We start from the raw sequence: 72,089 nt of genomic DNA on the forward strand, positions 1-72,089 counted from the left end.
ATAACAGCTAGTAAATGTAAAGAATAACAGCTAGTAAATGTAAAGAATAACAGCTAGTAAATGTAAAGAATAACAGCTAGTAAATGTACAAAGTTACAGCTAGAAAACCAAATGAAATACATTTTTCTCAGACTCAAAATATCAAGTTGGCCATTGGCTGATGTAGTTAATCACACATAAAATAATAACTTCCAAATCCTTGTGACAACAGAATATGTTAATTCAATCAGATGAAAAGGTATTTCAGTCCATTCAGATGAAAAGGTATTTCAGTCCATTCAGATTTTAACTTCAATACGATATTTCATATGTTAACTTTTTAAACAAACTAGGAATTAACCTTATACAATCTATACATGGCTACAAATGAAAGTGGGTGGAATAAACTTCCAAATACCCTAATGAAAAAAAAAACATAATACCCTTACCTTACTAAGGCAATCCATCCACTCACAAAGAGATACTGGTATTAAAATGTCAGCTATTGAAATAAATTAGCTACTGTACAGTCTATATGTATACTATAAATGTATGTACCAGTATATAATAGAAATGGAGAATTGAACTTTCAAAGATCCAAATAACCATAATGAGGCCATCCATCCATTCATATAATCACTTCAAAGAGACATACTAACATTAGCTATACGAGAAAAGAAGCTATGAAATTCTGTGCAGAATTTCATTTAAAATCAATAATTGAAAATTAAAATGTGGAAGATTCTGAAGGGTGGATTCAATTAGAATTCATAACAATGGTTGAGGTTTACAATCATATCTGTATATGAAAATCTACAATATGTTTCCATCAAAACGATACGTTTCACAAAGTTTGTTAAAGTGCCCTAACATCAAAGCGATCAATAGTTCCTTATTGTTGCAAAAAACAAGAAAAGAGGTCATAAGTTTCGAACTGATAATCTAGATTCACGTATAGACCTAGTTGTTCTTGTAAGGTGCCTTCACATCATAGCGATCACCATTTGCATATGGTTGATAATAAGAATAGCGGTAATAAATTGCGACTCTCACGCAAGCGAGAACTTATGGCTACTTTCATTACTGGCAACCATACACAACTGGTAATCACTATGGTGCGAGGGCCTTCAATTGTCATCATAACCTTGTCAGCCAGTGCTTTTTTGAAAATATTAATCTCATTTCACACGAAAGCTTGTGTCCTACTTTATCATTAGGATTAAAGAACACCAAGCTGTGTATTATGATTTTGCCAGTGCTGTGATGAAAATTCACTTCAGGCCACTGGAAACTGGAAACAAGACCAAAACATATCCTATGGCTGTTGATTTTCAAGGCCAAGATAATGATTATCCCCATGTGTACAGGTATCGTAACTTGTATTCCTTATTGTTTAAAGATACAGTCAAAAATTTGAGGCATAAATGCTATATCACTTAGCTAAAACCTTCCAGTTTCTGAGACTAAAGTATGATTGGTCAAACGGATGGTGAACCTGTCCCTTTCATTCCTAAACAGATGTCGCCGAGAGATAACGTCAAAAAATAGAATTTTATATCATATGTAAAAAAGAAAAGGTAAATGATATTAAAATTCACTGTCATTCAGAGAAGTTAAAAACTTGTCTACTCTTATCTAACATTAGCTATTCTAAACCTGATAAGAATAATACCCTTACAAAATAGAAATTATCCATATAAAATACAAGACAAAAGTGCACTTTTTCGCGATAAATCATCATTGTATTTTATTTGTGTGCGTTAATGGTGGTACGATATATAATTGGTAAATGGATACCTCAAGATGTGACGGTCTACATGTCACGATGCGCGTATTGTATTGCATGGTCTGTATCAATACTTGACGATACCAGACAACAAATATGTATACAGCCTATCAATATGTCATTCAAATGTATGAAATGTATTGATAAACATAGCAACAGTAAACTAATAGTAATATTATTCCATTATCTGTAAATATACATGACATGACATTACAGTGGTGGTTGTTGAGTTGACTGTATTTACCGGTCATGTCAGATACAGTTAAAGAAATGTTTGATCAAGGCAATAAAAAATCCATACCAGCAAGACAATTCTATCAATCAAAAATCTTGTCCAAAGTATGGCAAAATCAAGAATAAAAACAGTGCATTAGTTTACTGGTAATGCTTCAGAAACTGCCTATAGCCAAACTAGGATTATAGGTATTCTGGCTTCGTAGCCACAAATATGTTAATATACAGCAGTAAAAATTCATTTAAAGTTTGATAATTCATGACCTATATTTTGTTGATAAACCATATATTGTGGTACATATCTGATCGTGACATGGTTGGCAATACCCACATCACATTTATTAAATCTTTTTTTTTAATCAAATCTGTCAGTTTTGACCTGGATTTTACCAATGCATCACCTTTTTTTTTAATTCATTTCCTTATAACTGTTTTTTCCAAATCTGATTTTCTTGTGTACATCTTTCAGTTTTATCTCTGCTTTCAGACTATTATAATTTTATGAATATTTCAAAATAAACCATGTAAATAAGAAAACATTCAGCTTCAACTCTATCAGGAAGTCACAAAATTTATAACAGATAACAAGGCTGCTTCCAGGTGATAACCACCATGGCCATAAAGCATTTCTCATGCTCAGCTTAGGTTTTACTCAAATTCATAATGCCCCCATCTTCAAGAAAGGGTAAAATAAATCCAGAAACATTGTGCAGTAATTTATAGTTTGATATATAATTTTCTTTGACACAATCAGTTTGGCACCTGTAATAGCTGATTCAAATTTATATGAAAAGTATGAAAAGAGGTTTGTGGCCCCGGAGCCTGTATACAAATCCAAGTTTGGATATAAGCTTTTTGAGAAGTATTACTGGAACTAGTTAATAACTAGCTGTACCTTGGTCATACATTTTATAACTGACAGCCCTGACTGTCATGGCATGTACACCTTGATTTAATGTGGCACAGGCTAGTCTAATGTGGTTGTCTCAAGAAAAAACTCTGAGAAACAGCATGATTTAAGTTCAGTTATAATATTTCTAATGTGTTTGTTATGTTAACAGTTCTAATGGTTATTAAACACAAGTTGTATACATGTAATATATATGTAGGGCAAGTAGACACGATAAAGGAGTGAGCTATTTATATAAATTTGAAGTAGACTGTGTACTCAAATTCATTCGGTCTCTGGTACATGAGTGAAGTAAGGCAAGGTACCAGTACTGTTTTTTTTTTTTAAAGACTAGAAGGGATAGGCTGTCATCAGATTAACTTAGGGCAGGGCCTGAGGTCTTAGTGCGGTTTTGTAAATTGTAAGTAAACCCTTTGGCTTAAGATAATAAAGAAAGTAAGACATAGGTTATTGATGAAAAATTATATCAGACTGACTTACCACAGAAGCAGGGCCAGGGGACAGAACTGTATCTTCATTTTCAGCTGCAATATCGACATCAGTTTCTAATACATCATCTGGTATCTCAGTTACATCTGCAGTTGTACTGGTGGTAGTATCCATCTCAACGTCAATGTCATCCATTTTAGAAAGAATATTTGGTGTATTTTAGGGCCTATTCCTAATGGCCTATCAACTTATAAATCGAATGTCGGCTGTTTTTCTTGACACAGAAAATCGGAGATGAGTGAGGTGTCACATACGAATTCATAAAGTCATATCAGGTCAACGTACTAGTGGCTTACTAACAAAATAACTGAACGAATGAATGAAATGAACGATGAAAAAGACACAAAATTAGCCTACTTCAAGCTGTCCCACGTACACTATCTACGTCAACAACTCTATGGCAATCAAATCCATGCCTAACCCAAGTTTTGGACCAGCTTTTTCACTCCATTATATAAGAATCAATTATAGTAAACATCTTTTTAATAACTAACTTATATCAGTAAATTACAGCACCAAAATACCTCCATTGACCTACGATGTACCATCTTTGGTTTTCAACACAGAAGAGTCGAGAACGACCTTGACATATTAACCTCTATACTTATTATTCAGAACATTCAAAACTTTCGTAAATTGGTCTTTCTAAAATTATCTCGAATACAATTGTCTAATATTATAAATTTGGGAACAATCTATTTTTAGATATCTTTTAGTTATACTGAAAATGCGATATTACAGAAATGCCTTAATTGATCTGTAGGAGTCAATTGTGCAATTGTGAGAAACATTTAGCAGTAGGCCCTTGGGTATGTAAGACTACAGGCCATGTCTATACTAAAAGGCCAACGGAAATATCTGTGTTTAATGTCTTATATGTATAACAAAGGGTGATTTAAATTTGGATGAAAGAAGTGGCTTACTCTTGTTTGTTGTGATATTTAGTAAAAATAATATATATATTGGCCTAACATCATTGTGTGAAGGTTTGAAGGCCTATGAGTTTCCAAATCCTAACTTATGTACTCCATTACATAACTTCATCCTATATACTAATACTAGCTTACATCATCATTTATTAACCTTATCATTGATCATCATGATCATGTATTATCCTTATAATTTATCATTGATCATCATGATCATGTATTATCCTTATAATTTATCATTGATCATCATTATCATGTATTATCCTTATAATTTATCATTGATCATCATGATCATGTATTATCCTTATAATTTATCATTGATCATCATGATCATGTATTATCCTTATAATTTATCATTGATCATCATGATCATGTATTATCCTTATAATTTATCATTGATTATCATTATCATGTATTATCCTTATAATTTATCATTGATCATCATTATCATGTATTATCCTTATCATTTTTGAATTATCATCATTATCATGTATATCAATTATCATCATTATCATGTATATCAATTATCATCATTATCATGTATATCAATTATCATCATTATCATGTATATCAATTATCATCATTATCATGTATATCAATTATCATCATTATCATTTATTATCCTCATCATTTTTATCAATTATCATCATTTTCATGTATTATAATTATCATTTCTTATATTTATCATTAATCATCATATATCATTCATATTATATATCATTACCATAAAGATCAATAGGTCTATCATCAATTTATCATTCTTCTTCATTTATCATCATCATAGTCTTCATCATCATTTCCCATTTATCATTAGTTTATCATATTCATCAACATCATTCACAATTTATCACACCATTTATCTTTAGTTTATCATTCTTCACCATACATCATCATTTAGCATTCATCTACAATTATCATTTTTATTATCATCATCTTGCATAATCATCACACATCATTGGATGTATTATCAGTTTATTATTTTTATCATTATCATTTAGCCTATTTTTATAATAAAAAGTCTACAACTGTAATTGTAATGAATATAAAAGTATGGTATAAAATCAAAATAACTCTATGTTTTTATTCCATTAGTATTGAAATCTTAGAATTGGAATCAAACAAGATAGCTGGGGAAACACAAAAAAAATATAAAAGAAAATATGAGAGAAAAATAGATTAATTATACCCCACAGCATATAGACAATTTAATATGATGAAACCTTAGAAAAACACTTTGAAATCATACAAGTTTCAATCTTCAAGCGAAACGAAATGGATAGAAGTATTGTTTCATAAACAAAAAATATCACCATACATGAAGTATACATGGCACTATAGATTCTGATGTAATTTAATGAGACATTTCAGTGAAATGTGGGTAAAAAATAACAGAAAAAACAAATCACAAAGATTTATTTGAATCAAAGGGTACAGACATTTACCTGAAACAACTTGTCAATGAAAGTAATTCATCAACAATATATTCCTCAAGTCAAGAAAATCGATCAAATTAATTTTTATTTTACCTTATTTAGATTAATCTAATTCACAAAAAATGTCTAATGTCTACCAATAGTTCTACAAGTGGCTTTATTCATTATTCCAGTCGACCCAGCTGTAAATGCGTAAGCAGAGCCTGGGAAAGATCAATGCCAAGAGGTTTGGCCAAGAACCAGCTGGTAGAAAGGATCCTTAACTGTAAACCTAAGTTGTTATCCTTGTAAAATATAGAATCATCTCCCTGGCAGTATTGGATCTCTAATGTGCTACTGTTAATGAATGAATCAAAAAAATCTGTGGTATCCATTTTCATCTTCACAATGTCAACGTATTACAACACTTATACCTTGACTGCAATAGTCACCTTGCAGCAATTTGATTGGATTGTACGTTAGTGAATACAGCCAATCAGTTTCCTCTACCGAAAGTGTGTAAACCTAAGCCGTAATGTTTACAGCTTTTCTATCAAGGGCTCTGAATGGCTGTATTTTAATCCAATCAAATTACTGCATTCCATGATAGAAAAAAGATGTACATTTGTATATATTTATAGAGAATTTACATTTCATACTTAATAAATCGACTGTCAGTCTTCGTTTATTTCAGTATTACATAATTAAAAAATGCATTTCCTTAATACTTAATTTATAATTGTCAACAGCCATCCTTTTACCCTAGATTCACTTCAAGATCCAAATTTTTTAACTTATTAGACAAAAATATTATTTTGATTTTGATGTCCTCTTTTAAGTCGTGTTTTAAGCTTTAAATATTTTTTTAAATTGTTTTTTTAGGCTCTAAGATGGCTTTAAATATTTTTTTAAATTGTTTTTTTAGGCTCTAAGATGGCTTTAAATATTTTTTTAAATTGTTTTTTTAGGCTCTAAGATGGCTTTAAATATTTTTTTAATTGTTTTTTAGGCTTTAAGATGGCTTTTACAAATTTTTTTTATTGTTTTTAAGGCTTTAGATTTTTTAAAATTGTTTTTAAGCCTTTAAGATGGCTATAAATATTTTTTCAATTGTTATTTAGGCTTTAAGATGGCTTTAAATATTTTGTTTAAAAATAGTTTTTTTCGGCATGGAAAACTTTGCCTAAATTCTAATAGTTGCATTTAATACTCCCTTGGTCTTAAAAAGCCAAAATACTTCTACCAAAAGAAGTGAATTGTTCGTTCAGTCGACAAACCTACTATTTTGATAGTCTGCAAGGCCTCTCTGGTACACCCTATGTTGTTGAATGTTGCCCCCAAGGAGTACTATAGTACCTTAGGGTAGGAAAAATGATTATTGATAATAAGATCTAAATCCTATTCAAACATTGAATCAATGAAAATAAAACATTTTATTATTATTTTCATTTCCTGATTCTACTTTCTCTTCTTGTCAACGCTTCATAATTCTCCTTCGATTTTTAGAAAAAACAATTGATTATTACAAAATCAGATAAATAACCAAGCTTATTATTATTATTTATAATGTTTCCATGGAGTTCTGATTTATTTATACTATATTAAGAATTAGAGGTAAACTAGGCTACTGTCATTATCTATAAAAACAAATAGTTTATTGGAGTCAAGATTTTAAAGGTATACAGTTTTAAATTTTTATAATGATTTACAGTAGCTTATAGAATTTTCGAATGCATGTAGCATGAATTCTATAACGCCCTTATGGCCAAACGGTTGGTGAGTTCTGTTAAGAATTAAAAGACAGAAATTGAAAGATATATCTCTTTAAGACCTTGTACTATTACAAGCTATCATATTATGTTGAATGGAACTGACAGACAGACAGCCTTGATAATGTAAAACTATGTATGTGGGCAAAAGACTCTATTGTATGGTTCTCACTTTAATGGAGACATGATTACCAGTCTGTGACTTCCTGCTAGCTAGATATATATATATATATTCACATGTTTACCCTTCTTCTGATGAAGACACGTGTAAATTGTACACGTTTTGTACTTTATTAAAGAAGTGTGTTATACCATAATATATTCCCTTGTGTTTTTTGTTATATGATTTCCATCTGATGACAACACGTGTAAATCGTGTTGAAATGTTTTGTACTTTGTAATTAAAGAAGTGTGTTATACCATAATATATTCCCTTGTGCTTTTTTATTATGTGATTTCCATCTGATGACAACACGTGTAAATCGTGTTGAAATGTTTTGTACTTTGTAATTAAAGAAGTGTGTTATACTGTAATATATTTTCTATGTTCTGTTATATGAAGAAAGGCAATTGAAATGGAATGGGGAATTTCGTCTTCAGAATAAGAGCAGCTGAGGCTGTCCATTGGGTTGTTCACATTACATCTTTAGAATTGGAATAGTTCTCTACCTTCTAATCTTCGTTTCTTGGTCAAAACAAATGGATTGGAATAAAAGGGGAATTTCACACAGGAAGCAGCATTTGGCCTTGAAAATGAGAGCGGCAATAGCTAAGACTGTCCATTGGACATAGCACTCAGAATAAGCCCTTTTTACAAAAAATTTCAGGGGTAAAGTTCTCTGAAGTTTGGAACTTTCACATTTTTCAGAAAAAATAATCATTTTCAAAATTTATCAAATTCAAGTATAAGAATATTATGGGTTTATCAAAAAATATTATTAAAACTAAGGGATGTGATCACTTTAATTATAATTTTAACTTCCTTTTTGTTATTTATCATTGATCGTTAACCTTTTAATAAATGTAATAAGTTTTAATATTTTGATCAATTTAATTAGGAACCACAACATGTGGTTGATGTGGTACACATTTTGACTTCTCGTGACAAAGATGAATCCATTTTGGTTTGACAAAGATCAGTTTTTCATTCTCTGATAACGCCTAAATAATGAAAAAAATAAAGAATTATGAATTCATGTCTTAAAGGCATTCTCCCTCTTATAAAACATATAAACTTCTAATTTTCTCTCATAACCCCTAAATAACGAAAAATAAAAAAATTCATGAATTAAGAATTTGTACTTTAAAGGTATTCTCCCTCATAGATGAATCATAATATTTAATTTTTGAAACAATTAATTACATTACATTAATTACATATGAAACAATGTAAGTCCACTGATGACAAAAACCCCCAAAAACTGCCCCTTTAAAATTAGAGAAGACAACACTCACATCATCAAAGTTGTCGTCCCATTTAGAATTTGTTAATATATAAGTAACATGTTCATTCATATACTCAGAGAGCTCCCTGAAACAGAAAAAAAATTTGATTTCTTGAAAAACATTTTACTCTTGTATGATCCTATTTTAATCTGGCTTTTTTGCTTGACAAAACAGAATAGGCCTTAAGACTGGCAGCTATGTGATGGAACCACAGGCGTTCAATCGCAAGCCATAGGAATGCAGACCATAGAAGTTTGTGATATTATCAAGTTATAATTTCCTGATTGTAGATATAGAGTAGGAGATGCTGATTCTCCTGATGAAAGTTCTGAAGAAGAAGAGGAGAGAAAAACACTGCCTCTTCATGGGACTGATAAGCAGACATGTATCTAACAAACTAACCTACTTTAGCATCTTTGCACTGATAAAATTTTAAATCCCACGATTCAACCCAATTTCTACTCACCCGTTATAAGCTGTAATATATCTGGTCATCAGACGACGTTCTGTCTCACTGAAATCACCATACAGAAAAAATACTTTATCCGTGAAAAAATCTGGTAACTCTGGCAACCCTGAATCAGAACTATCATATTCTGTATCATTGGTTTTCATTGGCTCTTCTGTTTTAATGGTTTTTGTAACAGGCTGTTTGATTGGTGAATCTTCATCAGTAGAACCACCATATTCATCATCTTCTTGTTTCACTGCTGCAGTTTTCTTCTCCCCTTCTACTTTCGCTTTGTTTTGTTCAATTTTTGCTCTGGCTCTGCAAATTAATTGTTTTGCAATCAAAATTAAGATATAATATTATGTTTCTACATTTGTATTTGTATCCTTAAATCTTATATAATTGTAACTGAGTATGTAGGAATTCTTCAGAATGACAAGGACACTGGTTTATTTTTTCTAATATATCTAGGATATCCTAGAATCAATGTTAGAAGATAAGAACCTAGAACATCCTAGAATCAATGTGAGAAGATAAGAACCTAGGATATCCTAGAATCAATGTTAGAAGATAAGAACCTAGAACATCCTAGAATCAATGTTAGAAGATAAGAACCTAGGATATCCTAGAATCAATGTTAGAAGATAAGAACCTAGGACATCCTAGAATCAATGTTAGAAGATAAGAACCTAGGACATCCTAGAATCGATGTTAGAAGATAAGAACCTAGGACATCCTAGAATCAATGTTAGAAGATAAGAACCTAGGATATCCTAGAATCAGTGTTAGAAGATAAGAACCTAGGAAAATTTAAAAGTTACCTTTCTATTTCATCGTCTGTATCATCGTTAGAATCTGTATCACCTCCATATTTACCTACAATTAATATACAATTACATTTTAAACTACAATTTATTAAGCCACGTTTTAGGAAAAATTTACCAGGTTTTGGCACAGGAAATTTTGCAACTACGTGAAGGGAGGGTGGGGACCAAGCTGCAGGACAAAGTTGTGGGAATGTCTCTATTCATGTACACCATTTGAGTTGTCAGTCAGGAGTCTATGAATCATGCAATCCCACTAAACTAAGCGTTTTATGATCTGGCGATTACAAAGGCCCTAAATATCATTAGCGCCATTTGCATTAGGGACATAATAAAGGGTTAAGCATTTCTATAATAACAGGAACTACAGATATCTGACTGAAAATTGGAATGATGCCTAATACAGATAACAAATTAAGGAAGCATTTACTTCAACTTTAATTGAGTTTTACAATAGTGGATTCAGGTGTTTCGAAAAGAGTAAACATTGCCTTTCATAGGAGAAAATTTGTCATATATCCTATATGTGGAAGATATGTAAATTCACATCTAAAAAAATATTATACATAGCTTACTTTCATATTGAGCTTTAGACAGGGTCTTTTTACCTGAATCTGATGATGATATCAAAATAAAAACTACTAATTAACTAAATAAGATTTTAAGCAACTAGCTTTATCAATCTTGAATAGTTTAAGAAAGCTGTCTACTATTTTTGGCTGTTTTATGTACTTATGTTCATCATAATTTTTTCTAAAATGTTTTAATTTTCAAAATTCTTTCAAAACAACATTCATTTGCAACTCAACGTTTCGACTCTAGATTTAATTTTATAAATAAATAAATTTTGTTGGATAGTTAGTCTTATCGTACACCTCTAAGTTTTCCATAATAAGGTCAAAGAAAATCAAGAAAAGTGATGTACCTGAAGAGGCAGTGTTTTTTTTGACTAGTGTTTTTCTCTCCTCTTCTTCTTCTTCAGAACTTTCATCAGGTGAATCAGCATTTCCTACTCTATATCTATAATCAGGAAATTATAACTTGATAATATCACAAACTTCATTTTGGGGAAGGGTTGTAGCTCAGTTGGTTTGAGCAGTGGAATCTTTACATGATGTCATTTGCATGATTATATTAAACAAATAGTTGTGAAATCTAAACCTGGTCAGTGTGTGAAAGTCATTCAGATTTCGAGTTGTATATCAATATCAATAATTAAATGAAACGGCAAAGTAAATACATTTCCTGATGTTTAAATAGAATCGCAAAAACCTCCTTAAATATTTAAATATTATCAACTAAGCTAATGGTCTAAAAATATTTAAATGAAAGCAAAGCAAATGGCTCTCACAATCCTTACATGAAGTAAGCAAAGGCTTCATTAATAATAGTTTATATACACCTACTTTCTCCAATTAAGTAATTTTTTCTGTTTATAACAATCTGTTATCCAGTTTTTATCCACAATTTTACCTTTTCCTTTAACTTGATTGTATTTAGGTGTATTGGTGAACGCACATCTGTAATATAAATATTCAAATTTTACTTAATACTTCTAGTGCACCAAATTTCATGGATTTTTTTCACCATAGGGCATATTTTATATATTAAATTTGTGGATTCCTTATTTTTTTAAAGTTCATAATAAATCAAATTTGTATTAAAATTTTGATTATTTTTCCCAATTTTGATACATTTATAAGAAAAATATAATACACAACTCTCTTATTGTTTGGAAATGGATTTCATAGTTTCAATTCTTATTCTCATTCTAGTAATATTGGCCAAAGATCTTTGCGAACCTACGTTGTTATCCTTAAGAAATCATGGTCAAGAAGTTTGGCCAAGAATCAGCTGGTAGAAAGGAGCGTTTGTGAACCCAAATTGTTATCCTTGTATAGTTGTTGTCTTTTTTTCTTTCTACTTACATCAAATGAGTACATTTTCTACCCCAATCAGGTTTATATGTGGCTCCCATTTCTAACGCCTTGTCTCTGATTTCTCCCCGGTAGGGATTCTGATAGCCACTCATAACAAATACCACCTTCTCCATCAGTCGACTAAATTCTTTACTCAGCGAGGCTTTAGCTGGTTCAGCTATAACAAAATAAATCATTTTCACCTGACGCTGACAAATGTTGAAATGTTGCATAAAATAAGACTCAGGAGAAGTGTACTCTAAAATTATGTTCAGTTATTTAAAATAGGAGGTGGAGGGAGGGGGGGGGTGGTGGGGGGCATGGCCCACCAAAATCCTCACCCCCACTTTCCAATTTATAATCATCTTACATGGGGGAAAGAAGGGCCTGTGAGGTCTATAACTTTTACTTACATTTAACCCTTTTAAGGGGTGGAACTTTACTGTCGGTACTTTTATTAGAATAAGTACTTGTGGTGGAACTTAAACTCGTTGATTGTTTACGTAATGGTGGTTTACTTTCAGTCTTCCCTTCATCATCACTTGCACTATGTTTACGTTTAGGCTGAAATAAATACATCATTGATATCAAATTAATCTAGCAACCATATTTAAACACATCCAGGTCAAGTTAATTAAAATATCTCCCCACAATCTTTCAATTTAACACCTAAATTAATCACTGTAGTGGTGGCTTTTGGTTTGGGAGAAGATTGTGATGATGATGATGATGTTTTTGATGAGGAAAGTAAAGGGGCTGATGAGATATCCTCCCACAACCTTCGCCTTACCCCTCCACCTCTCCCAAAAAAAAATACATGAATTACTTACTGTTGTAGAGGCTTTTGGTTTGGAAGTAGATTGTGATGATGATGGTTTAGATGATGAAGCTGGTGTTTTTGGTGGAGCCGGTGATGGTGCTGCAGGTTTTCTTTCCAAACTAGATGGTGATTTGGTATCTTCTACAAGTTTGGAGGCTGCCCTGATTGCTGCTGGACCTAGTAAAATACATATTAAAGTAAGATTACAATTGCCTTTGTTTTTTTCTGATATATTTTGTCACCATTGTGATCCAACAAGTCTTCCACAACAGTACCGTTCTGTTCTGTTGGTTATTTTTAACCAATCAATGGGTGTCAAAGGTTCAGAACAGTAGATTTTTTCCATTTCTATTTCATGACATTATGTTTAGAATAATTAACGTTTCTGTTATTTTCAGGGCATGTCTTTTAAAGTCTGAAAGGACAAAACGGCGCCAAGTAAATTGTGCCTACTATATACGATATCAGTACCTTTAAGTGGTGTACTTGTATCTGTTTTAGAACGATCAGCGAATATTGAACCTGCTCTGATATCATCATCTTCAGATGGTCTTATAGTGAAGGCACCCAACTTCTTGACTGTCTTCTACAATGAGATATTATTTATGAAGAATTTTGTAATTATGAAGGATTTCATTAACAGGTGTCTAGAAGAGGACACTTTCTCATTTATCAAATATGTCAGGAATTCTTAGATCTTCTGTACAAGTAATATATGTAAAGAAGACAGGTTGCACAAGTTTCCTTGTTAGGTGATCTTTCAAATGGAAGCAGAGTGAAGTACCAACACTATAAATACATCTCTTATAAATGTATATCTGCTATGAAAAGGAATATCAGATATAAAACTTATGGTAACTTACTGCTGGTTCTTCAGTTCCATCTGAGGGGGAATGAAATCTTATAAATGAAATACCATAAGGTGTATTCTAAAAATAGATCATAAAAATCATATCTTTAGTTGGCTAAATGATAATCAATATCATAATATATAGACATTTAATAATCAAAAACTGTAGATAAACCTAAATATCATTTCAGCTATCTTATCACTTTTAGAATTTAAATCTGAGATCAGGTTCTACTGCAATTACCAAAGACGTACCTTGAAAGTTTGTCATTATCTTTAAAGCTAACCCACAGATTTCAAGTTGTTTTAAGGCTAAAAAACTGTGCACTATACATTCAAATATACAGTCATACAATCAGACTTACTTTATTAAAAGGCTGCGTACAGACAATCTTCACCCTATCCCAGTTCTGTCCTGAAACAGCCTTGGAGAGTTTTTCAGGACCAAACATTCTAACAGCATTTCTGTTAGTACCATTCCTACTCTCTATTGGCGTCATAAATGTTGAGGCTACTAGAATTACCTGAAATATATTTTTAGCTTTGAATTCAGTTCTTTACATACTGAGACATAAAACTCTATTCATTTCATTTAATTACACATAACATGTGTAGAAATTTATCCATCAGTAGAATTTTTCCAACAATTTAGGAACTTACTCAAGCTAAGAATTCAAATACTTTTTAGTTTAAGCAAATCTCTCCGATAGCACACATAAAAGTTTCAATGATGGAAAATGCTACTGTGCAATACCCTTATTTATAACATAGGGGAAATAACTCCTTTTTAACAACCTGATAAAATTGATCAACCCTTCTTTCAGTCCTGAATTAGAAAACTTCTTTACAATCCCTTTAACCTTCATTTCTAAACCATGCCAGTATCTTGAAAATAAGGATAAGTTTCAATCCCTTTACCTGATAATCTTGATCTGAAACTGCTGTAGATTTCCCCACCAATATTTCTATAAACCCTGAACCTTCATTACCAATATCTATACATTGTATCTGAGATGACTTCTCAAACTAAAATATCAATGAATTTATCATTATCAACTTCTTAAAACTACATAAAATCATTATCAAGTTTTTATCCTCACTTAAAATGTTAGCTGTCATTGTCAGTTTGCTAAATGTACCAGTATCATAAGATTTGAATAAATAAGTATATCAATATTGCAGTCCCCCAAATCAGGTAAAAATAATTATGGCAAAACCATGCCAACAAGCTTTGACCAAACACCACCTAGCTACTTGTGAAAAAGCTATATAAAATTTTTGTTTTGTTTTATTTAAGCTCCCCCACCAACCTGTATGACAGCTGAAACTGATTTTTCACCAGAACTGGCACTTCTCCATTTATGAGCTCCATCAGGTTTTAGCAGATTTAAAGCAGGATTGTTCTGAAATAAAATGTTTTCTATGAATTACCTTCTGAGAATTTCTATAAGTATTGGTACTAAAAGTCAAAATTTGCCAAAGTTGTTCAATGAAATCAAATATTATTTTGATACCATTTGACTTTTGTAAAGGACCAATTTGACCTCTTTGAGAATCAATTTTGACCTAATTTGAGGCCATTTTGATTAGATGACAAGCCTGCCAAGTTGACTATAAAAACCCTTGTAGATTATCAAGAACTAGAACTAGAAGATGGTCTTCAATCTTCAATAGAATCTTACTTTGTCCTCACTGCTACACGACACAATGTGTTGAAGCTTTATTTCAGGCATCTCTACGGGACATGTGTAATGATTAGAAATTCTGAATCGATTGAATTATCAATCGTTTTCGTAAGTTACTAAGAATATATCTATTCTTGTTTATTTTTCTGTTGAAAGTCGCGGAAAAACTTGTAAACAACTTAACTTCCGGTTGCGGTTCAATAAATTGCTATAATGCCAGATTATGCAAAGTGAAGTTTAAATGTTTTAAAATATTATTGGTTTATATTTGATTTTCAAAATATGAACAAAACAATGTTTAATATAATGAAAATTTATTTAGAATTATTTAAGACTCATTATTTTATTTTTTCAGTAACCAACTTCTTACCGAAATCTGGCAACAGAGTGAAGACTAAATTTGCCCTAATTTTGGAAGAGTTCCACTTCCGGTTGAACGTGTTGTAAATTAGAAATTGTTCTTTTTCTCGATATTGCCTTTTTTAAAAGTAAAAATGTTGCTAGAAAATGATTCGGTAAGTCCTAGACTTGCGTTTTCACCAATGCCTTATGTATAACTCAGAACAGAAGACAGTTTTTTTTCTCTAATCTGGCGTAGGCTCGAATGGATTTGCTTATCCATAAATAATAATGGCCATATGGCATAGTCAATTAGTGACTATAGTACTTGTTCTTAAGCCTGTTTAGCCATAGAATTAACCCAATATCAACTGCTTCTTATTTTAGTTTAGACATCATTGAACTACATAGCACAAAGCAGCACTGGAAATATAGAGGCATATTGTGTGTATTTTACAATGTTTATCAATTTTACAGTTTTTATCTGAGCTTACAAGAATGTTCCAGAGGACGAAGAACACAGGTTCAGTTAGCATAACCATGAAAAGATGTGAGTAAATCTGTACTTTAAAAGTGAGAAACCATAGTCTTGAAAGTTGATACTCTATGTAGTATGAAAACTGGCTTAACCAATACATGCCTGTAAACTATGCAAAATCTTTTCTGTACATCATTTCACTGTCCATCCTGTGTCCACAACATTAGCTTTGAGACACCATAGATATATGCACTTTCTCTAACTGGAAAATCTGTTTGGATTTCAAACTATGAAGGAAGTTCAAACTGTTAATTTTCTAGCTAAGTTTTCCACACTATACAGTTTTGGCCTCATTAGGGCCTACTGATTTTATTTAATATTAATTTATTTGTATCTTCTAGGGGATGGTCATAATAAACCTAAACCAAGGACAGGCAATGCTCCTGAACCAACAGAATATAAATGTTTATTTAGAGCATCTGCCAGAAATAAGAAAATTAGCACAGTGGTAATTAGTGCTTTCAGTTTCCAAAAAAATATCATAGAAAAATATTCACTTGTAAAATTCTAATGACAAATACATTTATGCCTGTCTGGAGTATTTACAACATAAGAGCATTCATTTGTGGTTTGAGGTAGAATAAATAATGGAAAGTATACAAGTCAGACCTATGTGTTTGTTTACGCTTAAATCAACCCAAAATATATTTGTGATCAAGTTGCAAATCAAAGATATAATTTTTATAGACCAAATATTCAACAATTATAATTTCTATTTTATTTTATATTTTTTTAGGTCAGTCAAAAAGATGTGACCAAATTTCAGATGGTAAGTATAACGATAGTCTTTTATGTTAAATCAAGGGTCTGTAAGGAAACTGTTGGCTTAGACTTGAAGTTATGACACAATGTTTCAGTTGTCAGGAGACATGAAAATAGCAATGCTTGGTAGAATAAGCAGAGATGAAAAATGAGAAGAACTGGATAGTTGCATAAGTTTAAGTTTTACATTCTTGCAAAGACAGTGTTATGATGAGAATGAACATATGAATAAGACTCCTTTCGTTTGTTTCAGGCCTATGCTACGTTATTAAAAGGAAATTTGATTGGTTTAAAGAGAGGAGAAAAGAAAGATGCGAAGGCAACAAAGAAAGCGAAAGCAACATAGTCAAACTTTTAAAATTTCATTTCATATTTCTTGATGTACATAATTAATATATTGATGTAAAAAACACTCTTTAGAATCTGTACCAGTTGGATTTAAGAGTATATCTCTGGTTTCACTCAAAATCATAAAGCCTGCTCTAATCTTTGTGTATATTTGTAAGGCTAATATTTTATGTTGAATAAGCTAAACAAGATAATCTAAACCAACCCATTACTCAACATCTCCCAAGAAACCACATGCTACATTTTTATTTAAGGGGGTGTTCAAACTATCTATTTGGAAAGTTTCCATTTAATGTACATCCTAAGGTTGGCAAGCACCATTAGGGTTAAAAAATGCGCACTATACACGCAAATATACGGCTAGCGAAGATTAACGTAAATAATGTATATTATGTTGTGAAATATGGAAAATGATCCATAATGAATGAATGTACTTGAATGAATAAAAAGTTAATTTTTTGATAACTTCCCAAAGTCGTCCCTTTGATCAAAATTAAAGATTAATAAAGGTTTCGCATTGGATCTTAACAAAAACCTATGCAAGGTTTTGTTAAACGTTTGTAAAAGTGTTCCTGCATATCAATTCAAGGCAATGTTCACAAAGCATGTGAAGGTCTAGACATAACTTTACTACCTTTGCTTTGGATATCGCCACTTCTGGACTTAATAAGGCCACTGCAAAGGTTCTTGTCGATGACGATCTGGCAGGATGAAGCCCCTTGCTTGTCGTCGACTTAAACAGATTGAAAGATTCAAGCCTGAGTATTAATCTACCGCGTTTAGCAAGGTCCCTGTGCTTTGTCTTACTCCGTCATATTTCACTTCAAGATTAAAATCCGACAACCTCATCTGAACTAGGAAAAATTAGTTTACAGGCCGAGTAGGAACAACAAAATTTTAGGGCCAGCCTCTGGAACTGAGGTATCAGTTGAAATAATTGTTTCCTTCGCCAACTGTCCGAACCATTCAATATAACGACGTTTCTTTGTGGTCCAATATATAGATATATAAAATACATGTATCATTTGCGTGGAACGTGGTGGCAAAATATGACGCTTCCTGGACACCCATCCCATCAGTTGTCTAATAGCTTGATTTATCGAACCGGATTTCCATTATAAGCAATAGAGGTAGTCGAAATTAAGTGTATGTCAAGAAGAACATATGCACTGTAATACATATATGCATAGGTGGATCGTTTGATATTTCAAGATTAAGAAGTTGTTTTTATGAACCGTTTGATGCAGATTTGTAGATTGTATAGATGCTTTATAATTTTTAAATTTGAATGTTGTAAATGTCCCTTATAGCCCTCTGCACGGAGTTGTCAGCCATAATTAACTAACCGAGAGCATAGCGAATCTATAAATCATTTGACGCAGAGGACTGGTGCGAGAAGGGCAACTGAATTTTAAATTGGGGCTCACAGCATCAGACCATGCCCCCCTCGAGGTAGTTCTACAAGACCCGTCGCGGATGGCCCATCGTCCGTTGCAGAAGGTCCGTCGCCCCTCCGTTGGAACGCCACTGGCCTGGAGCAGAGAAATAGGAGGTCAAACTCATTTTCTTTTCAAAGTAACATTTAATGAACACATCTCGAATATCCCTTTATGTCGCTATATTAATATCCCCGCCTGAGGCTTTTCCACTTCTCGTTTTACAAGTACATAAGTAGACCTATTATAGTTTTAAAATTTCATATTTGCTGACACTTTGCTTATAATTAATTGTAATTTGTAGCAAAAGTGCAACGGACACAACAGGATGGAAACTGGCGGCCAATCAAATGTATGGAAACGAATATGAGCTTGCTAGATCAAACAATGTAGAAGTCGCATGAACAGCCACATGGGCCTGCCCAGTAGCCTGACCTGATTGTTCGCACTGATTTCTAATTGCTAACGGAGTCATCTTTATCTGAAGACAAAGAAGATGCTGGTGACGTTACTGAGGATTTTTCAGGAGATCTAGTATGCTCCGTGGTGGTTGAGAATCCAATTGGTCTGTGTTCCACTGTTCCCAGTATCTGAAATATGGGACCGGTTGAGGCTTTAAAACCAACAAAACAAAGTAATGTATATACAATAAAACAAGTGGCTCAAGTAGATGAGTGAGGTCTTGTGGACTAAAGTTCGTTGGGGCCCTCACCCGAGATTTTTTCTTTAAACAAATGCGTTCCTGCTTTTTTTCTTTCTGAGGGTGGGGACTCCTTAGGGGTGGGGCCTTTGGGGCTCCTTTCCCGAAATTTTAAACAAATGCTCTTCAGTTGTTTTTTTTTCCTGTTCAACCAGTCCCTAGGTAGTTGAGCCACTAATTAAATCAATTTTCTGGATCACGATTCATGAAATCCGGTAATGACAATCTCTAAATACTTTCATAATTTGGTAGACCATCATTAGTCTATACTGATTAGGTAAAAAAGGGAAACAATAAAGCGATGATAAGAAAAAATCGATAAAAGTCAATCAAACTCGTGTAATGAATACTATCTTGAAGACACTGCCGAGTTTAATGATGCTACCTAACGATGATCATCGTATTTGTCTGTTAATATGTCGTTTTTATCGATATAGGCGGTGATTGTAGTGAAATTGTCAATTTGCTATCGTCAAAAGTGACTTGGACATTTATATATTTTCACTATTGGAAAAACAAAAGTGAGTTAATGATTTTGTAATTTTTTTTAAATCATTTAAAAAAATTAGTGTTTAGTTGTTCTTGTCTATTTATTTTGCGTTTTTTTAAATTTTTTATGTTTGATAATTAAATAGGACTAGAATCTGTAAATGTAAGCGGGTAATTTAGAATCGGTAAAAGTAAGCGGGTGAATTATAATCTGTAAAGGTAAGCGGGTGATTTAGAATCAGTAAAAGTAAGCGGGTGAATTATAATCTGTAAAGGTAAGCGGGTGATTTAGAATCAGTAAAAGTAAGCGGGTGAATTATAATCTGTAAAGGTAAGCAGGTGATTTAGAATCAGTAAAAGTAAGCGGGTAATTTAGAACCAATAAAAGTAAGCGGGTGATTTATAATCAGTAAAAGTAAGCGGGTGATTTAGAATCAGTAAAAGTAAGCGGGTTATTTATAATCTGTAAAGATAAGCGGGTAATTTAGAATCAGTAAAAGTAAGCGAGTGATTTAGAATCAGTAAAAGTAAGCGGGTTATTTATAATCTGTAAAGGTAAGCGGGTGATTTAGAATCAGTAAAAGTAAGCGGGTGAATTATAATCTGTAAAGGTAAGCAGGTGATTTAGAATCAGTAAAAGTAAGCGAGTAATTTAGAACCAATAAAAGTAAGCGGGTGATTTATAATCAGTAAAAGTAAGCGTTTGATTTGGAATTAGTAAAAATAAGCGGATGATTTAGAATCAGTAAAAGTAAGAGGGTGATTTAGAATCAGTAAAAGTAAGCGGGTGATTTGGTATCAGTAAACGTAAGCGGGTGATTTATTTAGTATGATTGTCTAAATCGGGAACGGGGCATGCTGAATTGCCACTATCTTTCAGAGAGTCCACATAGCTCCTTTTACCTTTGCACTTTTAGCTATTGCCCTTCACTGTTGTTTATCGTAAAATTGTCCATCAAAAAAGAATAGTTAATATTTCAATCAAAAATCAAATTAAAAATGATATAATATAAAAATCACAGATCAAAAAGGAAATAAAAAACAACAAAGACAATATCAATATGTCGAAGAAGCAAATCAACATACATCAAACGGAGCATGATTCAATTGTACGATTCAGTCGCTTTTGTGCAACGTGCATGTCTTGGTTGTTTATGTGTTTTTGTTAACGATTCATCGGTAATGTTTTATCTAACGATACGGTAGTCGTGAGGGACACAGACATGTTACATGGATCAGGTAATCCGGTCCAGGATTCCTGAAAAAATTTCTTAGATCTATCTTACAAAAGAAAAATGGGTACATTTTCCTTATCAACCCTGTACTTTATTTCATTTTAGGCACAGCATAATATTGAGAAACGTCACCGTTTACTTCCAGAGATGTGGAATTCCACAAATATCACCAACCATTTTGAACACATCAATAAAGATGCCAGTAATATACCAACCACCACTTACAAATCAAAGTCCGGCCTCTACCTTTCTGGTGATAACAGTTTGGAAAGTTTTACAGAATTCCAGGTGGCCTGGGGACTGGATACATACTACGCACCGATATGTTCAACATTAGGGATCATCGGCAACACCCTTTCTTTCTTGGTACTGATGTTATCAAAGACTACAACTACCTATCAATATATGGCCGCTATTTCCTGTACAGATACATTGGTCCTAATCCTCAACATTATGTTTTTGGTCCGCAAATTTCCTGGATACGAGATTTTCCATAAAGGTACTTGTGGTCTGGTATTTTTTCTATTCTACTTTGGTATCCATCTGAACGTATTGTTGATGGTAACGATGACGATAGAAAGATATCTTGCTATTCGGTTTCCACTAAAAGCACCAGGGTGGTTCACTATAAGAAAAGCAAGAGTAGCCATCCTTGTGGAAGTCCTAGTTGTGGTTAGTCTCGATTGCCATAATTTCTTTACACGGGCGATGATTGAAACAGATGATGGAAACAGTACGATCTGTTCTCCATCAGGAGAAACCAACGCGTACTTCCTGGGCAAGATCTGGCCTTGGATTGATTCAGTATGGTATTGTTATTTACCGTTGGCGTGTCTCTGTATACTCAACGTGTTTATCATCTCCAACATCAGAAAAGCTGGGAGATTTCAGAGACAGATGACCCAATCCAGTACAACGGGATCCGAGGGTAGAAATAAGGCTAAAAATAACAGCGGGAAGGAACGACAGATAACAGTCATGTTGCTGCTCGTCACCTTCTGTTTTCTGATCCTGGTTGGCCCGATGGCCATGATTATCATCATTGAGAAATATTATTGGGTTCGCGTCACACCTTACGAGCAAGCTGTATACCACCTGGTGCGAACTGTCCTGAACAATATGATGTATACCAACCACGCCCTGAATTTTATCCTGTATTACATCAGTGGACAACGATTCCGAGAACAGATGCAACAGATACTGTGTCCATGTCGACACACCTCTTCAGGAAACAGACAAGCAAGCTCCAGAATTACTAGTAAAGGATTATCAGATTCGAACATGAGCATTGCCACCGTTAGCACCGAACAGTCTAGGAGTACAGTTGACTCTACATTGAGCATTAACCAACTGGACTGAAAAGGAGTCCCAATGGATATGGTTAAAACACTATCTTTCTGATGGTGCTTGTGGAAAGTGAAGGGAATATTAACAATTCTTTATCTTACTACTGCTGTCCTTATGTACGTTGTGATCGATTACTGGGGTTTCGGCTGTAAAAAGATCACAATCTATCTGAATTGAAGGAGATTCGGAATCCTGGTTCTCTCTAGTTCTGTCTGAATTTCTGATGCTATCGTGATTTTGTATGCGGATATTTTGTGAATCATTTTGATTGAACGGGAATGGATGGTTGATTTTTTATCTTACTGTTTTTTTCTTTTCGTTCGTTGGGATCGTTTATGGATTGGGATTGTGGTTTAAGGACGATCAACAACTAACTTGAGTGAATAAAAACAAGACGCTTGATTTTGTTTAAAAACTCTGTCTGAGTTTATGATGTCATCCACATGTTTGCGGAGAGGAAATGGTTGATACTCTATCTTACTTATTGCTCACTTATCAAGTATATTTGAACTGCTTAACCCGAGTGAATTGAAAGAAATTTGATGTGTGGGTCACTTGGCTTATACTCTTGTTTTATGATGATAATTGTTATACGATTTTGCCTGAAGAGCAACCACAACCAACTTGACTGAAGGAGATGCTGAAACTGTGACCGATAATACTGTTCGCTAAATTCTGGTCCACATTTTTCTGATCTTTGTGTCATATTCTAGTGAAAGTGATGAAAGGGGTGGAGGGGGAGTAACTCTGGGTTAGTGTGAGGAAGGGAGAGTGGTAGGGATAGATTGTAGATAGTCAGACTGTCGACTCTTCTTACTCTTTACTGTTATCATTTGATTAAACTTTTTATTTAACATATTACAGTTGTTCGTCCATGTTTTCACCTGTCGTCTTATTAAAATAAACTGTCCAATAAAGACTAACTAGATTAACGTACTTAATCCATTAATCCACTTAATCTTTAGCCTCTTTCACTCAGCAGCAGGAGACAGACAAACGTCGTAGACAGGAAAGTCTGGGCGTCAGAGACTACCTAATCTTAATACGGTCTTTTCCAACTACCACTCACTACCGTAGCTAACCACATTATAACGCTTTAGTAACCAATCAGTACCGTAGCTAACGATATTAACCCTATAGTAACCAACAAGGGTATAAATTAAGAGTCCAGTCTCAACCAGAACATCAACATTTAGTTTCCACTGTTTCATTATAACAGTCTACAACCATTCCACTAGTTTTTATTTTCTTCTACATTGACAGAAATAATTCTACAAAATGGTAAGTTCTTGTTTCTTGTTTCTTGATGCAGCCTAGAACCAAGACCAATATTTAGCACAAATGTCCCAAGAAGAACCTTAAACAATGAGTTAGACTTTTCATCAGCAAAATCATGCGTTATTAAAGCGCGATTCAAATAATCCATACAAATTGTAAATATTCCACCGGTACAAGAGCAATAGTTTTATTCTATTCTTAATCTCCTTTCCTTTTTTTTTCAGCGTGAGTGTATCTCTATCCATGTTGGTCAAGCTGGTGTCCAGATGGGCAATGCCTGTTGGGAGTTGTACTGTTTAGAACATGGTATCCAACCTGATGGTCAGATGCCTTCTGATAAAACTATTGGAGGTGGAGATGATTCCTTCAACACTTTCTTCAGTGAGACTGGAGCTGGTAAACATGTTCCAAGAGCTGTATTTGTTGATCTGGAACCAACAGTTGTAGATGAAGTCCGAACTGGTACTTACCGTCAACTCTTCCATCCTGAACAACTCATCACTGGTAAAGAAGATGCCGCCAATAACTATGCCCGAGGTCACTACACTGTGGGTAAAGAACTCATTGATTTGGTTCTTGACAGAACCAGGAAGCTGGCTGATCAATGTACCGGTCTTCAAGGATTCCTCATCTTTCACAGCTTTGGTGGAGGAACCGGATCTGGTTTCTCTTCCCTGTTGATGGAACGATTGAGTGTCGATTACGGCAAGAAATCCAAGTTGGAGTTTGCTGTTTATCCTGCTCCACAAATATCAACAGCTGTGGTAGAACCTTACAACTCTATCCTTACAACCCATACCACATTGGAACATTCCGATTGTGCCTTCATGGTGGATAACGAGGCTATCTATGATATCTGCCGACGAAATCTTGACATTGAAAGACCAACCTACACCAACTTGAACCGATTGATCGGTCAAATCGTCAGCTCAATCACTGCTTCGCTCCGATTTGATGGTGCCCTCAACGTCGATCTTACTGAGTTCCAGACCAACTTGGTACCTTACCCACGTATCCATTTCCCATTGGCTACTTATGCCCCAGTCATCTCTGCTGAGAAAGCCTACCATGAACAACTTTCTGTAGCTGAAATCACTAACGCCTGTTTTGAACCAGCCAACCAGATGGTCAAATGTGATCCTCGTCATGGTAAATACATGGCTTGCTGTATGTTGTACCGAGGTGATGTTGTTCCCAAAGATGTCAATGCTGCTATTGCTACCATCAAAACCAAGAGAACCATCCAATTTGTTGACTGGTGTCCAACTGGTTTCAAAGTGGGTATCAACTACCAACCACCAACTGTTGTACCAGGAGGTGATTTAGCCAAGGTCCAGAGAGCGGTTTGTATGTTGAGTAACACGACTGCTATTGCTGAAGCTTGGGCTCGTCTTGATCATAAATTTGATCTGATGTATGCCAAGAGAGCTTTCGTCCACTGGTATGTTGGTGAAGGTATGGAAGAAGGTGAATTCTCTGAAGCTAGAGAAGATTTAGCTGCTCTAGAGAAAGATTATGAAGAAGTTGGAGTTGATTCTGTTGAAGGTGAAGGAGAAGAAGGAGAGGGAGAAGAATATTAAGATTTTGTAATTTATGATAATTTATAATAAAGTTATATATTGTATCTTTATTTGCAATTTCTGAAGATTTTCTTGTCGGGATATATACCCATCGTGTGATTTCAAAATCTGGAAGATTAGTCAACTAACATAAGCCAACCGTTGTGGGCGTCGAAATGTCTGATCAACTTTCTTTCGCAAACAAGTCTCGACTATGTCTAACAGGCGTTGAAGTTGATTGCGAGTCAAACTGAGAGGAACCGGTTTCAAGATTGTGGATATTCGTTGGTTTGTCTATTTATGTGATTGCCTTTCTCGTCATAGCGCTTACTATTTAATGGACTTCCGATCTAACATCATGTTTGTTACCATCATACAAAAGCAAACTTAGGCCCATGAAGCAAACCAAGACGCTCTGCTATAACGAAACACCAATTTGAATGAACAACGGTTGGAACTAAATCATTCTCAGTTGGTGATTATCGCTACTCGTCTAGTCGATTCAAACCTGGAAGGCCTTGATGCTATCACCTGTTTAGCTTCTTGTGTCCCATTATATTGGGTTTTGTATTTGATTAGATGGATTGGACTGGGTTGATATTCAACTGTTATCAACTGCATGTTATCATGATATTATCTAATCATCATTATTACGATCTACTCATACTTCAACATGGTACGTATTGTTTGAATATTATGTCGGCTTACTTCTAATATATTGCCCAAAGCTAATGATGTTATTTTGGCACATTACCCCAAACTATGTTTGTCTTCCGTATGTCAACTCATTTTATACATTATAAAGAGTCTATATAGCTAATGATGTATATTTGGCACCCATATAAGGCATTCTGTTGGTGCTCAACCTATGAGCCTATTCAAGCAATAATTGCCGAGGTTACCGTTTCATACGAAGCTGGTCATGCTTATCCTTCTTGTCCACTTGTCTGATTCCAGATTTTGTTTGGTGTTGTTATCGTAATTGTATCAGTAACCAACTGTTCTGGGCTGAACAATGGATTAGCTCTGACCCCACCGATGGGATGGTTGTCTTGGGAAAGATTCCGATGTAACGTGGATTGTGATAAAGATCCGGATAACTGTATCAGGTAACGGATCAATCTGTGGCTGAACTGCGGGGTCAGAACTCCCCCCCTTTCCCCTCACAGTTTATCCACCTCTCATATCCATCCGCCTCTTAAAACAAAATGAATATCCATGAATATGAGAATTTCGCCCTTTGCGCCCATCTTGTCTGTATATGATTGGGCTACAGAAGATGGACACCACCATGCTGTGTTAAAAAGGGATATTACAAGGGAATATTGTTACTATGGTATGTTGCAAAATATTTATCTATCATTTCCGAAAGTTATTCAAGATAACCCACATCGTACATAGGGATATTTCTTAGTGTTTACCACGACCACTGGGCAGTGAGCGCATAACACATGAACGTTATGTTGATTATTTCCGGATACAGTGAGAAGCTGATTAAGTCTATGGCCGACCTGATGGTATCGGAAGGATTTAAAGATGCAGGCTATGAGTACGTGTGTTCAGATGATTGCTGGCAGTCCATGACTAGAGGTCCTGACGGTCGACTTCAAGCTGACCCTAAACGATTTCCCAGTGGTATCAAAGCCTTGGCCGATTATGTGAGTATATTTGAAGGTTTTGGAGCTTTTTCATGTGTATCAGGGGCCACTTATTGAACAATTCCAATCATCGTACTGAAAAAAATGCTTACTATCGCGAAAGATTTTAATAAAATCTTAAGGTCTTTGCGATAATGACGTTAGTTTTAGTGGAATTGCAGAAATCACAGACGTAAGACTGAAAATTTGAATGGTGCAAATCGATGCTAGCAGTGTCCCCGATACATATACATCCCTATAAAGAAATGGTCCATATTCTGGATTCATTCTATGAAGAAAGAACTGCAAGAATGTACAGAATGATGCGTCAAAATTAATACACCAAATTCTTTTATGTCAACTATAATAGTTGGCAACCAAAGAATGATGCACTTATGCTCAACAGTAAAGTAAGCTATGAATCGACTTTCCCCTTCACAGCATCTGTAACATTCTTCAGAGCATTGCTGTAGAATTGTCGATTAAGAATGCATATCTCTTAAGTCTAGCCATTAACTATGTAGGACTCCACATGCCATCAGTCAACCGTGGTTTATATACCAGAGGAATGTTATTCCCTCGAGACTTGGCTTCACGTTGGTTTTTAAGGTGCCCTCACACCATAGCTATTACCAGTTGTATATATTTGTGAATAATAAAAGTGGTCATGAGTTCTGAAAGCAGCTCACAACTCAGTTAAATGAGAGTTCGAAATTAATAACTGGTATCCTTTATTTGCAACCATACGCAACTGTTGATCACTATGGCGTGAGGTTCCCTTTACATAACATCGCCTTACTCCGTATTGAATTCCAGAAGGTGATCCACTACCACTACTACATTAAATTTGTGTGGTATTGATAGACATATTATGTGGTATTGATATCACTAACTCTTGATTTATTCCATATACTAATAATATACCACTGGCTACCAGAGGGTGATCCACTGTTGTGCCATTACCAATGCTACGTATATCCCTGATGAAGGTAAAGGAACATTTCCGGGCCTTGGGACCAACGGATTTCCACCTTACCCCAAATGAGATAGCCACAAATCGCTTTCCGTCACCCTAACTACTCTCAATTTTCTCCTCACAGGAATATGACAATTTAATGAGTTCAAAGAGTGTCGTAGAGCCCATCACCCATCTGAGCCTTTTGACCATGTCAGGGTGGTCCGGCACCTATTTCACCTGTCTGTCTTGGTTCTAGGCTGTCTTGGTTCTAGACTGTCTTGGTTCAGGTTTTCTCGTTGTTATTATTAGGTACACGGCAAGGGATTGAAACTGGGTATTTATGAAGATTTTGGTTATCTAACTTGTGAAGGTTTTCCTGGTTCTGAATTTTATCTACAACTCGATGCCCAAACGTTCGCTGATTGGGAAGTAGACTTGGTAAAATTTGATGGATGTCATTCTCAACTGACAGATTTCGATTACGGTAGATTCCTTTAACCGGTTAATTTTCATGGTCGTGGCCGTGGTCGTGGTCGTGGCGTTTCTACTGAGGGTCAAGAGTGGGGGCCTAAAAGTTAGCCTGACCCGGCTTTGATCCCCCACTTCAAATCTCTTATCGTATTACAAAGGGAAAGACTTGCCTGGTGCTCCCCCCTTCCCCCTCAATTCATGTACAAAGACTTTAGTCCATCTCATGCTGGTGGCACGTGTTTCAGATGCAACATCTTCCGGACCTCTACATCTGGAAATGGAGATTAAGCTTTCTATTATGAATATATTGGATTCTAAAGGTATAATGTAGTGTATAGGCCTATTTATATTATTAGATATCCTATCCTTTCAGAGGGTCCACATAGTTAAATAATATTTTGATTATTTGTATTACCAGGGTATCCCGCGATGAGTTTTTACCTCAATAAGACTGGTAGACCAATGGTGTATATGTGTGAATGGCCGGATTATCTTAATATGAACGGAATAATGGTAAATATTACTTAAGATTAAGTGGCGTATTTAGGGGGAGTGTCATAAAAATAAAACGTTCAATCCCAAATTTGCAATAGATGTTTTCTCCGACCTCCTAGATTCGAAAATTTTCCAGGGAAAAAAAATGCAAGATACGAATCGGAAATACATTAATTGCTAATGACTTTTGCATATGAGGAAGTATATCAATCATAAATAAGTAAGTATTTCATAATGAACAGTGGTAGCAGCTAATGAACTATTCATATGTGCAAGAATATCAATCATAAATAAGTAAGTATTTCATAATGATAAGTGGTATCAGGTGTCTAGAAGAGTAATCATACCCTGTCTAGCGATCCAATATCCAGCGAAATTTGTATCTATTTCAGCCCAACTATACAGCTATCAGAAAGTCGTGTAACTATTGGAGGAATTACGACGATGTTCAAGATTCTTGGGATAGTGTTCTCGATATCATCAACCATTTCGGAAATAACTCCGGCAACTTCAGTAGTTTTGCTGGACCCGGTGGCTGGAATGACCCGGATCAGGTACGATATTGGCCATTTGACATCAGTAACGACTACAAATGGATGATACTTTCATATCAAATCCTGAGGCTTGACATCATTAGGCTCTTCTCTAATACCTTGACTGCAATTGCCACCTTTCTTGTATCACGGAAGTTTGTAAATATAGTGATTTTCTTTGATTGGACGCTAGTGAATACAGCCAATCAGAGCCAAAGACAAGAGGCATGTTAAACATTATGGATTATGGTTGCAGTCTTTCTGCCGAGGGCTCTAATTGTATTCAATAGTACCATCCAATCAAATCACACTATTTACTAACTTATACGAGGTATAAGACACAGTTCGGTATAGCTTGACATTGTGAAGATGCAAGAAAGGTGGCTATTGCAGTCAAGGTATAAGACATAGTTCGTAATAGCTTGACATTATGAAGATGATAAAGGTGGCTATGTGAGTCAAAGTATAAGACACAGATCGTAATAGCTTGACATTGTAAAGAAGCCTATAGTTACCTCCCTTGCTTCTTCTACTAGTTAGTTGTTGGTGATTTTGGATTGAGTCCAGATCAAGAGAGAGTTCAGATGGCGATGTGGGCAATGATGGCATCCCCACTGTTAATGTCTGTCGACCTGAGAAACATTCGTCAAGAGTCTAAAGGGCTACTCCAAAATAAATACCTGATAGAAATAAACCAGGATCCACGTGGCATCATGGGAACCAGGAGATATACTAAGGTATGTATAAGAGGTCTATCAGAACGCCACCGCATATGACCCAAATCGCCAGCGTATATTCAACTTCGCATCCGCAATTGACCCGATTCGGTCCCCGCAATCGTTCAACTTCGCTTCCGCATTAATTACATCCGCATTTGTTGAACTACCCCTCGACATTTGACCCGATTCGTCTCCCTATTAGGCCAACTTCACTTTATCATTATGTCAACTTTACTTCCGTACTAGGTCAACTTGACTTCCGCATGTGGTTAACTTGACTTCCGCATGTGGTTAACTTGACTTCTGTCTCCGGGAGTGGACTCGTATGATTTACCTTAACGAAATGTTTGTTTTATATTTTCCAGGGCAGCATAGAGATCTGGACACGGCCTTTGACCCCGCCTGGACAAATGGCTACAGCGTTTTTAAACACAGGCTACCATGGTGTTCCAAGAAAACTGACGGTCACAGGGGTAGAATTGGGGCTTCAAAACTACGTGAAATATAATATATATGATGCTTTTAACAGAAATAAAATCTACGATAGTGTTATAGTCTCAGATAATTTTACTGTTATAATAAATCCTACTGGTATCGTTATGTTTAGAATTGAAAATGTCTAATAAAGTATTAGTTTTGGGTAAATTTGTACTTTTTAATGCTGCTGTCAAATCAGTTCTTGGAAATTTTTAACAGATAATTTACACCTATTAGGGAACAGCTCCCCCCCCCCCCTCCTTCAGTTTTTTGTAATGTTACAAGCGCCTGAGAGTTTAAAATTCACGTTTTAAAACTTGTTAGAATTGAAGATGGCATTTATTTGGGATACCCCCAACACCCCCTCCCTTCTGTACCTCCACTAACGCCGTAACTCTACAACATTTTTTATCATTGACACGCATTGGAGCTCGATGAATATTGTAATGCATGAATGAATGTGGATGTTTAGTAATATTGTTTCATACTAAAAAGGTCTTGGTGACCTAGGCAGAGAGGAGGAGTTGCTATATAGGGCTTCATCTTCAGTTTGGGCAGGCCATCTAAGACTTGAAGTTATTGAAGTTATTATCAAACTATTGTCAACACCTGTAATATTGCCTGAGTATTGGTTGTTACGTCATGGGGATACCGGAGAATATATTTTACGCGATTTTTCATGAGAAAGTGTAAGAAAAAAAAATTGTGGCCCGAGGGAGGAGGGGGGTGGGGCAAAATTACCTTACATAAGTACGATATTTCATTTTGCAGAGCCGAGACGAGTTTAATAGGGCCAACAATTTGTGAAGGGAGGCTCACTGCACCATACAGTTGAGAAATTGAGGAGGGGAAGGGCAAGGACATGTCAGCCTAACTTCTGGGGTGTACTATTTATAAGGTCTATTGAACCGACAGACACACCTGATTCTGATACATATCTATATAGTCATATGTAACTGAGTACGAATATACCCCCGTTCCGACTGTTGCTCGTTATAATAACTATGTACTATCTGAACATGTATAATGAAATATGTACATTTCTACTATCACCATCTAGGTACTGTTACGAAACCATCAAGGTACCTGTTACGAGAACTGGCGCTTTTTTCTCCATAAACTGTAGTTTGTGACCTGACAGTGACACTACCGCGTGTTCAAAGCAAAACAATAACGCAATCTAAGATTTTTAGTAAATTACCGATCATATGTGAAAATTGTATCTGAATTTAAAGGAACATGTTGACCATTCTATTTGACCAATCATACTTAAGTCTCAAAAACTGGATTTTTTTTTTAGCTAAGCCAGTCAGTAGTAGTGTCACAGTTCACTGTCGAAATTCAAATCCACTTATGTCCAGAATTATCCGCTTTTGAATATTAAAATGACGACTCGTCAATTTAAGATACTCTGTGATATATAGAAACTAGTGAGTAAAATTCCTAGTTCGAGATATATTTTATGCGATTTTCGTACAATTCTAGTACTTCTGGAAGCTATTTACATATTTTCAAGACTCAAATCAACCCCCCAAAACGGAGCATCTGTCCCTTTAAATATGAGAATTAAACGTTGTTCTCACTAGCATTATTGGTGTGTAAACGCAATCGATCACGCCACAAACATACACACACTTCGTCATTTATTCAGTGTGTGAACACCTGATAGTACTTCTCTTTGCAGGTGTCCATTACTATTCAACTTTTACTCTCGATTCTGCCCTTCCTTGGACGAGATTTTTGATTGACGGAAATTGGTTGCCTGTACAGATTTTTATTAATCTAGGTTGAGCAGACTATCTTCTAATACGGTGTTCTCTATACCATTCCGGAAATGAATGACTTCCTCTTACGGATGTCGGAAAGACGTCTAGAACTTAAATTCCTGTACTTATACAGATGATGGACTACGGCGGCACCCCAAATCACGTGATTGTCCTCCCGCTCATTCACAAATTTTCATATTTCTGTCCAACCATGATCGACTTGTCAATCATGCAGGTCAATCTAAACTGCCCCCTCCCCCTCATTTTTGAAGCCATAAAAAATTATAAATTTATTCTACTTTCACTTCCAATATCGCATAAGATATATTCTCCGGCTTCCAACATAAATGACTCCCATGACATTCAAACCAAGCCTTCATTAAAATCCTCGCAGAGAAGTTAAACGATATATCGCAAAAGATTCACAAGAGCACTGCTTTACGGAAATTGCCGAGGATTGCCGAAGTTAGCTATTGTCATGCAAAGAAAAAATGCGTTTACTCGAAAAATTTAAGAGGGTCAAAAATTCAAGGATAAACTACTTGTGAATAAACTTTTGACACAATCGACATACAAACTTATATAATACACTGGTATATACTAATTTAACGGAGATTATGTTCACGCGCCCTATCAGCTTATACTAATGAGAACATCATGGGGTTAGTCAGGTCGACATCTTTAGTTTTCTTCAAATTTTTTTTCCTCACCAAAGAAGATCAGAAACAAAAGATAGAGGGATTTAGGTTTCTGTGTCACTTTTCAAATCAAAGACCCGACGCCCTGTTTTTCTACAATTCAAAAGCGTAAGTTGAAATCTTTAACCAGTTATAAACGTCCATGTATGTACAGTCTGGATAAACAAAAGAAGACTTTTTGACCTTTCTTTATCAGTGGAATTCTAATGGTAATTCTCCTCTAATTTAGCTAATTATGAATTAATTATGGACATGTGAGACAAACTGGTATTTTACCACGTCATTAGAACACCTCTACTTTCTATTCATATAAGTATTAGCAATTTCATTTTCAAAAATGAAAATAAGGGAACCCATCTTTAATGAAAATGATCTTTTTTTACCTCAACTTAAGTCTCAGTAAACATCATTAGTATAATCCTTTGATAAAAACAGCTTTACTAGAAAAAAAATCGCGAGACCTACATAAATGACAAACATGAATGGCATCTATAAGTAGACCAACAGATCGTCCGATAAGATAGCTGCTATCTTGAAAAGATGAATAAAGGGTTTCCGATAATAACTGTTCCGCTCTACCCGTCATGATGAAGCGATTAGATCGAGTCATTCAATTGAACGGTTTGTTTCATTTGTAGGTTTCAATTGTATTTATTGACACAATGGATTAAAATTGAAATTGTTTAGTAGGCTAAACACGTGTGTCATTCACATTTACCAATTATGATAAGTCAATACAAAGAGCTCTCTGGCAAACATAACGACTGTTAAAAACCACTGTTTTCGCCTGCGAAATCATTTATTGAAAGCTGAAACTATCCCGGGAAACAAGTGTTCGTCTGCGAAGTCATTTATTGGAAGCTGAAACAAGCCCGGGAAACAAGTGTTCGTCTGCTGCGAAACCAGTTATTGGATGCTGAAACCAGCCCGGGAAACAGGTGCTCGTCTGCGAAATCATTCATTGGAAGCTGACACTAGCCCGGGAAACAAGTGCTCGTCTGCGAAATCATTTATCGGGTGCTGAAACATCAATTAACGCGCGTCGTCCTTTAAGGAAGTTCGTTTGAAACTGTGAAGACACTAGCAAAAATTGTGTCACATCAGAAGGTCACATCAGAAGGCGAAATAAGAAGAGGAGTGACCAAGTAAGAACAGAGCATTTGTGCTTGTGTTGTAGAAATTAAGAGTTGGTGCACCTACAAGGACCAAATGTCGTCAAGGCATGGGAACTAGGTGACTAAGCAAGAATATTGTTGTATTTCTTTAAGTGGACACACCGAAGATGGCCAACAGTGATGATAAAGACGGTGGTTGGGCCTGGATTATTTTAATTGTTGCCAGCTTGTCTGTGGCAGCTAGTTGTGGACTAGGAATAGTCGGTGGAATATTCCAGGTGTTTTTTCTAGAACAGTTCAGAGAAAGCATCTCCTATACAGCTTGGGTGACTGCCTTATTCTCCTCTTTGCTGCAACTAGCAGGTATGTTCTTCAATTAATGGATTTGTAAAGGGTGTTCTGACTTTTCTATGTGTATAGTAATATAAAACGCCCAGAATTAGTGGAATTGCAAAAACCGCAGACGTCTGGTGGTGGAAAACTAGAATGGTGCAAATCGATACCACAGTGTCTGCGATACACATACAATGTTTTGAAACCTTTTTACCATGATCAAGGTTAACGATGAAAATTTACAATCTCTTTCTGAGAAAACCACTCACCTAATAATGATTTTTTTGTATAATTTGCTGATATTGCAGGTCCGGTAGCCAGTTTGATAGTCAACTATTTTAGCTGTCGAACCTCAGTAATGTTAGGAAGTATGTTAATGTCTCTTGGACTGGTTCTCAGTAGTTTTGGGAACAGTATTGAGTATTTGATGATAACATTCGGCATTATATCAGGTAAGAAGTCAGAATGGTACAACTTCAGGATTAAACAAAGCTGTCCCCTCTGCCCCCCCCCCCCCCCTTTTTGGCTACACCACTGAAGTGGCGTTTCTACGGGGGATTGGGGCCGGCCCGGCTCTTTCACCACCCCCACCCCTTCCTACTTTCAAAATTTTTAACAATTTACATCATGAAAGAATAGTCCGTGGCCCACTGGAAATTTTGTTGGCCCCTGCTCGCCACTGAAGTAGGGCCCATGGAATAGTCAAAAGGGTAGGAGGGGGTGGGGGTGTCGTATGAGGTCTATCACAACTAGAAAAGTTGAGTGTGATAACTCTTTTCAATTCATTTTACTGTCTATGCTATTTTTTCAGGTCTAGGTTTAGGTTTAATCTATACCCCATCAATTATTATTACTAACTACTATTTCCATTCTAAACGGAATATAATGACGGGCGTGGTCATGTCGGCGGCGGGTGTTGGAATCTTTGCTGCTCCTTTATTATCACGGCAAGTATTTTTTTCATATTCGGCTAATCTCGGTCACGGATTGAAATGCACGTGCTGGGCCAATTTAATATGGTTGTTAATGTAAAAGCAATCAAATTTCTTCTGTGGTAGAAATGAAATGTACTTTGACGTCATACCATTCGGATTTATGACGATGCAGTGTACAATGAGGAAATTTCGCCAGATAAGTGACAGAACCCTTCTTTTTTCTTTTAAGTTACGACTGTCCACGATCTTAGAAATGCACAACCTACAGCACAACGGGTCTCGGTTTATCATAGTACAAGTGACCCTATAGTTTTATTTCTATAAAAGTTCTATGTTGGCCAATCCATAATATTGCTACTAACGGACTACGCAAAAATCTTGAAAACGTTGACCTTTAATTTCAGATATCTTCTGGACAATTTCAATTGGCGGGAAACAATGATTATTCTCGCAGGAACCTCGGCACAGTTCTGTGTTTTTGGTGCAGTAATGTTCCCCATTCATGAACCATCAACTATTTCGTGTACAGATAAACTCTTGCCATTGGTGAAGTGTAAAAAGGGGAAACAACCCATAAACAATGCGCACGAACATTTGAAATTAAAACACCAGGGGGGGCTTGGTGATGACGTAATAGCTGGTAACGTCGCAGTAAAGGAATACTGCCAAATAGTTGAAAAGGAACCATTTTTAAAGAATCCAACCAAAATCAACGAAAATGAGGTCCAATCAAAACAGTTTCTGGATGTGAAAGATTCTAATATTTTAAAATCTTTAGAATCTGTGTCTCTGAATAGTCAACTGTTTTTATCAAGGACGTCGGGGCTGAACGTGGACGTTTCGACCCCAAAACCCTATTTCTTACGGCACAAACAATTTATAGTGTTTTGTATAAGTTTGATATTAGTGAATGCCGGATTTGGAGGGGTGTTGATACACTACCCTCATTTGTGTGAGTCAAAAGGTGCTTCAAAAAATGACGTGGCGTTAGCAATATCTGCCAACGGACCAGCGTTAGTGGTTTCACGTGTTTTAGTAGGGGCTTTAGGTAATGCCGATAACGTGGATTTTTTCGCAGTGTATATCTCCCTTAAAGCGCTGGCTGGAATTTTTGTGTGTTTAGTGCCCATATTTAACTATAGTATTGGATACAGTGTTAGTACAATGATTATACTAGCTTTAACTAATGGCGGCTCTGATTCCCTCGCGGTTGGTTTAACTCTAGATTGTGTTGGGTTCGACCAGTTTGCAGTGGCTGTAGGTGTTCAGATGGTTTGCGCTGGTATTGGGTATCTGATAGCTCCACCTATTATAGGTGAGTGTCTCCTGTCTACAAAGGAACTGACTTTTTAGCTGAAATTTATTTTAAGAAATGTAATTTTAACTCGTGTTGCCTCTTATGGCTAGATGTGTATTTTAAATATTCCATCAATGGTCATTCGTAATTTTGTGTTTCTTGGACGTCGGGTCAATGAAAGGTATAAATCTGTAAGATTTGAAAAACTGTTTATAATATCAATGATAATTTGTATGGCTGTATTTTGCAGGCTGGGTGGTTGATGTAACGGGTTCTAATAACACTGCCATGTTTATAGCAGGTACGATCTTTAATATTCTCGGTTGAGGAAGTCACGGTGACTCATTGACCGAAACATCTGTCTCTATTCTACCCTCTGATAGCTATTATTTTGACAGATGTCCTGTTAAATGTAGACATTCCGCATCTCCGCAGGTGCTGGGGTTTTAAACTTATTTAGATACCTTGGATCTACAAACCCAGGTATATTTGGAAAGATGAATATTTTTGTAGTTCAATCATATCATCACTTTCTCCTTACATTATTTATGTCACGTGATACTAACAAAACGAAAGGTAATTCAATATTATGTTAGAGAAAACGCATCTTTGGAGGTGTGGAAAATCCACATTTAACAGGGTTTTTTTCTTCTGACTCTACTCCAGATGACAATTGTCAAAATATCCATCAGAGGATGGAATAGAGGCAGATGTTTCGGACTAGGTGACTCAGTGAGTTAATGCTTGCTCGCTAACAGTCTAGGTCAAGGGCTCAATCCCGACATAAGTCGAGATAATACCTTCGAACTTTTCAATCCTTGTTAGTGATGCAAGTCGATAGTGCTGACATGGAAAAGTTGTTCGGATGGGACAATAAACCTCGGCCCTGTGTGCACGTTAAAGATCCCAGTTGAAAAATAAAAAGGCATAAATAATTTAAAAGATTTTGCTAAAGCCGTTTTCCTGTTTACACTGTGAAGTCAATTTTTCTTATCTATTGACATCAGTAGTGGGAGTTGTTTAAGATAAAGATTGTCAATGTTTTACTTTCAGGAGGTTTATTAATGCTGTCAGCGTTCGTTTGTCTCTTGATTCCATTGCTAAAAGAGAAAGATGCACCTTCAATCGGGTACCATCCTCAGAAATGCCAGGAAACGGTCGAAATAGACGAACCAACCAAGTCGTAACAATATCTGAACTAATCAACCTGATGGCCTGTTTGACAAAAACTTAAATTCCGATCATTTTCCTGCTCCTTTCACCTGATTGGTCAATCTCTAAACAAATCCATTTTTACTAGCCAATCAGGAGTCTTATTCTGGAAAACTTAAATAAGATAAAAATCCAAATTTGGGGAAATACAGTAATCTGATTAGATAATAAAACAAATTTTAAAATAAATTTTAGTGATTGACCAGATGTGGTTAGCGTCCATAAAAAGTTTTTAACAAAAATCGTTTTATCCTAATTCAACTTTTTTATGGAATGACAGGTATCGCCAAGTATCGATACAGCTGTTACTCCACTTACAAACGTCAAAATACCTATCAGAGACTGGAATAGAGGCAGGTGTCAATTTAAAAACAAGCGAATTTGAATAACTTTAATTAATCTGCCAAAGCGGTTTAAGAATTGAACAAGCTGTGTGCTTTCTCTGGCTTTCACTTTACGGTAAGCACCGCTTTTAAAATATTTATATTATCCCAGCTGATGCACTGAGCACTATTTTAACAGCTGTATTTCTATATCGCTCTACAATTGATGTATTGAGCACTATTTTAACAGTGGTATTTCTATATCGCTCTACAATTGATATATTGAGTACTATTTTAACAGTGGTATTTCTATGTCGCTCTACAATTGATGTATTGAGCACTATTTTAATAGTGGTATTTCTATATAGCTCTACAATTGATGTATTGAGCACTATTTTAACACTGGTATTTCTATATCGCTCTACAATTGATGTATTGAGCACTATCTTAACACTGGTATTCTATATCGCTCTACAATTGATGCACTGAGCACTATTTTAACAGCGGTATTTCTATATCGCTCTACAATTGATGTATTGAGCACTATTTTAACAGTGGTATTTCTATATCGCTCTACAATTGATATATTGAGTACTATTTTAACAGTGGTATTTCTATGTCGCTCTACAATTGATGTATTGAGCACTATTTTAATAGTGGTATTTCTATATCGCTCTACAATTGATGTATTGAGCACTATTTTAACAGTGGTATTTCTATATCGCTCTACAATTGATGTATTGAGCACTATTTTAACAGTGGTATTTCTATATCGCTCTACAATTGATATATTGAGTACTATTTTAACAGTGGTATTTCTATGTCGCTCTACAATTGATGTATTGAGCACTATTTTAATAGTGGTATTTCTATATCGCTCTACAATTGATGTATTGAGCACCTTTTTTTAAGGAGATGATTTGGACCTTGAAGATATATAAATAGTCTTCAGAACTACTAAAACTATACGAAAATAGTTCCTTCAAATAGACCTTGGTCAAGAAATTTAACTTTTTGTTCATTTCGTTCACAAGTTTATTATTATCTTTTAAAAAATTGGGGTATCCGAAAGTTGAATGTCTTGTTGATATAGTCCCTGACACCAAGACATCTTCCGTTACATCTGTGCTTAGACGAAGAGCGACAGGATGATTGAGTCTACTGGACACCAGAGATGTTCCAAAAAAAAATCTCTTAAAATTACTTGTTAAAATAACTTTCAAACATCGAAAAATAGGGATACATTTGGATATCGATACTTTAGCGGAATAATTCACGTTCCGAGAGAGACCAAGGTAGGCTATGATTTACTCCCGGTAATGCTACCACTGTCCCTTTAAAAGAGAAACTATTTATTGTATCATTTCTGAATCCATTGTTTGCGCAGAATCGTATGGTGGGAAAGTTTTAAAAACCGGGATGTTCCGTAAAAGTTTTAAGAAATGATGCTCATAAAACAAAGAATACAAGCGAAAACCCAAAACTATTTCACAATATTAACAAAAATTGATAAAATACAAATAAAACTAATTTTAGCACCTACATCAGACAAAAAAAAAATCAAATCAATATGACGACATTTGGTCCTATAAAATATTGAAAAAATAGAGCTACATCGATATAAGCAAGGCTTTCATATAACTTGCTGCAGCTAAGGAAGCATAGCACTGCCATTCCTTGTTGTGTCCGTCTTGATAATCGCTCATACCTCGAACAACCAGTACACTGTTGACGTTGTTTTGCTCCAGACTATCAAAAATGGTCGAATATCCGGAATCATAACACTTAATGTTGAATTGCTTGGCGAAATCCAATCGCAGATCGTTTGCTTTAGAGACAAGTTTACTTCCGGCCACTAACCCATACAAAACGCGCGTATTTCCATCTGTGTAGTGCACGTCTTCTGGGCGAGGATGGTCGCATTCGATAATAGTTCCGTCTGGTTTAGTATAATATAACCGATCCGTTCGAATCGACGGTCTGTGAAAATTTGATTCTTGTCCTTTTAAAGTGTCCAGCGATTCTTCCATTATAGATATCCATAATGGAGAACGACTTTTGAAAGTTTCTGTTTCCTGGCGTAAGGATTTGACCGCGCTGCTTAAAGTTTGGTCAGTGAAGCTGAAAGTTTTAGTTGTGTATTTATATCCTAGTCCCGGTTGGTGTTCGACTTTTGAACAGTTTATATACACTTTACTACTATTATTGACAAGCGAGACTACGACATCACCCAGGCGTACATGCTGCTGGTAGTCACTATATGAAGGAACTGCCCCGCCCACTCCAACCATTAATACATGTTGTATGCCTCCGAAGTTCTCTAAAAAGAAGCATATACAATTTATCGGACGAACTCATGAAATAGCAAACAGTGTGTTACAAGGCATGAGGCAAGCACAACAAGGAAACTGAATTTTAAGAGCATTTGCAGAAGCACAACGTGGCAGGTATCTTATACCGAACCCCGAAGCATACGGTATTATCTCAACCTATGCCTGGATTGAACCCTGGACCGTCAGGTTAGTGAGTAAGCATCTTACTCTCTGAATCACCACGGTTCCCATCAATTTCCAAAAGCCCGGTGGCCCAACTACCATAAGGACTGGTTCAGACAAGTCCCCTAAGGGGCCCTTCAAAAAAAATGCCCCCCCCCCCCCCCCCCCCCCCCCCTCCATTCATCTGGTTGAGTCACTGCAAAAGCCAAAAGCAACTTACTATGTAATTTATTGATGGTATCTTCAGCTAATGTTTGATCATCTTGTGATTCGCTATGTAGAGATAGTTTACACGATACAACACGTTGTTTACCAATTTTACCTATAGTATACACCTCACTATCGCCTGCAAATATACATCGAGTCCCTGTGGTATACCACATCTTAAATTGGATTGTCTCCCTTCGTCTTCACAATGTCAGGCTATTACAAACTTATTCTTATACCTTGACCGCAAAATCCACTATTCTTGTATCACGGAAGTTTGTTTTGATTGGATTGAACACCAGAGAATACAGCCAATCACAGGTTTCGATAGAAGGGCAATAAGTCATAAAGTTTTTCTATCGAGGGTTTTGATTGGCTGTATTCGCTGGCGTAGGCCTACAGTCCATTCAAAAAGCTGCATTCCGATAAAAAAAAAATGGCTATTGCATTCAACGTATAAGAGTTCGTAAGAGCTTGATATTGTCAAGATGAAAAAACCGAAAAATGTTCGCATCCATAAAATGAAATGTTATAATTATTTTACGTACCTTCTTTAGAATGAATTAAATAAGTAATTTTGTTATCTATCATGGCGTCCACGGCCAGTTTTTCACAATATAATGATGTTATTATTACGATGTTTATTTTCTCTCGTCCAGAAAACTTCGGTACTTCGTCCAGAATATTCACATCTGGAAAAAAGACTAAAGTTTGGAATCTCAGCGAAGATTTAATGATATGATTCTCAGAGTATGGAATATCAATGCGTCGAATATTATGTTAGATTGGTAAGTGTAGGGAACCCAATATGCAACAAAATGGTGCGACGATAACTTAGAAATGACAAGAAGTTTACTTCAAACCAATTCATCGGATAATCGGATATTCATTGCTGCAGGGTGGAGGTGGAGGGTTGGGGGTTTGTTTGGGGGTGGGGGTAGGCTTTGGTCGAGTAGATTCCTTACCGTGTTTGACAGTTTCTTCATCCGTCGGAATTCTCACCCACGACCCCTCGCCCAATTCCCGGATTAATCCCCGTTTCTGTAAATCTTTTAATCCGACCATAGCTGGTATCATGTTACTCTTCTCTATTTTGCATAATCTACAATCATTAAATAAATAGGGCAACGACTTTTCTTGATTTAAAGAGACAGATTCTCCATCCGTTTGAACAATCGTACCTTAGTCTACCTTAGCTAAGATGTCCTAGAATCAATGTAAGAAGATAAGTACCTAGGACATCCTAGCGCTAAGATCATTTCGAGAATACGTGGCCAGAATGTATTTTTTACTAATGATCCGAACCGCAAAAACTAAACCCGAAATCCAAAGCAACATATTGGCGAAACACAGCATCTAATAAACTTTTCACTTGAGAAAGTATATCAATTATAAATGAGTATTTCATAACGAAAAGTGATATCAGGTGTGTAGAAGAGTAAGTATTATGTTACCTGAACAGTGTATCGGCTGTAAGACTATTAGGATAAGCATCTTCAAGTTTTAACAGCATTCTCTCCTTTTTAGCTATCCATAATATTTTGGAGATAACTTTGGCCTTTTTCGCTTCCTTTATTGGATCTTTCTTTTTAGCTAAAAAGACAAAATAAATGCATCACGTTTCATTGGTAAGAACCCCCTCCCCTCCCCCTCGATTTACTCCGGAATAGAACATTCAACGCTGAACTCTGCCTTTTATAGCTGAGACGAGTTGGATAGTAGTTTGCAAGGCTGTATAGCCAGTATAAGTTGAATAAGTTCTATCAACCAACACCCACCCCACTCTCTAAATCCCACATACCCAAAGTAACATTTTATCTGCAAAGTTTAGAATTATCTCGAAGGTGTATGCCCAAAGTCCACCCAGAAGAAACACCTGATATCAATCTATACTTACGTATACTTTCATCGGGAAATTCATCTAAAAAAAAAGCAGAATTGATTAAAAGTTGGATTAAAATCATACAAGAAAGATGGAGAGTTTAATTTACTGATGCCAACTTCAAAACAAAAATTAAAAGTCGCAACCAGTACTCGATAATCAACTGCATCGTCCACAAAATGCATATTACATCCGCTTCTTTGTGATTCTATAGTCATAAGGGCATAATGTGATAAGATTTCGAGATTAGTGATGTCATCTTAGTTTTAGTGGAATTGCAGGAACCTCAGATGTAAATTCAGAAGGTGCAAATTGATGCTATCAGTGTTCCCAATACATAAACAAAAATTTTCTAAGAAAATAGCTTACCTATAATTTCAGTAAATTCCCACACGCCTTTTGATTTTCTACTGGTTGATACAGAAATACAGTTGAAATTAAACCGTCTGTTGGGTGGAATCGCCCAGTTCAGGAATCTTCCAAATCCAATCTGATCGCCTTTACCGACTTCCAGGCGATGATCTTTCCAGCTGATCCAGAACTGTTTAAGTTCATCATCACTTAGGAGGTATGGAGTTTTGATTTGTGCTTTAGCATTTCCCAAAGAACCATCTCTTATATAGGATACCATGTTCCCATCACAACCAAGAGCAATTTCAAAAGTTTTGCGGTCGACATCACCATAAATTGCACTCAATGCTACATGTGCATCTTCAGACGCTTTGACAGCAAAACAAACGGATGTTTTGTTCGAAATCGTCACTTCCGGTACGAATTGGTAGGTGTAAGAGTTGGGAGTAAAAACACTAATAAAACTCTCTGAAAAAGAAGGTGATAATTGAGTTTACCATCACGATAATACAAAAACTGCAATTTCAAAATTTAATCCAACTGAGTCATTCAAGCTGAAAAAATGACAAAACAAGGTGTTCGCAATAATAAGAAGAACAGAGTTTCTGCCACAAACATATGATGCTTAAAACTGTGTCCGGGTTAAAGGATTAATAATCGAACAAAATTATTAAGCGCAGCGGTTGGAAAAAGAATTTGATGAGCGAACCACTGTCCACGATTTCTCGAAACGATCTTAGCGCTAGGACATCCTGGAAACAGTATTAGATGTTAAACCATAGGATATCTTAGAAACAGTATTAGAAGTTAAGACCCTAGGATATCTTAGAAACAGTGTTAGAAACTAAGATCGTTTCGAGAATACGCGTCCTGGATTTCTGGTCTCTTTTAAAGGAATACTACGCCTTAAAATGAACATAAACTTGGCCAAAAAACTGTTGTAACTTTATGACACCAGGTAAGTTCACTGATGAATATATACTCATATTGGCCATTAGTGAGAACTTAAATTCCATGTTCACTCTAAGACGTAGTATCATTTTAATATGAACGATATAGTCATTACTAAGAAACTTACTGATTGGTCCAAAAGATTCATCACCATCTTCATTTGATTCCACAACCTCCAGTTCAACTCGTTCTATTTCTTTATATTCTCTCAGTACTATTAAAGCTTTCTTTACAAAACCAATGTAATCTGAAAGTATTACACGAAATACAATATGCAGTCTCTTTATTACATATTTCTATCTTATTTCACTTTAGCGAGTAAACCTTGTAATAGGTTATCATGTAAGTTTTCATTCGGAAATCCTCGGCAGTTTCCGTCAAAGTATTCTATCGATAAAAGCGTAATCTTGGCCAGTGCTTCTGCTTAAGAGTGTCCACAACAACAACACGAGTCCAGAGTCCTGTTGGTTGATCTAGAATCAAAGTTCATTGTAACTGAGAATATTATGAAAACAGACAATTTTAAGAACCTACTTTTTGGTTTGGGGTTGATGACATCCCGGAAATATTCCGACATGACGTTGTTTTTATTGACTGGACCATTTCGTGACACGAACCAGAATCGAATGGTCCACGAATCCTGCGTTGAGTCGCCATCTTGTGTCTGTTGCTTCTGGTGGATGACAGCCATAAACTCCAGCCTTCCGTCTGACTGTCGAACATCATCCATTGCTGAAGAAAACAGTGACAAAATTTATCCAAGTCCATCCAGCTATAAATGGGAACAGATAATCCGAGAAAGATCAATGCCAAGACAAGAACCAGCTAGTAAAAATGATCTTCGTGAACCTAATGTGTTACCCTTGTAAAAAATGTAAGTTTATTTCTTTTAACGAGAATTATTTAGCTATATAAGCTAATCAGTAATAGTGTTCACAGCCTTCAAATTGTGCACTGAGTTATCCATGTTTGAAAGTTAAAATGACGACTCGTCTATTCTCGGGCTGTCGCCGTATGTAGAAAAGATAAAGAAAAAAAATGAAATTTCTAGTTCGAAGTATTTTTGAAGGGTTATGCGATTTTAGTTCAGTTCTAGTACTTCAGAGGGCTATTTACATACAGGGTCCAAATCAACCCCCGAAAATGGCGAACCATGGCCCTTCAACATTACCATTATTACTTACAAGTCCTGGTTTTATTGACGAGGATGCCTTTATAAGGTCCACCAGCTATGTGATGTACTTGACCAAAATCAATATCTTTCTTAGGCTTTCTTTCCAGTCTCATAATAGAGTTATTGTATAACTTGGCGGCTGTCATCACGATTTCTGTAAATAGATCAGATAAATATATTGAAACAGAACTTGAGATCCACATGTCATCTTCAGATAACTTGGTTAGCTCAGTCTGTTTTCTAACGGACGTTTGAAAAGCAGTGATCTTGTTCAGATAACTGGACTATTTCAGTCTGTATCCCTACAGAATATTTGACAAACAGGAAGGAATTACATGTATGTGATTTTTGTACATTTCTAGTACTTCTCTATTCGTATCTAAAACGATACGATGATTATCCATACCATGTAATGTTGGTTAAGGAACAAAGAAGACTATTTACATATATTCAAGACTCAAATCAACCACAAAAAATGGTGGTCCCTTTAAAACAGGAAAACGGTTCATAAATTTTGATAAATAGTTTATAAATTGATGATAAAGTTTAATCTCTTTATTATTAAAATGTTGACCAGTACTAAACAATTACCATATTTCTGACATTTACATTTCAATATCTCAAAACTTCCAAACAATGTGACCTTTCAGTTATCTCTTCAATGTTGGTGGTGGGGTAGCAGTGGCTTAGACTTGATTATAGGGTAGGGTAGGGTAGGGTAGGTTGGATTAGGTTAGGTTAAGGTTAGGTTTAGGTTTAGGTTTAGGGTTTAGGTTAGGTTAGGTTACGATTGTGCTACAGGCTGTGCATGTTACAGATCGACCGCACTTGGATCTAAAAAGAGTAGGCTAATGTCGCTGTCCAAGCAACGTTACATGATAATGATCAGTTAAAGGTGAAAAATCGTAGGAACTCTCATTGCACACTGCATGGCGTTACTGTCTTCATTAGCCCAATCAGGTGCAGAAAAGTAAGACTAATGCCGCTGTCCTAGCAAACTTTCTCTCATTGCATACTGCATGGCGTTACTGTCTTCATAAGCCCAATCAGGTGCAGAAAAGCGGGGCAGACAAACCCGTGGGAGTAGGGGTGGCAGTGACCCCGTTGACAACACTTACAGATAACAAGATCCAATATTTACTTATTGTATAAGATGATTTTACTTTTATCTCAAAGTCAACAAAACTCTAGCCCTTCAATAAAACAAAACCTTGCTCCACCCTAAAATAATAGATTTGTAGTGCTTTTATGATATCTTTCACCCACACGCCAGTCTCTGTCACCCACACAATATATCCTGTCCCTTACTTCCAGTCAGGCGCCAAAATTTGAAATGCATTAATACATCTGCAACGTTTCTGTCAGATCATACTAGTTTTAAATTCGATAATCTGTCTAAATTGTTATGCTTCTTCTGTACTAGGTCTTTAAATTTCAACCAATCAAACGCATTGTTCAATAAATTATTTCCTTACTATGTGCAAGGAAGTTTTGAATAGTAATTGTTAAACACTGACTTGTATTTTCTGCCCAATTTTAATTGTGTTTTTGTTTGTTTAGTGCATATCACGACAACTTAGATGCTATTGGGTAAAAACTCCTCTGAACACGATTTAAAGAAGAACATCATAAGATTATAGATGGCAAGCGTACTTGCCTAAAAAAACATGAAACGAAACAGCCAGTTATGGATATTGTAATCAAATTTGTAGATTTGATGAGGAAAGAGACTTAATAAAAACCCCAAGTTCTAACGATCCAAAACGCAAAACGAAACCAAAAATCCAAAACAACATATTGGCAATACATTGGTTAGCAACTAATGAACTTTTCATATGAGGAAGTATATCAATCATAAATGGGTTTATATTTATTATGAAAAGTGGTTTAAGGTGTCTAGAAGAGTAAACATACCCTGTCTGATGCCACACCAAATTAAAGGGTTATATGATCGCAGATAGTTCTCATATATGTCCTAGCAATAAATACCTGACCCAGAATGACCTTTGATAATTTGAATAAACAAAACTAAGACATGTCCTAAGGGCCGTCATTAATCGATCTAAAATATGTACTATCGAATATTTTATAGATTTCAGTCATACTTGAGTTGTTTTTGGTCTTAGTTATTATATAGAGAATATTATACTATCTTTTTTTCACCAACAAATCTACATGATGCTTTTAGAGATATCTTGGTATAGATTGGGCGGGGGTCGGGCAAAGAACCTGCAACTGGCGGCGACTGACTGAATTTAGTCGATATGGTAGCAACACAGATATCGTGGCAGGGTTCGTATATGAAAGAGGGCGGGGAGGGGGGGGGGGGGGGGGGTGGAAAGATCGACCTTCCAACGACTGTGGGCAATTAATGCCACCTGGTTTTCGGTTTATTGTCCTCTCCGAACGACAACGGCATATGCCTACTATTTCGGAATTTCCAACTGTCTTGGGATATCTAAGTGCATAGGCATCTGTCAGCCCTTCTGACAGCGGCATTTGCTTACTCCTTTTATAATTCTAACTTTTGTGCACAGTCTGTGGCACATAGGGGCCTAGTTTATTCTTCCGTCCGAACGACTGGACGCCTTTTCCATGTCATTCCCTCTGACAGCAGCTTTACTATTTTTCATTTTCAAACTGTCAATGCACCCTTGACGTGCACAGCCTGCGACACATAGGGCTGTTCAAACTTGAAACAAAATCGATTAAATTTCTTATACTTTCTACAGACGTTGTCATCAATATGTTAATATGTCATTGCGCGAACAATTATCGACATATTTTTGCTATGGAAACTCCAGTCGTCAGCCACCATGAGTTTCGAATAAACAGAGTGATTTACCTTCAGTTGATGTATCCATTTTTGACTGATTCCAAATTCAATCGGATAATCCGCAACAGTACGAATGATTTGATAACGCTTCTATCACTACGATAGCGATACACTTTCCAACCAAACCCCCAGATGACGGCAGTGTCTATTTCTACGGCTCATTAGATTCCTCCCTGTTGTTTTACTGCTGGTTGGTGTATCCGTTGAAGCAAGTCCAATCAATAAATATAAATTTATAATATTAATTCCGTAGACTTTCTTCTGTCGAGAAATTTTAAACATAAAAGAAATAAAAAAAAAACAACGGTATTCGATATGAAGTAGATAGATAAAGATAAGAGCGTGGGTATTTTACGTGAATAATCATCAATCATAACTTTCAATTTAAACAATCGAAACTTAGGGTCAGTTTTACATTCAATATCTACTCCATGTGGGTTCGGTCGACCTTTCAGGAGCCGCGGTGGCTGAGTGAGTTCAACACTTGCTAGCTAAACTGACAGTTCAGGGTTCAATCCCGGCATAGGTCGAGAGAATACCTTCAGATTTTTCAACCCGGTTTTTCCATGTCAGTGATGCCGTCTGACATAATGATGACATGACACGATAGGACAATAAACCGAAGTTGTTTTGTCGATTTGGAAAATTCAAAGCTCACAACATTTTCCAGGGAGGACACAGTTAATTTTTTCACTATGAAAAGGTTAAGAAAAGAAAAGAAAATGAGGGAGGTGGGGCTGGCCAGGCTCTCTTTTCTTTTTATGACCGATATGGACCATTAAAGTTTTATTGCCCTTGCTAATCTGTCATTTTTAAAGTTCTTAGCTGAGCAGGTTATAGGTGTTATAGAAGATGCTCTCCTATAGAAGCAATGGTCTAGGTCACAAGTAGAGACTATGGATAAATCAAGTGTTCAACTCTTTTAGTTGGCTATAATAGCCGTATACAAAATACAAAATCATAAGTTTAAAATCCTACAGTTAGAAATCGAAAAAGAGCAGGCTAATGCCGCTGTCCTGGCAAAATTTCTCTCATTGCACCCTGCATGGCGTTGTCTGTCTTCATAAGTCGAAAAAAAGTAGGACGTAAAACTCCATTCATTTCATTTCAATATTGCAAGTCCCTGTGATTTTGACCATTTTGTAGACCGTTTCTTCCAGACATTTTAGTAAAGGAAAAAAAGACCTGATAATCAGAATTATGACTAAAATAAAAATAGGTCCGAATTCAAGACGAAGATATAGTTAATTCAAACTGAATAAATTCTTTAAAATTTGATTTTGATATAAACTAAATTTCCGGCTCTTATGTCCTCGAAATCAACAAAGAATCGTAGAACTAACAATTTAAAATTTCGTTTACTTGTCATAATGCCAGTCGGACTTTGTACAGGGAATTAAAGGTCGATGACCCCGAGGTTTATTGATAATGAGAAGAAACGAGTTTTAGAAGAATGTGATGAATGTTGTGCAATTGAAATGAAAAATTGCTTTCATTTGTAAGTAGTCTGTAAGTTGAGATCTTTTTCATTTGTATTACAATTTTCGAATTACATTGTGTAGGCTTATAAACGTGTTGATTCCATTGCGGCTTTAATTTAAAGGGATACTACGTCTTAGTAGAGTAAACATAAAATTTAAAATAAGCATAATATTCATCAGTAGATATACCTGGTGTCATAAATAACATAATTAGGATCCTTATATTATCCGATAAATCCCAAAAAATTAATAAAAATGCAATTAACTATTGAAAACGCTTAATATTATGATGAAGCGTTTTTCAATAATTACGGTACCGGTACTTAGTTTTAAGAATTTTCTAGATTTTACAGGGATTCTGTTGTAACTTTATGACACCAGGTAAGTTCACTAATGAATATATACTCATATTGACCATTTCGAGAACTTAAATTTTATATTAATCCTAAGACAAAGTATCACTTTAAAAACCTCTGGATTCGGCTGACTGAAGATTGTGTATGGTAGTTGTAGATTAATTAGTACACTATTATAATATACTACATTTTAACGAGCTAACTCTAGACGGTACTCCTCTGGTGTAGAGCGATATAAGTCTAGTGGAATACAGCACATTTGTGGGTAAATGGAACTTAATGAATATATATTTTGTGTATTATAAATCAGAACTATAAGTGAACAAGCGCAACAGGCTAATTCCCTTCTTCTGCTTCTGAATAAACAACATCGATTTAACATGACAGAAGGATAAATATAAAGGATTAACTACATTTACAGTTAGGGCTATATCAGTTTACAGGGCTTATATGAATAATGTAAATATAGTAATGATTGTAAGAGATCTTGCTTCATAGACTGCCATGTAAAATCAATGTTTATCCTGAGGAGGAATATAGGAAAATAAGTGTGTTGGGCCTGCTCACATATAGTTCCGAAATGGCTTATGTTGCCATGTGAAAGTTATTACATATTATGTCATTTTGAAAATGTGATAACAGACTTAAAACTTGAAGCAGTCGTCACTTCTGATTATTACCTCTCTAGTACTTCTGAAGATTATTTACATATATTTAATCCCCAAATCCTTAAAGAGTTTTTAAATGGGACTATAATTGTATCTCTCCATTGTAGGAATTGGACTGGTAGTCTCAATGCGGATGAAATTCAAAAACAGGAATGTGTTGTTGATAACGCTGGTTGTTATAACAACACCGTTACTATGGCTATCACTGTTTGGAAGCACTGGTAAGTATAGAATTGTTCTGTTTTTGCTTTGCCGTGTAAGAGTTACTTAGATTTATTTCGTCAATCCCCTGTGTCGGTTTGTTCAATCACCTTCACACCTATAAAAAAAAGAGTAGGCTAATACTGTCCTGGCACAATTTCCCTCATTGTACACTGCATGGCATTGTCTGTCTTCAGTAGCCCAATTAGGTGCAGAAAAGTAGGATGTAAAACTCCATTCATTTGGCACCTAGCATGTTCAGTTTAAACAGTGTTCTATCAACAAATTTTGAATGCAAGTTAAAGGGGATGGTAAATAGTTTTTCTAAATTTTTTGTAACACCGGTATAGGGGACAGTGATAGCATCAATTTACTTCAATTTACTCCAATCTATTTTTCAATCAGAAAAATTAGTTCCTGGAATTCCACTGAAAGTAACTGTTTTATGATGTCATTGGCGCAAAATATGCTCTATCTCTAAGACCCTTCGTGATTAGTGACATCATCAAACACTTATTTTTAGTTATTTTAGTCAAAGAAGTATAAAAATGGAATATTTGATTGGTTTATTCGGCTAGTAGGTTGACTATTTATACGTTAAATGAATAAATGCACCGTAAAAATCAGAAAAACAATTTTGTATTCAAGTACGTTTTTTGCTAAGAATCTTAATAGCCCGTACAATATAACTGTAATTTAATGTATGTAGTATCAAGTTGCATTCAAGATATACTTCCTCTTAGAAAGAACAAAAATTTAATTTTTCAAACTTGGCCAATAAAAATGTTATATTACATATTCTTTAGTGTCAGAAATATACAACAATATACCTGTATCTTATAAATCTAAATAATTCTCCATAAGATTACAAGTTATTATTGAAAGTACATATTTAAGAGTTGGTTTCATGAAATTATTGAGAGATTCTGTGGTTAAAGTTATGACACTAAGTAAGTCAATTGATGAATATTTATACTTTTATTTATTGGCCAAGTTTTAGACATTAAATTTTATGTCCTTTCTAAGAGGTAGTATATCTTAAAGGGATTGTAAAGAGATTTTTTAAACTTTTTATGTAAATCAGGGACACTGATAGCATCAATTTACACCATTCCAATTTTCAATCAGACATCTATAGTTCCTGCAATTCCACTAAAACTTGGTTTTTGGTTAAGTCACTAATCGTGATAAAGCATATTATGCCATTAGTTTTAGTGGATTTGCAGGAACCACAGACATCTGATTAGAAATTGGAATGGCGCAAATGAAAGCTATCAGTGTCCCTGATATACAGACATTATTTAGAAAACCTATTTACAATCCCTTTAAAAGAAGAATTGGATTACATTTAATTGATATCCTGTAACCACTGTGCATTACATTTTTTCTTCTCTATTGAATATAGGGCTGAAAGAAGCCTACTGAACCTATCTGAGTTCATCTATTGAGCAAAGTTAAGATTGAGATTTTAACTGAATTAAATACAGTGTCACAGGCCACAGGAGCTTCATTAAAATGTTATTTGACAACTGGTTTAGATATAAGCCTAAATTTTTTTACGAAGCTTTGTTTAGAATATCATTTGTCTCCCTATGAGCTGAATTAAGCCTGCTGAGCTAAAATAATCTATTGAGCTTAATTAAGATTTAGATTAAAAGTCGTGTTAAAGACTGGTCATGAAGATACCTACCTACAGACTAAATTACCTAGTATCACTGGTTAAGCTACTTTTACAGCAGATATTTCAAAGAGTGATTATCTTCTGAGCTAGATTGAGCTACAATAAGCCTAGTAATTAAGCTCATTCTTTGTTATTATTGTATTTTGTAGGCTCAAATTTATTTGAAGAAATTTTGGAGAAGAGATTTGCAGATCTACGAGATCGGCTTCAGTTTGCCGAGGCTTTGAACAGACAGAGAGAAAATGACTTATTTATTCTACGTAAACAGTTCAATTACTTATTGACTCAAGTAAACAACGGTACTTCTGTTAACAGGTAAAGTATTACAGAGATTGTAAAGTTTTCTAACCTTTTTATGTATATCAGGGACACGATAGCATCAATATGTACATTCCAATTTTCAATCAGACGTCTGTGGTTCTTGTTAAAGAGATTGTAAAGAGGTTTTCTAAACTTATTATGTGTATCATGTACACTGATAGCATCAATTTACTCCATTTGAATTTGTGGACATCAGACATCTGTGGTTCCTGCAGTTCCACTAAGACTAAGTGTTTTATGACGTCACTAATCTCGAAGAACCTTATGTGATAAAGCATATTTTGGGATTAGTGATGTCATTAAACACTTGACTAGGGTGTGTGGATAAACCTATATTCTTACACTATAGTTATAATACTTCATGCAAATAAACTTAATGCTATACTAGATAGCTACTTGAAACTTGAATATCAGTTTTGGTATAACTTACCATACAGATACAATATTACATAATAGAAATATTAAAACAGAACCTAAAAAAACATGTTGTTATTACTCAGAGTTTCATGATATGATTCTCCTAAATACAAAGGATAAAGTGTATAGATATGCTCACTAAAGATTAGTGTTGAAACGGTTAATCAATAAAATTCACTAATTGTTCAACACTACTAAAGATAGGGTTGGACTGGGCTGGGATGGACTGGGCTTTTATTGAGTATAGTTGTGAGTTTTATACTTAAAGGGATAGGAGCGCCATTTTTTTTTAACCAATCATACCTAAGTCTCAGAAATGGGAATATTTTAGCTAAGCCAATCAGTAATAGTGTTTGCAGCTCACTGTCGAAATTTGAGCCTTCAAATCCATGTGTGTCCAGAATTATCCACGTTTGAATGTTAAAATGCCGACTTGTCAATTTAAGATACTCTGTGATATAGAAAGACATGTATCGAAATAATGAGTAAAATTCTTAGTTTGAAGTATTTTTAAAGGAATTATGCGATTTTCATATATTTCTAGTACTTCTGAAGACTTCTTTCATATATTCAAGACTAAAATCAACACTCCAAAATATCGCACCCAACCCTTTAATAAGCCCAAACTGTAATATTAACCCTTGTGTTAGTTAACCCTTTACCAGTAACTCAACCAGCTATGTAATTAAATGATTTATACTGAAATATTTATTTACATGATTTTAGCTTCATACTTGTTAAAGGTGCCTATGCTCATTTTTCTTGGTTAAATCATGCTTTCTAATTGATTAATCAGTGTTTCTAATGAATTATACAAATATTCATATGTTAAAATACCATATGTGGATGTAGAAAGACTTGGGGAAGTCATTTACTCAAATCTGCTTTGAGAAGCTAAATTTAGACTCGTAGGTTTGTTCACGTATTTTTCCCATTCATTAGAATACCTCTACTTTCGATTGATACAAGTATCGGCCGTCCAATAATCAATAATCGAATATATATACGTAAATGAAAATAAGGGAAACCATCTTTAAAACATATAATACTTATTACGGGTATAGTTATTACCAACTGTGTCTAAGTGCTCATGTTGTTTATTGCATATCTTGTCATGTTGTTTATTGCATATCTTGTCAGGTTCTCTTTTCATAAAATTCGCAACAGTTGTGTTGTGTAATTAAATGTAGTCATGCATGTCTTTTTGAATATGCAGGAAATAATTCAAATCATTAGTCAGCCAATATCCTTTCTGCTTCGATTCATAAGCTTTGATTATATCTATATATATCTGATTAAAATCAAAATCTCGTCCAACTATGATATATAATATTATGCATGATAATACGCATGGATGATGGGGAGATAATACGCATGAAGGATGATGGGGAGATAATACTCATTGTGATTGATCATGAATCCTTTGAGCATATTTGTATCACATAACTAAGCTTTTATAATAACAAATAAAACAGGAACACGCCATTAACTTTCAAATATATTTTTAAAATCACGAGAAATCGTGGTTACACATTTAAAGGTACAAGAATAGACTAGGTGCGGTGAAAATAAAAGAATCAAACCGTGTCTGCACCAATCAAACTTTGTCTATTTGTTTCATTTTCTTTTCAGTTCATCATCTGATTTGGCTCCTCATATTCAGAATTACCTGAGAAATTTCAGCGGTTTATCCAGTCAAGATGGGATATTTTTACCTGGTATTTTGGCCTATTTACCTCAATTAAATGGTCACCCTGAATTTACTAAACCACGATATAGATTATCAGCCAATAGACAGGAAGGTATTTATTCAGGCTTACAGCAGACTTGATTGTTTTGAAGGGGCAAGTAATATATAGAGAGGGGCAAGTAATATATTGAGAGGGGCAAGTAATATATCCGAAGGGACAAGTAATATATCGGAAGGGACAAGTAATATATCTGGATGGGCAAGTAATATATCCAGAGGGGCAAGTAATATATCCAGAGGGGCAAGTAATATATCCGGATGGGCAAGTAATACATCTGGAGGGGCAAGTAATATATCCGGATGGGCAAGTAATATATCCGGATGGGCAATATATCTGGAGGAGCAAGTAATATTTCTGGAGGGGCAAGTAATATATCCAGAGAGGCAAGTAATGTATCTGGAAGGGGCAAGTAATATATCCGGAAGGGTCAAGTAATAAATCTGGAAGGGTCAAGTAATATATCCGAAAGGGTCAAGTAATATATCTGGAAGGGTCAAGTAATAAATCTGGAAGGGTCAAGTAATATATCCGGAAGGGTCAAGTAATATATCTGGAAGGGTCAAGTAATAAATCTGGAAGGGTCAAGTAATATATCTGGAAGGGTCAAGTAATAAATCTGGAAGGGTCAAGTTATAAATCCGGAAGGGTCAAGTAATAAATCTGGAAGGGTCAAGTAATATATCTGGAAGGGTCAAGTAATATATCTTGAAGGGTCAAGTAATAAATCTGGAAGGGTCAAGTAATAAATCTGGAAGGGGCAAGTAATAAATCTGGAAGGGGCAAGTAATATATCCGGAAGAGTCAAGTAATATATCCAGGGATGCAGTAATATATTTGGGGGGGCATTGCAAAATAATCAAAAAAAAATAATGCACTAATGTTCATTGCACACTGCATGGATGAAATATTTAGAATTAAAAACTGGTTTAAGATCCTCAGACTCTATTTTATTTGATGTTTTTGTTACAGTATCTGTGGTGTTTGGTATACCAACTATAAAACGATCTAATATTAGTTATTTGGATCAGACGTTACAATCATTGATAGAGGGTCTGGATTCCACGGAGAAAGAAGATTGTTTAATTATAGTATTTATAGCTGAGGTAAGGCCTAATGCTGTATTCGATACCCTTGAGAAAATAGTATTTATAGCTGAGGTAAGGCCTAATGCTGTATTCGATACCTCTGGGAAAAAAGTATTTATAGCTGAGGTTAGGCCTAATGCTGTATTCGATACCTCTGGGAAAAAAGTATTTATAGCTGAGGTAAGGCCTAAAGCTGTATTCGATACCTCTGGGAAAATAGTATTTATAGCTGAGGTAAGGCCTAATGCTGTATTCGATACCCTTGAGAAAATAGTATTTATAGCGGAGGTAAGGCCTAATGCTGTATTCGATACCCTTGAGAAAATAGTATTTATAATAGAGGAGGTAAGGCCTAATGCTGTATTCGATACCTCTGGGAAAAAAGTATTTATAGCTGAGGTAATGCCTAATGCTATATTCGATACCTCTGGGAAAAAAGTATTTATAGCTGAGGTAAGGCCTAATGCTGTATTCGATACCTCTGGGAAAATAGTATTTATAGCTGAGGTAAGGCCTAATGCTGTATTCGATACCCCTGAGAAATAGTATTTATAGCTGAGGGAAGGCCTAATGCTGTATTCGATACCTCTGGGAAGTGGGAAATTTCCTACTAGGAAGTTGTAATTACCACTTGATTCTATTCGGGACATATTTGAAATATTAGTACAGACGCAGGCTGTCTAGAGAGAAATATACTTTATTTGCATAATAATTCATATCACATGAGTCCATTATATAATTCTGATTGGTTGCCTAACACTAATATGTCATATGACATAAAGAGTTGAGGACAAATAACCATTCTTTACAACAACTTAGGTTCACATGAATTCTGTCTGAAACGATTCAGGAATTCAAAAAGATATATATAATATACAATTTGAGTTGGCGTCAGGGGACATATTTGTGAATATAGTACAATGTTTGTCATGTATTACCAAAAGTGAAGGAAGTTAATGTTAATCAGGTCTGGTATGTCATGTTTCATTTAATAGGAAATAAGTTAAAGGGATTGTGATGGGGTTTTTTAAATAAATTTATATGTATCAGGGACACTGATATCATCGATTTACACCATTCCAATTTTCAACCAGACGTCTGTGGTTCCTGCAATTCCATTAAAACTATAGGTTTTATTATGTCACTATGGCAAGGTCCTTATATATCAATAGCAGGAACCACAAATCGGAATGGTGCAAATTGATGATATCAGTGTCCCGATACACATAACAAATCTAGAAAACCTTTTTAAAAATCCCTTTAATATTTGGATTATCATTTCTATTTATAATAACTGAACGTTTTTTTTTCTGTAGCCGAATGATACTGCGTATGTTGAGAAAGAAGGCCAGAGAATTAAAGAGAGGTGAGCAGTTTTATTTAACAGAGCTTTTTGTCTCCACCATGGTCACTTTAATCGATTATGAAATTTGATAAGCAATAATCAAAAATATAAATTTGAAGCTACGATAATCAAATTGTTCGATTATTTTACCAAGCATAAGTATCTTATCGATTTTATCTAGGTGGAATGGAATGTTCTGAGATTCTGTTCCAATTCTGCCTCCAATCGAACCGTATGAAAGTGGAAAGGTTGCATTCAAAATTTTTCCTTATCTGCCATTTTGAAGTCTGTCTGCATCTACTATTTTTTCGGCACAAGTGGAACACGTTCTCAACTCTGTTCCAACTTGTTTTATTGAACGTTTTGTTGATTCCAAAAGTCCCGAAAACGTGCAGAACTCTCCAATCTTACGGTCCCCGATCCTTAGTTGTGAATTTTGATACTTGTATTGAAATATCCTCACTTAATTATTGACATTGTTTATCTCTAGATTGAACTGTGAAATAAATTATCATTCAATTTCAGATTTCCAGCAGAAGTGAAATCTGGTTTAATCGAGGTCATAGCGCCACCTGCTGGTTTTTATCCTAATTTAGATAATGTACAGGAAACCTTTGGTGATTCCAAACAACGAGTTAAGTAAGTGAAAATTTTGTATATTTAAAAATTAAAACGAGGACAAAAGAGAACCAGTCTCATTGAAATAAGAACAAACTGTATTTTAATTAGCTTTTATTTTATGCAACCACTCCAGTTAGGGTCTAACAACTCCTCTATATAACTTTCACACCATCGCCATACACTTTAATACCAAGAAATCAAATTCCCCGCCCCCTCTGGAGATAGATTCACAGCCTGGTGTTGCTAAGCAAATTTGTTTTATATTTCAGATGGAGGACAAAGCAAAATCTGGACTTTTCATTTTTAATGTTGTACGCTAAAAATAGAGGGATTTATTATGTTCAGGTGAGTTCAAATATTTACACTGGCTAGTGTAGCAGAGTTAATTGTACATCATATGTTTTAAACTAAAAGTTCAGATTGTATCATATATGTATACTTGAATAAAACACAACACTTATCTCCTCTTAGTTAAATTTACCATCAGATGTCTGTGGTTCCTGCAATTATAGAAATACTTTACGTAAAGTTTCAATTGTGAGCACTGCATATATTATCTAAGGGTATTTGCATTAGTGGCATCATAAAAGCATTGTTTTAGTGGAATTACTAGACCCACACACATCTGACTTAAAATGGTCCTAATTGTAAATGTTGTTTTAAGCTTGTTGTGTGTATATTTAATGTTTATGTTAATTGCCATTTATTTAAATCCTTTGTTTATTTTTTTATGTTTATGTTTAATGTTTAATGTTTATGTTTGTTCTTTTTTGTCTTTTTTTTATGTTAATTATGTACTTTTTATGTTCATTATTTATATGTTATGTTTATTGTTCATGTTATGTTTATTGTTTTTATGTTATGTTTATTGTATATTACAGCTGGAAGATGATGTTAATTGTTTATATGTTATGTTTATGTTATATATTTTTGATTATATGTTATGTTTATATTTTATGTTTATTGTATATTACAGCTGGAAGATGATGTTAATTGTTTATATTTTATGTTTATTGTATATTACAGCTGGAAGATGATGTTAATTGTTTATATGTTATGTTTATGTTATATATTTTTGATTATATGTTATGTTTATATTTTATGTTTATTGTATATTACAGCTGGAAGATGATGTTAATTGTTTATATTTTATGTTTATTGTATATTACAGCTGGAAGATGATGTTATCAGTAAACCAGGTTATTTATCAGTCATAAAATCATTTACATATCAACAAAAAGACGCCAACTGGTTACTGTTAGAGTTCTCTTCTCTTGGTTTTATTGGTGAGTGAGTGAATAACTTCTTTCAGATATCTGACCAATGAAATTCCATCTCACATAGATAATGATCATATTCTCAATATCAAGCTACTATAAACTTTGTACTTTTACCTTTTTTGTAAAATGTAAATTTGATTGAATTATAGCCCTTGACAGAAATTCTGTAAACAATAAGTCATAATATCAGGCTTTCTGTCGAGGGCTCTGATTGGCATATTCACTGTTGTAGAATCTAATCAAATTGATGCATTACGTGATACAAGAAAGGTGGCTATTGTAGTCAAGGTATAAGTCTGAAGAGATGACTTCAGTGATCTGTTGAGTCGCTATAGTTGAGCACCCCTTAAAAAATTGTGGCCCCCCTGAGACCCTAGCTACGGGTCTGAGGATGAAGTTCGTAATATTTCTATATACGTTGTAGGTAAATTATTCCGTTCAGCTGATTTACCGATGGTTGTTGAGTTTTTTTTAATGTTTTATTGTGATAAACCCATTGATTGGTTATTGGATCATTTAATTCACGTTAAAGTTTGTAATCCTGAGAAAAATGCTGTAAGTTGAAATATGCTTTCTTTAATCTTTTAAACACTGACTTCTGCCTCTTTCACCACATAATTTACCCTTTTCAACACTGACGTCTGCTCTTTTGACCACACAATTTACCCTTTTCAACACTGACGTCTGCTCTTTTGATCACATAATTTACCCTTTTTAACACTGACGTCTGCTCTTTTGACCACACAATTTACCCCTTTAAACACTGATGTCTGCTCTTTTGATCACATAATTTACCCTTTTAAACACTGACGTCTGCTCTTTTGACCACATAATTTACCCTTTTAAACACTGACGTTTGCCTCTTTCACCACATAATTTACCCTTTTAAACACTGACGTCTGCGTATTTGACCACATAATTACTTGATATTTACTTGAGCAGACTGTGAAGAGACAATGTCAAGTAATGTTAATGTCATTTATTTTAAGTAACATTACTTGGATGTGAACACTCAGGGTTCAAAGGGTTAATTTTTTAACCTAATATACACTGGAAGGTAAAATAGTCAGATAAAACTGTAAATTTTTGATATTTACTTGAGCAGTCTGTAAAGTGACGAAGTCAAATAATGTTTTACACATGTACCGTACATTTGACATCCTTTTTAAAGAGATTGTAGAGAGGTTTTCTAAATATTGTATTATACCATGGACACTGATATCATCAATTTGCATCATTCCAATTTTCAATCAGGTGTTTGTGGTTCCTGTTATGCCACTTTAACTAAGCATTCTATGATGTCACTATTTCAAAAGCTACTTATTATCAGTGTCCCAGATAGTTTCCCTTTAAGAATTCTTTGACAGGGTCTACCTATTACCCCTCTCCCTCGTTAAACCCCAATGGTGGTGATCAGGTCGTGTTTTTACAGGATCACTGTCGTAGAATGGTGATGGGTATGAGAAAGCGTTTTAAGCCGTCCTTATTTCAACATATTGGATTAAAATCATCTCTAGATGGCAAAATACAAAAACTTAAGGTGAGTAATTTCTCGTAATTCTTGTCTACTCTCACAAATACAGCAAATCAGACATAAATACTTGGAATTGACTGTATTCGCTTACGTACAATCCAATAAAATCACAGCATATGCAAACTTCAGTGATACAAGAATGGAGCTTAGCGCAGTTTGTAAAATCTTGACATTTTGAAAATGGGATAACTTATAAACTTCTTTTAATTGTTTTCCAGGATCGTGCCTTTGGTAAAAATGGTTTATACAGAGCCCATGTAAACCCGCCAGCCAAACTAGCAACCTCATTAAAAACTTACTTAACTTATACCCTGGTGAAAGCGTATGTGGGCGAGACGTTTTTCTGGGCCACTACACCCACAGATGGGGACATCATTGACTTCATTTTAACCCCACCTCAATTAGTAGAAAAGTAAGTCAAAGAAAGATATTTTGTGAGCCTAAAAACTTGAAGAGAAAATTACGCATTTATGTAGCTGTATAAATTCATTGACATACAAAATAATATCATTAAACCAAGTCCCCTGTGCACGCTACAGATCCCTCAACAGTTGGAATCAATCAATGAACAGAAAGCTGTCCTGGCAAAATTTCCCTCATTGCACACAGCATCGTGTCATTGCTTGTCTTCCTTAGCCCAAATCTGAAAAGTATGTAGAGGTTATGTATGTTACAGGTCCCTTGAGATAGGAAATTGACAAACAGTTGGCTGTTCTGGCAAAATTTCCCTCATTGCACACTGTATGGTGCTACCAGTCTTCATAAGTCCAATCAGGTGCTGAAGAGTAAGCACAAAACTCATTTCATTTCTTTCCAGCCTGGGTTACATTTCGTGCCTCATGTGAAACAGGCTATGTTGTTTAGATCTTAACAGTTGGAAATAAAAACAGATTAGTCTTGTACCACTGTTTTGGCAAAATTTGCTCACTGCACAATATTACCCAATCAAGTACAAAAATGTATCCATTTCAGTTCATTTCTTTTTTTTCAGAATTATATTTCGTTCCGGCAATAGTGAGCATTCTAGTGATATCTTCCAAGATGCATCCTTACAATTGTTATTTGACGAAGAATTTGATGCCAAAGTGGATGCTAGTCTTCCTTTAGACCCTGGGACTAAAACAATCGAGAAAAACTATATCATGATAGCATTATTTGATAAAGAAGGACACGTTGAAAAAACTTTACCGTCAACTATCGGAAAGATTAAAACAATACGTATACAATTTCATAAAAATACTGATAATTGGCTTGTCATTAGTGAGGTAGAATTAATTATATATTGTGATTTGGAAAAACAAAATGGACTCACTGCAAAATACGTTTTAGCAAAAAGGACTAGTAGCAAAATAAGTCTAATTGAAGTTAGCGGTTTTTCATTGGCTTTTATTTTTAATTTAGCACTTCAGTTAGGGTCTTAAGACAGCTTTCTTAAACATTTATCTGTTTGATGGCATTGCCAGCCAACCAATCGAATTCCTGCCTTCTCCAATGCAGACAGAAATGTCTCTTCATCTTATCAAGAACTTTGAATCTATTTTGCATGATTTAACTGTTACAAATTGTACTTAAATTGACAGACAAGCATCAATGATTTGTATGAAATCTGAATATTCACGTTTTTTTTCTTTCTATTTATAGATCATGATCAAGCAAAGAGAAGTTCCAGCATAGAAACTGATATATAATATTAACAAGGTCTTATCATGCAGAGAGTTCACATGAAAGTAGTTCAGGCCCCCGAATTCTCGAAACAATCTCAGCCCTAGGACGTCCTAGAATCAATGTTAGACGATAAGAACCTAGGACGTCCTAGAATCAATGTTAGAAGATAAGAACCTAGGACATCCTAGTGCTAAGATCATTTCGATTATACAGGCCCAGGTTTTTTTCTAACTGAACATACATGTTTTAGGATAGTTTCTGTGACAACTATGTATTATATCTTGGAAATTAGCTTACTGAAATTAGACGTTTGTTAAATAACTGGTAGTTAACAAATGTTATTGAATATACATGTAATAGTCTATTTATATGGTTTACAAAATAATGGAGAATTTTTGTGGTTTTAGCTATTTTTAAATGCATGAATCACCTTTCAGAATGGCATATGGGATGGCAACAGGTTTATCTACAATTAAACTGATATTAGTCAACTATGTTCCTTTTACCTTACAAAGGGATTCGTATTAAGATTAGTCAAAAATTATCTAAATCCTTAGGAAACATTTAGGGGTAGAGATCACTTTAAATAACGAAACACAATTATGTGTTACTTTGAGGCAGCTCATCTTTTTATCATCTTCACACTGCCAAGGTTTTATGAACTCTGCCTAATACCATGACATCATTAAACACATTACCTATGAAAGTTGTATGACACCCAAGCTTTTTAAATACATGATTTATCTCCCTGGTGAGAGTTGAATACTTATAGCCAATCAAATGCCTTATGGCGTCTATGATGGCAGACACGAACAAGTAGTTGTGCTGGGGACCATTCTGTCTTTCTGTCTAGGGCTTTGATTGGCTGTATTCACTTGTGTACAATGCAATCAAATGACAAAATTCGATATAAAAATAAGTAGTTACACTCAAAACCATATAGTTTATAGTCTTTCTGTCAAGGGCCCTGAATACGATCAATTCTCTGAATGTACTTGATACAAGAAAAGCATCTTATGAAGTCAAGGTATTAGGCAGAGTTCATTAAACCTTGGCAGTGTGAAGATGTGTTTTTATGTGCCTTAGAAAGAGTTATAGTTCTATAGAATATCTTAGTATTTAATGATATAACTGTAAATATCATCATTTGTATGCAATTGTAACTATATGTACATTGAAACACCAAGGGCTGTCGTTTGGACTGTATTTGACAGTCATGTTGGTTTGAACTCTTAAATTCTGAGCTTTTTTAAATTAAGAGAGTTTTACAAGGTTTACAAGGATAACAAAGATCCTGTCTACAAGTATGATCCCGGTTACCAGTTGGTCCTTGGCCAAACCTCTTGACATTGATATAACAAGGATAATAAGTTAGATTCACATGGGTTTCTTTCTATCAGTTGGTCCTTGGCCAAACCTCTTGACATTGATATAACAAGGATAACAAGTTAGATTCACATGGGTTTCTTTCTACCAGTTGGTCCTTGGCCAAACCTCTTGGCATTGATATAACAAGGATAACAAGTTAGATTCACATGGGTTTCTTTCTATCAGTTGGTCCTTGGCCAAACCTCTTGACATTGATATAACAAGGATAACAAGTTAGATTCACATGGGTTTCTTTCTACCAGTTGGTCCTTGGCCAAACCTCTTGGCATTGATCTTTCACAGATTAAACGTAACCATTTACTTTGACTAGTATTACAAGGAAGAGTTTAGACCAAGGATCAGCTGGTAGACAGGTTCCTAATGAACTTAAGTTGTTATCCTTGTAAAAATATTATTTAAGTGAATTTATCAATTAAAATCTTTGTTAATTTTATTATCTCAATGATCCAACTTTTCCCTGGCGCGAAACTTCTAGGCATTGATCTTTCATGGCTTACTTATTTCCATTATTGTGGATTTGTGTTGTTCTATAAAAATTATTTATAATTTGTTTGATATTTTGAAAATTTGTCTATTTATGTTAAATATATTGTTTTGTATGACTCGATGTTGTTAAAGGTTTTAAACAAGTTTTGAAAAAGTGGAAATTAAAATACAAGACTGGAAATATATCTGTATAACCTTTCGATTGAGGGCACAATTGGAACAGACGGAACCTGTTTAGAACCAACCAATAGAGCACTACCATGATGTCAGAGCATTTTGTATTTTTATATCACATTAAAGGGAGACAATCATCTATCAAAATCTCAGTATACTTCTAAAGCTTGGTTAAAATTTGCGTAGTGAAACAAATCTTCACAATGTCGAGCTATTGTCTAATACCTTGTCTGCAATAGCGTTATTTTTTTGTATTAAGGAAGTTTGTAAATCCAGTAATTTGATTGGATTGTACATTAGCGAATACAGCCAATCCGAGTCCTGACAATAAAACTTTATGTCTATATTCTTTCTGTCAAGGGCCCTGATTGGCTGTATTCACTGGCGTACAATCCAATCTGATAATCAAATTTACAAGTTTCTGGTTATTACTATAACAAGAGAAATAATTTGAAGACTGACTCCCTTTAAATGAAAAAGGCGTATCATGAAGATATATCATTTATATGAAAGTATCTTAATTTATTTATTTAAAAGATATTAAAGGGATTGTAAAGAGGTTTCCTCAACTTATTATGTGTATCAGGAATACTGATAGCATCAATTTGCACCATTCTAATTTTCAATTAGACGTCTTTGGCTCTTGCAATTCTAAGAAAACTAAGCTTTTAAAAACATCTTGGGCCTTGGCAATATTGAAAACCATAAAATACTTAGTTTTAGTAGAATAATTACTTAGTTTAATGAATATATCGTGTTATATAGAGATTCTATTATTTAGTCATGACACCAGTCCAACTGATGAATATATACACTTATTGACCATGTTTGAGAGTTTAAATTTTATGTCCATTTTAAGAGGTAGTATACCTTTAACAATTAAGAAAATTACTTAGCATTGTAAACTCTACTGTCTCTACACTCTCAGTATTATAATACAGCAATTATTCTTAAAGCCAAAAACATGTAAGTAGTTTAAATGTGAGAAAAGATGGCGTACAGTGTTTTGTGCGGTTAACATTGTGAATAAAAAAAGTAGTTGTAAAAACATTGTATAATTAAAGTCACGAAAGCACAGGTAGAGGTATAGTGTATGATGTGGGATTATTGATACTGAAAATAGAAGAAGTGAATACACTAGATATTGGTACACACATTATGTAGACGTGTAGATCTTCAAATTTCCATGGCAACAACAATCCCGCACTGTATGCTACACTACTTTGAAAAAATATTGCATACAATTTTTGTAACTACATAACGATCATGAAAGATTTGTGTATGATTTTAATGTTTATAGATTTATATAACTTACTAGTTATTCACTCATATATTAAAAAATATTATCAGCAAACACAGCACTTTTAGTCAGGTTTCCATTTTGTTTATTATAGTGCCATACTCTACTTATTCTGCTATGTATATTATTTATTGAGTTCACGCTTTTCTGTTAATCTTGATTAATTGGTTAATTGAATTACGTAATTTATGATGCAATTTGAAGTATAAGAATTGTGGAAGAACAGAATGTCAGATATTAGTTTTGAAAAGTGTTACAGTGATTTGATTGGATTATACGCCAGCGAATACAGCCTTCAACCTACAAAATGAAAACATCATCGCTTATGGTTTACAGATTGTCTGCTGAGGGCTGTGATTTGCTGTATTCAGTAGTGTATAATCCAATCAAATTGCTGCATTTACAAACTTTATTGATACATGAAAGGTGCCTAATGTAGTCACGGTATTAGATTGATATTCTAAAGATGATTGTAATAGTGCTAAGACTGTGCAATGATTGGAATTAAAGTATCAAGAGACAAGGGAGGTCATTCTTATTCAATGGATTGAAACGCACTCACTTTGAAACCTATCCTTACTGTTAAATTAATTTGTTAATGTGAATATTTTAGAGTTTTATATTTTATTGTGATTTAATTTTTTAAAATGTGTTCAAGGGTTAAGACTTTTTAATTGTACTGGTACAAATCTACACAAAATGTTTGAAGACTTAAATGTTGAAAGTATTTGAAAGAGGTTTTCTTACCATAGTATGTGTTTTAATGACAGTAATGCTTTTATTTGTAATATGGGCATGAGTCGCCCATGTGTATACAGATTGGTATGCATAAGAGCTTATCATATGTTTTGATATGCAATTCCTCGAGTACCTCTTGAATTATCTTTAGTTATCTAATCTTTCGAATGTATTGAATACCTTGTTTATATTTTATTACAATATCCTTTATTTCACTGTCCTTACTTACAATGTCCATAATTACAATGTCCTTTATTTCACTGTCCATTTCACTGTCCTTACTTACAATGTCCTTAATTTCACTGTCTTTTTTTCATTGTTTTTTATTATGACGGTAATGTTTTTTCACCGTCCTTATTATGTCTTCTTAATTTCACTGTCCTTAATTTCATTGTCCTTACTTTCATTGTCCTTACTTTCAGTGTCCTGGATTTCACTGTCCTTAATCTCATTGTCCTTTATTAGGATGTCCTTAATGTTTTATCCTTATTTCACTACATCCTTTATAACAATGTGTAAACAAGATTAATAAGATGCTAATTTTGTTAATAAATTTGATAAATCAAGCATGCCATCTTTATTTTGCTTTTATTTAAAAATAAGTATTTTAACCATTAGATGGCCTAAAAAAACTGACAACAGAATTGCATTTCACCAATCATTTTCGTTTGATTTGAAACATCTTACTGTTTATCTTAGATTGAAGGCGCAGTGGATTCAAATGGGGGAAATTTAAAGAAAAAAAAAACACTTAAAAAGTTTAGCATGCTTGTGTATTCTCCTTAATCATGTATTGAAGGGCAAGACTGCTGTTTATGGATAGTGTTTTTCCTCAAGCTCAAGAATATTTGTATTTTAGAGCCAGGGGGGCATTTTTGCAATGAAAAAAAGGCCTGTGGTATTGTGCAACACGAGGGATGTGCCGTCTTAACCTCTTCTATGAAAATCATACATTTCAGAGTTTCTACATGTTCCTATAGCAACAGTAGATATTATCCATGGGATATAAATAATATCTGCTATAGAAACATGGAGTTTCTCAGACTTTGATAGATTGCCCAATGAATAAAAAATTGGTAGTTTGTATTTGATTTTGATGTATTCATATTTTGTACTAGGATGACTGTCTTGTTACTATTTGATACAGTGTAATAAAGTTTTATACCATATTGTGCTTTCATCCTTGGCTTTCCACATTGTCACTGGGGTCTCTCAAAGGAATGTTGCCTTGTTTTTTGCACTGAAATTTTCAAAATTTGGTGGGTCCTTATTAATGTGAGAAAAATTTGGACCACAGTAGCCTATTATCAGCACCAGGCTTTTAAGAACTCAATGATAGTAAATTTGAGAGCAGGGACCCAGCGTCCCTCCTGATGAGGGTGTGAGAACCACATTGAAACGTGGAAGAAATAAATATTCCAGAAGTATATATCCATATAATTGTCTTGTTTATCTATAATTACAGAGTCAATTACATAACTGAAGACACAATAGTTGCAACAATATACACCCATTGGACTGACGGACATGAGTGACCACCAACAGACTTGGTAGTTTAATCAATATACGCCCACTGGACTGACGGACATGAGTGACCACCAACAGACTTGGTAGTTTAAGCAATAAACACCCACATGACTGATGGACATGAGTGACCACCAACAGATTTGGTAGTTTAAGCAATATACGCCCACTGGACTGACGGACATGAGTGACCACCAACAGACTTGGTAGTTTAAGCAATATACGCTCACTGGACTGACGGACATGAGTGACCACCAACAGACTTGGTAGTTTAAGCAATAAACACCCACATGACTGATTGACATGAGTGACCACCAACAGACTTAGCAGTTTAAGCAATATACGCCCACTGGACTGACGGACATGAGTGACCACCAACAGACTTGACAGTTTAAGCAATATACACCCAGATGACTGACGGACATGAGTGACCACCAACAGACTCGTCTGTTTAAGCAATATACACCAACTGGACTGACTGACGGACATAAGAGACCACTTGGTAGTTTAAACAATATACAGCCATTGGACTGATGGACATGAGTGACCACCAACAGACTCGGCTGTTTAAGCAATATACACCAACTGGACTGACGGACATGAGTGACCACCAACAGACTTGGCAGTAGAAATGATATACACCCACTGGACTGACGGACATGAGTGACCACCAACAGACTTGGTAGTTTAAGCAATATACACCCACTGGACTGACGGACATGACTGACCACCAACAGACTTCGCTAGTTTAAGTAATATACACCCACAGACTTTGCAGTAGAAATGATATACACCCACATGACTGACGGCCATGACATGACTGACTCGGCTGTTTAAATAATATACACCCCTTGGACTGATGGACATGAGAGATTACTAACAGACTCGGCTGTTAAATGATATACTGGTACTCCAATTAACAGCTATCTAACTATCTATACCATCTTCTGCTCTATTTTACCATAATGTACAAAAATATCAAAATAAGAATTGAGTGGATACAAATATCTTTGACATTTAAACAATATACACCCAATGGAGAGGCAAGGATGGGTCGGTTGGTACCATGAATATAAGTCCAGTAATTGGAATATAAATACACCTACCAATTTCCACCAAAGTTAACTATATTACCACTATTCATTAACTACCTTCTGCTACACTTCAACTATAATCTACCATATTTCCTACAAAATTATCAGTCAAGATATGAGAGAACAAAAATAGGTGGTATTTAAACAATATATACCTAATGGATGGACAAGGAAAGGTTGATTTGAAAAATTAATACACCTACCAATTTTCCATCAAAATTTGTCAAAATTCCACCATATTTTTCCACCAATGCTACCATACTTTTAACTTTTTTTCATTATCCCCCAAAAACCTTAAAATAATTTATCAAAATTATAACAGATCATAAACAAATACAGCATTAAAACATATAGTTTATGAACTGATGAGCACCATCTCAACAAGGGACTGTTGCTGGGTTCAATGATTTGATTCCTGCCTACCTATTTAAGAATTTGAATATGTAAAACTACACCTACCACTTTGCACCAAGAGTTGTCATATTTCTACCATATTTCCACCAAGTTCAACATAATTTTCATAACTTTTTACCATACTCTATCAAGAAAAGAAATAAATGAACATAAATTTGCAGGATGGATAGTTTCTATATAGGATATGTCTGTCTGTCACCTCGTTCACTAAGATATAGTAAAACTATACCTACCGATCTTTATCCAGTGTTGCTATATTTCCACCAATTTTTCACCATATCTAACATAGTTCCATTACTTTTTACCATAATCCATTATACTTTTACTATAATCATAAAACAGATAAGTTATTAAGCAGTTAAAACAAATTCAATGCAGGGTCAAGGAGTTTCCTGAAGGAACTGTCTAACACTAGTGACTTCCAACAGACCTGGCAGTTCTAACAAAATAGACCCACAGAACTGACAAACACAACTGACCACCAACAGACTTGGTAGTTCCAACAAAATAGACCAACATAACTGACAAAGACAACTGACCACCAACAGACTTGGCAGTTTCAACAAAATAGACCCACAGAACTGACAAACACAACTGACCACCAACAGACTTGGCAGTTCTAACAAAATAGACCCACAGAACTGACAAACACAACTGACCACCAACAGACTTGGTAGTTCCAACAAAATAGACCAGCATAACTGACAAAGACAACTGACCACCAAGAGACTTGGCAGTTCTAATAAAATAGACCCACAGAACTGATCAACACTAGTGAGTACCAACAGACTTGGCAATTCAAACAAAATAGACCCACAGAACTGACAAACACTAGTGACCACCAACAGACTTGACAGTTCCAACAAAATAGACCAACATAACTGACAAAGACAACTGACCACCAACAGACTTGGCAGTTCCAACAAAATAGACCCACAGAACTGACAAACACGACCGACCACCAACAGACTTGGCAGTTCCAACAACATAGACCCACAGAACTGACAAAGACAACTGACCACCAACAGACTTGGCAGTTCCAACAAAATAGACCCAAAGAACTGACAAAGACAACCGACCACCAACAGATTTGGTAGTTTTAACAATATAGACCCACAGAACTGACAAACACGACCGACCACCAACAGACTTGGCAGTTCCAACAACATAGACCCACAGAACTGACAAACACAACTGACCACCAACAGACTTGGTAGTTATTACAAAATAGACCCACAGAACTGATAAACACTAGTGACCACCAACAGACTTGGCAGTTCCAACAAAATAGACCAACAGAACTGACAAACACAACTGACCACCAACAGACTTGGCAGTTCAAACAACATAGACCAACAGAACTGACAAACACAACTGACCACCAACAGACTTGGTAGTTATTACAAAATAGACCCACAGAACTGATAAACACAACTGACCACCAACAGACTTGGTAGTTATTACAAAATAGACCCACAGAACTGACAAACACTAGTGACCACCAACAGACTTGGAAGTTCCAACAAAATAGACCCAAAGAATTGACAAACACAACTGACCACCAACAGACTTGGTAGTTCAAACAACATAGACCAACAGAACTGACAAACACGACTGACCACCAACAGACTTGGTAGTTCAAACAACATAGACCAACAGAACTGACAAACACGACTGACCACCAACAGACTGGGCAGTTTCAACAAAATAGACCCACAGAACTGACAAACACAACTGACCACCAACAGACTTGGCAGTTTCAACAAAATAGACCCACAGAACTGACAAACACTAGTGACCACCAACAGACTTGGCAGTTCCAACAAAATAGACCCACAGAACTGACAAACACTAGTGACCACCAACAGACATGGCAGTTCCAACAAAATAGACCCACAGAACTGACAAACACAACTGACCACCAACAGGCTTGGCAGTTTCAACAAAATAGGCCAACATAACTGACAAACATTAGTGACCACCAACAGACTTGGTAGTTTTAACAATATACTCCAACTGGACTGACAGACAGACCATCTCGGCAAGGCAGGGTCGATGAATTCCCTGAGGGATCTACTCCCCGCCTACCCATAATACTTCACTCTTTACCGTATCCCTTTTATCATATTTCCTTTACCATCCACTAAAATAGAGAAAATAGCATT

At 35.1% G+C, this 72,089-nt stretch overlaps 8 protein-coding genes across 8 annotated transcripts; 6 read left to right on the forward strand and 2 right to left on the reverse strand.

Moving 5' to 3' along the window:
- Positions 1-8,558: 8,558 nt before the first annotated feature.
- Positions 8,559-15,551, reverse strand: LOTGIDRAFT_123015 (hypothetical protein; the record flags this gene model as incomplete). The annotated part of the gene is made up of 14 exons (XM_009060436.1): positions 8,559-8,669; positions 8,964-9,039; positions 9,421-9,694; positions 11,155-11,249; positions 11,636-11,749; positions 12,158-12,326; positions 12,562-12,678; positions 12,966-13,145; positions 13,440-13,554; positions 13,832-13,897; positions 14,184-14,342; positions 14,737-14,844; positions 15,129-15,221; positions 15,501-15,551. 14 exons carry the CDS (start codon positions 15,549-15,551, stop codon positions 8,559-8,561), a joined length of 1,728 nt encoding a protein of 575 aa, XP_009058684.1.
- Positions 15,552-15,744: 193 nt separating this feature from the next.
- LOTGIDRAFT_233722 (hypothetical protein) lies at positions 15,745-17,960 on the forward strand. Its single transcript, XM_009060437.1, has 5 exons — positions 15,745-16,018; positions 16,320-16,392; positions 16,722-16,828; positions 17,117-17,149; positions 17,396-17,960. The coding sequence occupies exons 1-5, from the start codon at positions 15,998-16,000 to the stop codon at positions 17,486-17,488; spliced, it is 327 nt and encodes a 108-aa protein (XP_009058685.1). The 5' UTR covers positions 15,745-15,997; the 3' UTR covers positions 17,489-17,960.
- A 3,385-nt stretch (positions 17,961-21,345) lies between these two features.
- On the forward strand, positions 21,346-22,709 carry LOTGIDRAFT_163961 (hypothetical protein; the record flags this gene model as incomplete). The annotated part of the gene is made up of 2 exons (XM_009060438.1): positions 21,346-21,354; positions 21,456-22,709. 2 exons carry the CDS (start codon positions 21,346-21,348, stop codon positions 22,707-22,709), a joined length of 1,263 nt encoding a protein of 420 aa, XP_009058686.1.
- Positions 22,710-23,896: 1,187 nt separating this feature from the next.
- LOTGIDRAFT_191841 (hypothetical protein) lies at positions 23,897-25,610 on the forward strand. Its single transcript, XM_009060439.1, has 2 exons — positions 23,897-23,978; positions 24,200-25,610. The coding sequence occupies exons 1-2, from the start codon at positions 23,976-23,978 to the stop codon at positions 25,553-25,555; spliced, it is 1,359 nt and encodes a 452-aa protein (XP_009058687.1). The 5' UTR covers positions 23,897-23,975; the 3' UTR covers positions 25,556-25,610.
- A 962-nt stretch (positions 25,611-26,572) lies between these two features.
- On the forward strand, positions 26,573-30,970 carry LOTGIDRAFT_178842 (hypothetical protein; the record flags this gene model as incomplete). Its single annotated transcript, XM_009060440.1, has 7 exons — positions 26,573-26,643; positions 27,018-27,192; positions 28,439-28,613; positions 29,019-29,113; positions 29,488-29,649; positions 30,165-30,365; positions 30,713-30,970. 7 exons carry the CDS (start codon positions 26,573-26,575, stop codon positions 30,968-30,970), a joined length of 1,137 nt encoding a protein of 378 aa, XP_009058688.1.
- Positions 30,971-34,570: 3,600 nt separating this feature from the next.
- LOTGIDRAFT_163976 (hypothetical protein) lies at positions 34,571-38,155 on the forward strand (the record flags this gene model as incomplete). Its single annotated transcript, XM_009060441.1, has 6 exons — positions 34,571-34,766; positions 35,045-35,188; positions 35,548-35,687; positions 36,284-36,986; positions 37,219-37,269; positions 38,022-38,155. 6 exons carry the CDS (start codon positions 34,571-34,573, stop codon positions 38,153-38,155), a joined length of 1,368 nt encoding a protein of 455 aa, XP_009058689.1.
- Positions 38,156-40,113: 1,958 nt separating this feature from the next.
- LOTGIDRAFT_163977 (hypothetical protein) lies at positions 40,114-48,427 on the reverse strand (the record flags this gene model as incomplete). The annotated part of the gene is made up of 11 exons (XM_009060442.1): positions 40,114-40,823; positions 41,219-41,344; positions 41,754-41,897; positions 42,171-42,307; positions 42,660-42,798; positions 43,103-43,126; positions 43,457-43,906; positions 44,517-44,636; positions 44,924-45,121; positions 45,574-45,717; positions 48,409-48,427. 11 exons carry the CDS (start codon positions 48,425-48,427, stop codon positions 40,114-40,116), a joined length of 2,211 nt encoding a protein of 736 aa, XP_009058690.1.
- A 4,495-nt stretch (positions 48,428-52,922) lies between these two features.
- Positions 52,923-62,561, forward strand: LOTGIDRAFT_123029 (hypothetical protein; the record flags this gene model as incomplete). The annotated part of the gene is made up of 11 exons (XM_009060443.1): positions 52,923-53,101; positions 55,157-55,326; positions 56,245-56,378; positions 57,677-57,726; positions 58,231-58,344; positions 58,596-58,671; positions 59,498-59,612; positions 60,031-60,161; positions 61,039-61,146; positions 61,359-61,552; positions 62,132-62,561. Coding segments are annotated over 11 exons (1,701 nt in total), but the record flags the coding sequence as incomplete, so codon positions are not given.
- Positions 62,562-72,089: the final 9,528 nt, after the last annotated feature.

Source organism: Lottia gigantea, assembly GCF_000327385.1.
Source record: "Lottia gigantea unplaced genomic scaffold LOTGIsca_42, whole genome shotgun sequence".
In the NCBI taxonomy this organism is placed as follows: Eukaryota; Metazoa; Mollusca; class Gastropoda; family Lottiidae; genus Lottia; species Lottia gigantea.

Excerpts from the sequence above, each read along its gene's own strand:
- LOTGIDRAFT_233722 (XM_009060437.1), top strand. The coding sequence starts at position 15,998 with ATGTTGCTAGAAAATGATTCG. Across the intron at positions 16,019-16,319 it reads TGTTGCTAGAAAATGATTCG|TTTTTATCTGAGCTTACAAG; the intron begins GTAAGTCCTAGA and ends TCAATTTTACAG. Across the intron at positions 16,829-17,116 it reads ATAAGAAAATTAGCACAGTG|GTCAGTCAAAAAGATGTGAC; the intron begins GTAATTAGTGCT and ends ATATTTTTTTAG.